Source organism: Saccostrea cucullata, unplaced genomic scaffold (genome assembly GCF_032062105.1).
Source record: "Saccostrea cucullata isolate Sc308-1 unplaced genomic scaffold, CSIRO_AGI_Scuc_v1 ctg14543, whole genome shotgun sequence".
Taxonomy (NCBI): Eukaryota; Metazoa; Mollusca; class Bivalvia; order Ostreida; family Ostreidae; genus Saccostrea; species Saccostrea cuccullata.
Window position 1 is genome coordinate 1 of NW_026934646.1, and position 59822 is coordinate 59822.

Consider the following 59822-nt stretch of genomic DNA (forward strand, 5'->3'; position numbering starts at 1 on the left):
TACTCTGTCGACGAATTTTCCCTAGAAAGAAATTCATGACAAAAATGAAGAAGGAAAATTACTATAAAACTAAATTAGAAGTCATAATTTAAAGTACAAAATCATGTTGTTCAGTTGCTATGGTAACATACCTGAATTTGCCAGGGAAGAAGATCTCATTCCTGGGTCTTTATGTAAAACAATACCGGGTACAGTAAAAATGGAGACAGCTAAAAATAGAAAAGTATAGATTAATACAATAGCGGGTACAGTAAAAATGGAGACAGCTTAAAATAGAAATATAGTCTATAAATAGCTAGGGCTGAAAAAATTCATCGAAATATCGATATTGTTCAATATAATTCTTCAATTCAATATTCAATTCACTACCTCAATTTTCAATTCAATACATATTTTATAATCAGGTTAGATTACCTCTTGAATTGACTGTCTTCGTCCTCATTTTGACACTCAAGAGAAAGAAAATTGAGACAGAGGAAGTTTTAGAGCTGTGAGGCTGTGGTTGTAGAATTGACACAGACAATGTGCTTTTTTAATCGACAGAAGCAAAAAAAGTGTTTTTTTTTTGTATCGCCACCTTTTATGTATCTTTTGGAATCTGAATACATGTTTTCTTTAACTTAATCATCTGTTTCTTTTAAAAAATGTATTGTATTGAAAAAATTGAATTGTGACACAAGTATTGCAATATGTATCGTATCGTGGAGGGGGTGTATCGTTTCAGCCCTATAAATAGCTGTGTGTAACAGTCGTAGTTGGAAATCAATGGATGACTAAAATTTTAAGATGCACTGTTCAAGTGATGTTTTTTTTTTTTTTTTTATAAATAATCTTTGATTTAAAGTTCTTAATAATAAAATAAACCCCTGAAATTTATCCATCATTTATGTTTTTTTTTTCTTGAAAATTGTTATACAAATTAATTTCCTTTTAATGGAAACAAGAGGCCCAAGGGCCTTGAATCGCTCTTCTGATATATTGTACAACCTATCACTTTTATTTGAAGCCTCTAACCCTAAGTATCCTATAAAAGACCCAAGTGGCATCACCTGACAAAGTTTGATGATTCTTAGCCAATTAGAACTACTTTTTGGTCTACATTCTTGGAAATCACAAAATGCATCAAGTGACAAAGTTTGATTATCCTTAGCCAATAAATACCTAAGATACTTAAATATAGCCATAAAATTTGGAAAGTAGGTCATCTTGACCTACATTTAAGTTGATATTTTCAGAGTCCCAAGATGCATCTGCTGACTAAGTTTGATAATTCTAAGCCAATAAATTGAGATTTTCAAAAGTAGGTCACTTTACTCTTTGTTTCTCAGAAATACCCAAGATGCATCACCTGATAAAGTGTGATGATTCTTAACCAATAAGTACCAGAGATATTTAAATATAGCCATAAAATGTCGAAAGAACGTCAACGTGACCTACATTTTGGTTGACATTTTTTAAGAGTCCCAAGATGCATCTGCTGACCAAGTTTGATAATTCTAAGCCAATAAATACCTGAGATATTCAAAAGTAGGTCACCATGACCTACTTTTAGGTACATCGAAAATCCAAGATGCATCAACTGACAAAAGTATGATGATTGTGAAGGCCACTTTAGAGATACAAAAATATAGCCATAAAATGTCAAAAAGTAGGTCAATGTGACCTAATTTTTCGTCGACATTCTCCGAAAACCCAAGATGCACCAACTGACAATGTTTGATGATTCTAAGCCAATAAGTACCGGAGATACTTAAATATAGCCATAAAATGTCGAAAGTAGGTCATCGTGACCTACATTTTTGTTGACATTTTTTAGAGTCCCAAGATGCATCTGCTGACCAAGTTTGATGATTCTAAGCCAATAAATACCTGAGATATTCAAAAGTAGGTCACAATGACCTACTTTTTGGTCGAATTCTCCAAAAACCAAAGATGCATCAACTGACAAAGTATTATGATTCTAAACCAAAAAGTACTAGAGATACTTAAATATACCCATAAAATGTCAAAAGTAGGTCACCATAACCTACTTTTTGTCAAAATTCTGAAAGCCCAAGATGCATCAACTGACAAAGTTTGATGATTCTAAGCCAATAAGTACCGGAGATACATAAATATAGCCATTAAAAACTGTGGGTCAAACAAGATGCATCAACTCACAAAGTTTGATGATTCTAAGCCAATGAATACCTAAGATACTTAAATATAGCCATAAAATGGCACCAGGGTCACCGTATACATTTTAGGTCAACATTTTTCAGAGTCCCAAGATGCATCTGCGACCAAATTTGATGATCATATGAAGGTAATCAAAATATGCCTTTTAAACAATTTGAAAACAAATGCCTGCAAAATTCTAAAAGTAGGTCACAGTGACCTAATTTTTCAAATATGTTTTAAGGTCCCATGATGCAGCAACTTACAAGATTTGATGATTCTAACCCTTTCAGTGCCTGAAATAATGGGATTAAATGTTTTGATAAGGATAAGTCATAAAGTTCAAAAAGTAGGTCAGAGTGACCTACTTTTAAGTTGACGTTGACCCAAGATGCATCAATACTAAGTTTGATGATCATAGGCCAAAATCCAAAATATGCCTTTAAATCAATTTGAAAACAAATGACCGCAAAATTTAAAAAGTAGGTCACCGTGACCTACTTTTGAGTTAACATGATGTGAAGTCCTAAGATGCATCAATTTACAAGATTTGATGATCCTAGTCCTTATAGTAAGCAAAATATGAACATTTTTATTAACTGTAAATTTAGGTCAACTTTAAAGTGACCTTGAGACCACGCCCTTTGCCCCAGGGTCATGCCTTGAACAATTTTTAATCTTCAACATGATCCTTGTATGTAAGTTTGGTGAAAATCTGCCAGGTGGTTCTGGAGAAGAAAATTTTTTAGCAACCAGTTCTTTTTGTTTTGTTTTCCTGATAATCTACCCTTGTTTTAGGGTCCCAACCCTTATTTTAGTACAAATGGTAGCCCTTGGGCAAAGAATACCCTGTGACAAATTTGACACTGATTGGCCAAGGGGATCTTGAGTTATGGCCCATATTCTAAAAAGTTAACGCACACCGCACGACACACACCGCACAAATGGCCATAGCATTAGCTCTCTGAGCCTTTGGCTCAGAAGAGCTAAAAATGTCTCTAAATTCCCAATTAATTCCAAGGGCCCAGGCCCCCTCCCATCATATAGTAGAAAATCCCTGTATTTATCACAAAATGATACAATTTACCTTACAGATTTTTCATGTTCCTATATCATTGTCCTTTGGAAAATAGGGTTTCAATATTACTTCCTCGAATTAACACTCAAAATTGACTGTGAAATACATTTTTTTTTTCAAGGTAATTTTTGTGTTGTTTTAGGAATAAATGCCAAGGATACTTGCAGTCACATTATCACACTATTGTACAAAATACTTTGCTGGAGTTCTGGCCTTTTTTAAACAAAAAGTGTTGATAAGTAGGAGAAAACTTGTCCATTAGTCACAAGCTATTAACAGCCCTTTGGAGGTAATCAAGAAAGAAATCTGACCAATTTTCATGTGAAGGCCACTTTAGTGGTCTACAGGTAACCTTGTAACCAGTTTTAACCAGTCTCTGGACATTTAAGGATAGAGAGATCAGTGACCACAGAGGGAGCTAAAATCAGCAATGTATGGAAAACTACCCTATGACTACTGAAGGATGTGCTTCAATAACAGCTTATGGTGAGGGTTAAATTTTCTTAAATGCACATCAAACTCCAAAAGTCTAAAGTGTTGGTACCCAAAGAAAGATCTTGTTACAATAAATACGCCTGTGAAATATGAAAGCCCTGGTTTGAACTGCTCAAAAGGAATGGCCAAGGTTGAAGTTTTTAAAAATTGGGTCAAACTCTAAACTCAAGGTCAGAAGGTGAAAAAAATTTATACCCTGGCACTGAAAAGTCTTATCACAATGAACACACATGTGAAGTTTGAAAGACCAAGCTCCAACTGTTCAAAAGTTAAAGCCAAGATTAGAGTGGTATTTTTTGTAAAAGTAGGTCAAACTCCAAGGTCAAGATCAAATTTTGTGATACCCAAAGAAAGGTCTTGTCACAAGGAATATACACGTGAAATATGAAAGCCATAACCCCACCCACTCAAAAGTTATTGGCAAGGTTATAGTTTTTGTGCACACAGACAGATAGTCAGATGGACCAACAGGGCAGAAACTAAAAACTTCATTAAAGGGGGAATAAAAAGAGAAAATCTCTACCAAAAATATCCACTAAAATGTTTTAATTATTTTTTTTTTGTATGTGCATGCTTCCAGTCCAATGAAGTTTTCTGCCTGTTAATATCTGTATATTCGAGATTAGTGTACATACTGTCGGGCAGTTGGTGAACACTTGGTCCGAAACTGTTGTCAATGTGTAAATATCTGTATATTAGATATACGTACTGTCGGGCAGTCGGTGAACACTTGGTCCGAAACTGTTGTCAATGTGTAAATATCTGTATATTAGAGATTAGTGTACATACTGTCAGGCAGTCGGTGAACACTTGGTCTGAAACTGTTGTCAATGTGTAAATATCTGTATATTAGATATACGTACTGTCGGGCAGTCGGTGAACACTTGGTCCGAAACTGTTGAAGAAGGCGTGTCTCATTCCTTCAGCAGCAGAGGATCTCTTCTTAGCTTCATACTGAAAAAAAAACCCACCAGGGATACATTGTAAGCTGTAATGGGGATGTACAGAAAAAATACTCTTCTTAGCCTCCTCATTAATGAAAATCAGGAATACATTATCTGTCTTAGAGCTTACGTACAGAAAATAAATCCACCTCTACACAGACAGATTAACATTAAATAGAGAATATCAAACTGATTTTTTTTAAATATCTGCTTTATCCATCCAGTTGAAAATGTGTATATTTGCAACAAATAAAATCAAAATGATAATGTAATATACAGAGAAAGTTTAATATTACAAATTAGTTAAAGAAACTACACCAATCTGTGATTTTAGTATTAACATGAAATTGTAATTGTATTCTTCACAAAAGATACCATTATAAACTTAAAGGTGAGATTTAAGTATCAATGATGTATTTTTTCTGAATAAATTGATATTTGTTTTCAGTTCTTCAATTCAACTACTTATGTAGTCAACAAAAAATAAAGATGCAGTGCATTTTTTGTTTATACACCTATATAAAGCAATTTTTTTTTTCTACAGTTATTTCCCCTTACCAGAAGCAGCTTTGATAGAAGATCTAATCCCTCACTATCTAACCTGTGTAAAAAAGAAAATTAATGTTAATAAGACACATCATCAACAAGAGGCCCATGGGCCACATCGCTCACCTGAGAAGCTTTGACCATTCTGTTCTTTACCAGATTTCCCCCTTGTTATACATAATGCATCCCCACCCTACCCCACTGATCATAATTTAGACATTTTGAAATCTACACTACCCCATGATCCTTCCATGGGCACATATGTTTCAGCTTTTTTGGCCCAGTGGTTCCTGAGAAGATTTTCAAAGATTTTTTTCTATATATTTCTATGTAAAACTTTGATTCCCTATAATGGACCCGCCCTTCCCCCAGGGGTCATGATTCCTACAATTTAGAATTAACACTACCCCAGAATGCTTCCACATAAGTTTCAGCTTTTCTGGCCCAGTGGTTCTTGAGAAGATGATTTTCAAAGATTTTTCCTGTATATTTCTATGTAAAACTTTGATACCCCATTGTGGCCCCGCCCTTCCCCCGGGGGTCATGATTTGAACAATTTAAAATCTACACTATACCAGGATGCTTCCACATAAGTTTCAGCTTTTCTGGCCAAGTGGTTCTTGAGAAGAAGATTTTCAAAGATTTTTCCTGTATATTTCTATATAAACTTTGATTCCCCATTGTGGCCCCGCCCTTCCCCCGGGGATCATTATTTGAACAATTTAGAATCTACATTATACCAGGATGCTTCCACATAAGTTTCAGCTTTTCTGGCCCAGTGGTTCCTGAGAAGAAGATTTTCAAAGATTTTTCCTGTATATTTCTATGTAAAATTTTGATACCCCATTGTGGCCCCGCCCTTCCCCCAGGGGTCATGATTTGAACAATTTAAAATCTACACTACCCCGGGATGCTTCCACCTAAGTTTCAGCTTTACTGGCCCAGTGGTTCTTGAGAAGAAGATTTTTTAATGACCCAACCCTATTTTTGTCTTTTCTTGATTATCTCCCCTTGCGAGGGGATATGTCCCTTCATTTTAACAAATTCCCCTTCATCCAAGAATGCTTTGTACCAAGTTTGGTCAAAATTGGCCCAGTGGTCCTTGAGAAGAAGTCGAAAATGTGAAAAGTTTACAGACGGACAGACAGACGGACAGACAGACGGACGGACGACGGACAAAATGTGATCAGAAAAGCTCACTTGAGCCTTTGGCTCAGGTGAGCTAACAAGAGGCCCAAGGGCCACAGCGCTCACCTGAGCACATCGGGCTTGAATTTACCCCCCCCCCCCCCTCCAGGCGTTCATCATTTGAACAAACTTACACTACCTGAGGAAGATTCCATAAAAATATCACTAATCATAGCTTTGAAGTACTGGAAAAGAAGATCTTAAAAGATTTTCCTATATATCCCTATGTAAAACTTGGGTCGGCCATTTTGGCCCCATCTTGCCCCGGGGGTCATGATTTGAACAAACTTGAATCTACACTACCTGAGGATGATTCCACATGAATTTCATCTTTCCTAGCCCAGTGGTTCTGGAGAAGAAGATTTTTAAAGATTTTTTCCTATATATTCCTATGTAAAACTAGGGTCGGCCCTTTTGGCCCCACCCTTGCCCCGGGGGTCATGATTTGAACAAAGTTGAATCTACACTACCTGAGGATGCTTCCACATGAGATTCATCTTTTCTGGCGCAGTGGTTCTGGAGAAGAAGATTTTTAAAGATTTTTCCTATATATTCCTATGTAAAACTTGGGTCGGCCATTTTGGCCCCACCCTTGCCCCGGGGGTCATGATTTGAACAAACTTGAATCTACACTACCTGAGGATGATTCCACATGAGTTTCATCTTTCCTGGCCCAGTGGTTCTGGAGAAGAAGATGTTTAAAGATTTTTCTTATATATTCCTATGTAAAACTTTGGTCGGCCATTTTGGCCCCATCCTTGCCCCGGGAGTCATGATTTGAACAAACTTGAATCTACACTATCTGAGGATGCTACCACATGAGTTTCACCTTTCCTGGCCCAGTGGTTCTGGAGAAGAAGATTTTTAAAGATTTTTCATACGTAAAACTAGGGTCGGCCATTTTGGCCCCACCCTTGCCCCGGGGGTCATGATTTGAACAAACTTGAATCTACACTACCTGAGGAAGATTCCACATGAGTTTCATCTTTTCTGGCCCAGTGGTTCTGGAGAAGAAGATTTTTAAAGATTTTTCCTATATATTCCTATGTAAAATTTTGGTCGGCCATTTTGGCCCCATCTTGCCCGGGGGGTCATGATTTGAACAAATTTGAATCTACACTACCTGAGGATAATTCCACATGAGTTTCATCTTTCCTGGACCAGTGGTTCTGGGGAAGAAGATTTTTTAAGATTTTTCTTATATATTCCTATGTAAAATTTTGGTCGGCCATTTTGGCCCCACCCTTGCCCCGGGGGTCTTGATTTGAACAAACTTGAATCTACACTACCTGAGGAAGATTCCACATGAGTTTCATCTTTTCTGGCCCAGTGGTTCTGGAGAAGAAGATTTTTAAAGATTTTTCCTTATTATTCCAATGTAAAACTTTGGTCGGCCATTTTGGCCCCATCTTGCCCGGGGGGTCATGATTTGAACAAATTTGAATCTACACTACCTGAGGATAATTCCACATGAGTTTCATCTTTCCTGTCCTGGTGGTTCTTGAGGAGAAGATTTTTAAAGATTTTTCTTTTATATTCCTATGTAAAATTTTGGTCGGCCATTTTGGCCCCACCCTTGCCCCGGGGGTCTTGATTTGAACAAACTTGAATCTACACTACCTGAGGATGATTCCACATGAGTTTCATCTTTCCTGGACCAGAGATTCTGGAGAAGAAGATTTTTAAAGATTTTTCCTATATATTCCAATGTAAAACTTTGGTCGCCCATTTTGGCCCCACCCTTGCCCCGGGGGTCATAATTTGAACAAACTTGAATCTACACTACCTGAGGATGATTCCACATGAGTTTCATCTTTTCTGGCCCAGTGGTTCTGGAGAAGAAGATTTTTAAAGATTTTTCCTATATATTCCTATGTAAAACTTTGGTCGGCCATTTTGGCCCCACCCTTGCCCCGGGGGTCATGATTTGAACAAACTTGAATCTACACTACCTGAAGATGATTCCACATGAGTTTCATCTTTCCTGGACCAGTGGTTCTGGAGAAGAAGATTTTTAAAGATTTTTCCTATATATTCCTACGTAAAACTATGGTCGGCCCTTTTGGCCCCACCCTACCCCGGGGGTCATGATTTGAACAAACTTGAATCTATACTGAGGATGATTCCACATGAGTTTCATCTTTTCTGGCCCAGTGGTTCTGGAGAAGAAGATGTTTAAAGATTTTTCTTATATATTCCTATGTAAAACTTTGGTCGGCCATTTTGGCCCCACCCTTGCCCCGGGGGTCATGATTTGAACAAACTTGAATCTACACTATCTGAGGATGCTTCCACATGAGTTTCACCTTTCCTGGCCCAGTGGTTCTGGAGAAGAAGATTTTTAAAAGATTTTTCATACATAAAACTAGGGTCGGCCATTTTGGCCCCACCCTTGCCCCGGGGGTCATGATTTGAACAAACTTGAATCTACACTACCTGAGGAAGATTCCACATGAGTTTCATCTTTTCTGGCCCAGTGGTTCTGGAGAAGAAGATTTTTAAAGATTTTTCCTATATATTCCTATGTAAAATTTTGGTCGGCCATTTTGGCCCCATCTTGCCGGGGGGGGTCATGATTTGAACAAATTTGAATCTACACTACCTGAGGATAATTCCACATGAGTTTCATCTTTCCTGGACCAGTGGTTCTGGAGAAGAAGATTTTTTAAGATTTTTCTTATATATTCCTATGTAAAATTTTGGTCGGCCATTTTGGCCCCACCCTTGCCCCGGGGGTCTTGATTTGAACAAACTTGAATCTACACTACCTGAGGAAGATTCCACATGAGTTTCATCTTTTCTGGCCCAGTGGTTCTGGAGAAGAAGATTTTTAAAGATTTTTCCTATATATTCCAATGTAAAACTTTGGTCGGCCATTTTGGCCCCATCTTGCCCGGGGGGTCATGATTTGAACAAACTTGAATCTACACTACCTGAGGATGATTCCACATGAGTTTCATCTTTTCTGGCCCAGTGGTTCTGGAGAAGAAGATTTTTAAAGATTTTTCCTATATATTCCTATGTAAAACTAGGGTCGGCCCTTTTGGCCCCACCCTTGCCCCGGGGGTCATGATTTGAACAAACTTGAATCTACACTACCTGAGGATGCTTCCACATGAGATTCATCTTTTCTGGCGCAGTGGTTCTGGAGAAGAAGATTTTTAAAGATTTTTCCTATATATTCCTATGTAAAACTTGGGTCGGCCATTTTGGCCCCACCCTTGCCCCGGGGGTCATGATTTGAACAAACTTGAATCTACACTACCTGAGGATGATTCCACATGAGTTTCATCTTTCCTGGCCCAGTGGTTCTGGAGAAGAAGATGTTTAAAGATTTTTCTTATATATTCCTATGTAAAACTTTGGTCGGCCATTTTGGCCCCACCCTTGCCCCGGGGGTCATGATTTGAACAAACTTGAATCTACACTATCTGAGGATGCTTCCACATGAGTTTCACCTTTCCTGGCCCAGTGGTTCTGGAGAAGAAGATTTTTAAAGATTTTTCATACGTAAAACTAGGGTTGGCCATTTTGGCCCCACCCTTGCCCCGGGGGTCATGATTTGAACAAACTTGAATCTACACTACCTGAGGATGCTTCCACATGAGTTTCATCTTTTCTGGCCCAGTGGTTCTGGAGAAGAAGATTTTTAAAGATTTTTTTATATATTCCTATGTAAAATTTTGGTCGGCCATTTTGGCCCCATCTTGCCCGGGGGGTCATGATTTGAACAAATTTGAATCTACACTACCTGAGGATAATTCCACATGAGTTTCATCTTTCCTGGACCAGTGGTTCTGGAGAAGAAGATTTTTTAAGATTTTTCTTATATATTCCTATGTAAAATTTTGGTCGGCCATTTTGGCCCCACCCTTGCCCCGGGGGTCTTGATTTGAACAAACTTGAATCTACACTACCTGAGGAAGATTCCACATGAGTTTCATCTTTTCTGGCCCAGTGGTTCTGGAGAAGAAGATTTTTAAAGATTTTTCCTATATATTCCAATGTAAAACTTTGGTCCGCCATTTTGGCCCCATCTTGCCCGGGGGGTCATGATTTGAACAAACTTGAATCTACACTACCTGAGGATGATTCCACATGAGTTTCATCTTTTCTGGCCAAGTGGTTCTGGAGAAGAAGATTTTTAAAGATTTTTCCTATATATTCCTATGTAAAATTTTGGTCGGCCATTTTGGCCCCACCCTTGCCCCGGGGGTCTTGATTTGAACAAACTTGAATCTACACTACCTGAGGATGATTCCACATGAGTTTCATCTTTCCTGGACCAGAGATTCTGGAGAAGAAGATTTTTAAAGATTTTTCCTATATTCCAATGTAAAACTTTGGTCGCCCATTTTGGCCCCACCCTTGCCCCGGGGGTCATAATTTGAACAAACTTGAATCTACACTACCTGAGGATGATTCCACATGAGTTTCATCTTTTCTGGCCCAGTGGTTCTGGAGAAGAAGATTTTTAAAGATTTTTCCTATATATTCCTATGTAAAACTTTGGTCGGCCATTTTGGCCCCACCCTTGCCCCGGGGGTCATGATTTGAACAAACTTGAATCTACACTACCTGAAGATGATTCCACATGAGTTTCATCTTTCCTGGACCAGTGGTTCTGGAGAAGAAGATTTTTAAAGATTTTTCCTATATATTCCTACGTAAAACTAGGGTCGGCCCTTTTGGCCCCACCCTTGCCCCGGGGGTCATGATTTGAACAAACTTGAATCTACACTACCTGAGGATGATTCCACATGAGTTTCATCTTTTCTGGCCCAGTGGTTCTGGAGAAGAAGATTTTTAAAGATTTTTCCTATATATTCCTATGTAAAAATTTGGTCGGCCATTTTGGCCACACCCTTGCCCCGGGGGTCATGATTTGAACAAACTTGAATCTACACTACCTGAGGATGCTTCCACATGAGTTTCATCTTTCCTGGCCCAGTGGTTCTGGAGAAGAAGATTTTTAAAGATTTTTCCTATGTAAAACTAGGGTCGGCCATTTTGGCCCCACCCTTGCCCCGGGGGTCATGATTTGAACAAACTTGAATCTACACTACCTGAGGAAGATTCCACATGAGTTTCATCTTTTCTGGCCCAGTGGTTGTTGAGAAGAAGATTTTTAAAGATTTTTCCTATATATTCCAATGTAAAACTTTGGTCGGCCATTTTGGCCCCATCTTGCCCGGGGGGTCATGATTTGAACAAACTTGAATCTACACTACCTGAGGATGATTCCACATGAGTTTCATATTTTCTGGCCCAGTGGTTCTGGAGAAGAAGATTTTTAAAGATTTTTCCTATATATTCCTATGTAAAACTAGGGTCGGCCCTTTTGGCCCCACCCTTGCCCCGGGGGTCATGATTTGATTAAACCTGAATCTACACTACCTGAGGATGCTTCCACATGAGATTCATCTTTTCTGGCGCAGTGGTTCTGGAGAAGAAGATTTTTAAAGATTTTTCCTATATATTCCTATGTAAAACTTTGGTCGGCCATTTTGGCCCCACCCTTGCCCCGGGGGTCATGATTTGAACAAACTTGAATCTACACTACCTGAGGATGATTCCACATGAGTTTCATCTTTCCTGGCCCAGTGGTTCTGGAGAAGAAGATGTTTAAAGATTTTTCTTATATATTCCTATGTAAAACTTTGGTCGGCCATTTTGGCCCCACCCTTGCCCCGGGGGTCATGATTTGAACAAACTTGAATCTACACTATCTGAGGATGCTTCCACATGAGTTTCACCTTTCCTGGCCCAGTGGTTCTGGAGAAGAAGATTTTTAAAGATTTTTCATACGTAAAACTAGGGTCGGCCATTTTGGCCTCACCCTTGCCCCGGGGGTCATGATTTGAACAAACTTGAGTCTACAATACCTGAGGAAGATTCCACATGAGTTTCATCTTTTCTGGCCCAGTGGTTCTGGAGAAGAATATTTTTAAAGATTTTTCCTATATATTCCTGTGTAAAATTTTGGTCGGCCATTTTGGCACCATCTTGCCCGGGGGGTCATGATTTGAACAAATTTGAATCTACACTACCTGAGGATAATTCCACATGAGTTTCATCTTTCCTGGACCAGTGGTTCTGGAGAAGAAGATTTTTTAAGATTTTTCTTATATATTCCTATGTAAAATTTTGGTCGGCCATTTTGGCCCCACCCTTGCCCCGGGGGTCTTGATTTGAACAAACTTGAATCTACACTACCTGAGGAAGATTCCACATGAGTTTCATCTTTTCTGGCCCAGTGGTTCTGGAGAAGAAGATTTTTAAAGATTTTTCCTATATATTCCAATGTAAAACTTTGGTCCGCCATTTTGGCCCCATCTTGCCCGGGGGGTCATGATTTGAACAAATTTGAATCTACACTACCTGAGGATAATTCCACATGAGTTTCATCTTTCCTGTCCTGGTGGTTCTTGAGGAGAAGATTTTTAAAGATTTTTCTTTTATATTCCTATGTAAAATTTTGGTCGGCCATTTTGGCCCCACCCTTGCCCCGGGGGTCTTGATTTGAACAAACTTGAATCTACACTACCTGAGGATGATTCCACATGAGTTTCATCTTTCCTGGACCAGAGATTCTGGAGAAGAAGATTTTTAAAGATTTTTCCTATATATTCCAATGTAAAACTTTGGTCGCCCATTTTGGCCCCACCCTTGCCCCGGGGGTCATAATTTGAACAAACTTGAATCTACACTACCTGAGGATGATTCCACATGAGTTTCATCTTTTCTGGCCCAGTGGTTCTGGAGAAGAAGATTTTTAAAGATTTTTCCTATATATTCCTATGTAAAACTTTGGTCCGCCATTTTGGCCCCACCCTTGCCCCGGGGGTCATGATTTGAACAAACTTGAATCTACACTACCTGAAGATGATTCCACATGAGTTTCATCTTTCCTGGACCAGTGGTTCTGGAGAAGAAGATTTTTATAGATTTTTGCTATATATTCCTACTGTAAAACTAGGGTCGGCCCTTTTGGCCCCACCCTTGCCCCGGGGGTCATGATTTGAACAAACTTGAATCTACACTACCTGAGGATGATTCCACATGAGTTTCATCTTTTCTGGCCCAGTGGTTCTGGAGAAGAAGATTTTTAAAGATTTTTCCTATATATTCCTATGTAAAAATTTGGTCGGCCATTTTGGCCCCACCCTTGCCCGGGGGTCATGATTTGAACAAACTTGAATCTACACTACCTGAGGATGCTTCCACATGAGTTTCATCTTTCCTGGCCCAGTGGTTCTGGAGAAGAAGATTTTTAAAGATTTTTCCTACGTAAAACTAGGGTCGGCCATTTTGGCCCCACCCTTGCCCCGGGGGTCATGATTTTAACAAACTTGAATCTACACTACCTGAGGAAGATTCCACATGAGTTTCATCTTTTCTGGCCCAGTGGTTCTGGAGAAGAAGATTTTTAAAGATTTTTCCTATATATTCCAATGTAAAACTTTGGTCGGCCATTTTAGCCCCATCTTGCCCCGGGGGTCATGATTTTAACAAATTTGAATCTACACTACCTGAGGATAATTCCACATGAGTTTCATCTTTCCTGTCCTGGTGGTTCTTGAAGAGAAGATTTTTAAAGATTTTTCTTATATATTCCTATGTAAAATTTTTGTCGGCAATTTTGGCCCCACCCTTGCCCCGGGGGTCTTGATTTGAACAAACTTGAATCTACACTACCTGAGGATGATTCCACATGAGTTTCATCTTTCCTGGACCAGAGATTCTGGAGAAGAAGATTTTTAAAGATTTTTCCTATATATTCTTATGTAAAACTTTGGTCGGCCATTTTGGCCCCACCCTTGCCCCGGGGATCATGATTTGAACAAATTTGAATCTGCACTACCTGAGGATGATTCCACATGAGTTTCATCATTTCTAGCCCAGTGGTTCTGAAGAAGATTTTTAAAGATTTTTCCTATATATTCTTATGTAAAACTTTGGTCGGCCATTTTGGCCCCACCCTTGCCCCGGGGGTCATGATTTGAACAAACTTGAATCTACACTACCTGAGGATGATTCCACATGAGTTTCATCTTTCCTGGCCCAGTGGTTCTGGAGAAGAAGATTTTTAAAGATTTTTCATACGTAAAACTAGGGTCGGCCATTTTGGCCCCACCCTTGCCCCGGGGGTCATGATTTGAACAAATTTGAATCTACACTACCTGAGGATGATTCCACATGAGTTTCATCTTTCCTGTCCTAGTGGTTCTGGAGATAAAGATTTTTAAAGATTTATCATATAGATTCCTATGTAAAACTAGGGTCAGCAATTTTGGCCCCACCCTTGCCCCGGGGGTCATGATTTGAACAAATTTAAATCTCCTCTACCTGAGGATGATTCCACATGAGTTTCATCTTTCCTGGCCCAGTGGTTTTGGAGAAGAAGATTTTTAAAGATTTTTCCTATATATTCCTATGTAAAACTTCGGCCTGCCATTTTGGCCCCACCCTTGCCCCGGGGGTCATGATTTGAACAAACTTGAATCCACACTACCTGAGGATGATTCCACATGAGTTTCATCTTTCCTGGCCCAGCGGTTCTGGAGAAGAAGATTTTCTAAAAATGCCATTAATTTTTAACAAATTCATGATTATCTCCCCTTGAAAAAGGGCGTGGCCCTTCATTTGAACAAACTTGAATCCCCTTCACCCAAGGATACTTTGTGCTAAGTTTGGTTGAAATTGGCCCAGTGGTTCTTGAGAAGAAGATGAAAATGTGAAAAGTTTACGACGACAACGACGAGAACGACAACGACGACAGACAATGGACAAATTTTGATCAGAAAAGCTCACTTGAGCCTTCGGCTCAGGTGAGCTAAAAAGTCACAATTACAAATGATCTTTAAATAAACTTGAACTTAAATAAATTTAAATTGTCTTAAATTTTGACTTGAGCCATATAAGTCTTGTCTTGTTGCTTTGTCTACACCACCTTACTATACTAGTGATTCTCAGTACCAAGTAATTTATCTGCTTGCCTTAACTTCAAAGTTTCTGGTGACCTTAGCCAACACTGTGGGCCTGAGGTGCAATGTGACTTGACAAAGTCTTCCCAAGATATCATGTGACTTGACAAGTACTTCTTAAGGTACCACATGACTTGACTGGTTCCCTTACCTTCCCGTATGGCTGTACAGGGAGCGCCCTCTTCGTGCTCCAGGCGGATTTCTTTTAGAGCAACCAAATTGTCTGTTAGCCGACTTTTTCCTTTGAACACAGTGGCATAGGTACCCTAAAATGTGGTACAGAGTAGTAATATCTAAATATATGTAAGTCATATGTACTAGTTATTTTATAGAATTTTTAAAGTCCTTCTGTTCTCTTCTTATATATGTATTGAGGAACTGATTCAGAGGATTGGGAGGGGGGGGGGGGGGTAGCTGTTTAGGATATATAGAACCAAACAAGTACAGGATGAAATTGCATCAGTACTTATATATCAGAGGACTCATATTTTGTTGCCTTTTTCAATGTGTTCATATTAAAGTAAAATAGGAAATTTCAATTTCTCACTCTCCTGTATATACATATTAAATTTAATGTGATATAAAACACCAATTGTGATAGTTTTTCATGAGCATGAATCAGTTCAGGTTTTTAAATAACTTAAGATTTTTTTAAGGAGGATAATTTAAAAATAACAAAGTATTTTATGTTACTGGTATACAAACAATTAGTACTAAGAGAGGGACACTTCAAAATCAGCATCAAATACTGAATCAGATCATAATGACTCCATGGTATAGTACAAAGTCTAAATTATTATATGTTAAGTGAAATTTACTATGATAACAGAGTTATCTTCCTTTGTTTACTCACCTCTCCCAGTTTATCTAGCTTGGTATACGATTCTATCTTCCCGAAACCAATTTCAGACTGCAATGAAAAGCCATTGTATAAATCAAATTAAGATAAATAAATGTACACATCTAATCTAATAATCTGTGACATTGATTTTTGTTTTTAGTTGAAGCAGCTTATGAATTTTAAATTATGATTTCTTTTATCAACTGTCATGGAATCAGCATTTTCTTTAATTAAGCATTTATTGACAGTGTTAATTAAGTTAGTGCTTTTTTTTCAATAAGCTTTATTAAACCATGTGAGGCAATGCAGTTCTCATTTAATTATGTTGCACAAATTTTATTTTCAATGCTATTTCTACCATCAAACATGAACCTAGTTTTTCATGATCAGCAGTTACACAATATTTCAAAACATTTACCTGAACAATCCATGATGTCTAAGTCTGTTTAGGAGCCATGTGGCCTCAGGGTGCTTTGGGTAATAGTTTATGATATTAGGGTCCTTATATTTTGGCATACTCTTGAATTCATTGATGATTTGGTTGGCATTGTATGTCCTCTCTCCCGTGTACTCCCCGAATATCCTGGCAGACAGATGGGCCATCCGCTTGGCATAGTTAGACACCTTGCCCTTCATGGCTGCAAATAAGGTTATATGTTCAAAATGAATATCTTTACAAGCTTTTTGAATTTTTTTGAATTAGACAAAAATGTAACTCAATATTCCATCTAAATCTACTGTAACATGAGAAAAAGAAAAATGCAGTGGACCAGACCATGTTTCGAACCTTTAAATCAGGGAAAATAATGAATTGGACAATTCTAACTATGATGGGTAGAAGGGTAGATGCAGTGTTTTCCCTAAGAACCGGCTACCAGCAAAATTGGCTGCTTCAATTGACAAAAATGCCTCTTTGAAATAAGACTTTGTTGTTAGGTCCACAGAGATTTTGTTCATAAACCTTAGCCCCTAGCCTGTTACAACTGATATCTAACCCTGTACTTTGTGAAGGGATGGGATATCAGGGCTGTCATACTTTTGAAATAAATAATCTAACGTTTACCTTAGGAAATTTTGACAATAGATAATCTGTCTTTTAATTGACATGAAAATAAATCATCTAAATCAACACTCTCTCAAAATTAAATGATCATCTCCTAGGAGCTAATGTATGGAAAATGTGGGCAATGTCACCATGTCTCTCAAGCGTAACCTGTGGAATTACCCTCGCCAGAGTTTGCGATAGAACATAGAAACTGACGCTTAACATTCTTTGTGCCGGGGGCCTATTTTGGGCCTATTTTCAAATACTACGTTAAGTGCCAAGGGCCTATTTAGGGCCTATCGTTAAATCAATTGAGAAAGTCATCTTTCTCAATTTCGCGCCATCTTGTCCCAAACAATTATTTTACCATTCTACTACTAAAAAATTATAATTAAGGAAAGGAAAGTTACACGGGTATTTCATTTGTCTTTGTCTTTAATTAGAAAATGTAAACAAATTATATTCTGATTTGAAATTATATGTTTTATCAGCATTAAAGTTTTAATCCTTATCTGAATGATACAAGCAGTCAAGGTTCATTAGAAAAATTATTTATTCTCTATTTATCTTAAAAACAGGAATTATATTTATCATCACTCTTTTGAAAGCAGAAGAACTAGAAATGCCATATCGATATCATATTGTAATTTCTGTAAATATTTTAAAATCTTTAATCGGCATGATATATAAATGATACAGTTGAACATTGGCACATTTAATTGAAGAGCTTTTTAACCGACTATAAAACGTTTTCAAGAGCATAAAAAAGTAACAAAGTGAAAGAATTTATTCAGTCTATATGCATGTCACATAATCAAAAAAAATAATCCACAAGGAGACAAAGGAAATTTACTCATAAACCCTCAATTTTGGGATACTAGTACATGTAATATTTTTAGTACACATCCAAACGTTTGTTTTGTGTTATTTTGAACTACATATAAAAATTTACATTATTACACTGTTCAAAGGCGTCGGAACCGAGGGGGGGGCTTTTTTCCCAGAGATAGACTCAGTATAGGCATTGAACATTGCGGTAAAGGTTAAGCCCCCCCCTCCTTCCACAGACACGTTGCAGAATAGAACCTTTTCACTGCCGTACCCCTCTCCGTCGCGCCCGGGCACGTACCTCTAATATCTTGATTTCCTCGAGATTTCAACGTCAATTAAACAATTAAACCTATATAGTAATATACATGTATTATTTATTTTATTTTCTAACAGCTACATGTATGCAAGTGATTTTAAAAAGGATTAGATATGTCAATTAACAAACGCTTCTTGATTTTTTTTCAGGGCCTTGAAGAGCAAAGAACAAACACTTTTTTAAATTTTATTTTTTTATTTGTTTGGGTTTTTTGTGATATATTTTTTTAAAATCAATATTTTAAAAATATCATTACTATACTATGAGTTTAAATTATCACAGAACCAAATGCCCATGATATAATTAATAAAATCTTTAGAGAAATAATGAAGTAGGTTTTTATACACCTAAACGTCTTTATTTGATTGATTCAAACAATCCACAGACGGCATCCGAATTTCCGATCAAGGGTGAAAAGACGAAGAAAACATACGAAGGAAACTTACGTCTTAGTCGTGTATTTAGGAACACGATTAGAAAATGTGACAGTATTAAAAGATCAACATGTTAACAAATATTAAAAAAAATAATAAGTCTAATGTGATGTAAACGTACGTAAAAGTAGCATGCTCTGTGAAGCACGTTTTATCAAAGAAATATAGCTCTATATTTTTGTTACAAATCACCGGAAAACACCAAATCTTTGTATGTTCATAAGAAAATAGGTAAAGTTTTTATCTGGAGAGTTTTACCGATTTCAAGGAAATAGCGTGCTCATAATAGAACTTGTCCGCGAACTTTCCTAACAACCTTCGTACTTAAGTGGTTGAATAAAAAGGAGTGATCGTATAACGAAGTGGTACTTTTTCGAGTTTAGTTTAACAGTAAATCTTTATTTAGATACCCCCCTCACACACACACCCTCTCACTTCTGGTATGTTCAAGGTTTCTTTTTCGGAAAAGTTAACCAAAAATAAGACCCCATGCACCCCTTACAAACATACGAAACAGAATTTTTGAGATCGGATTATCAGAACAATTTAGGTTTTTTATGTCGCTTCGTGAAAGTTCTTATTACGTTAAATCTATGACGTTACGTTACTGTGACGTCACAAACAGAGTAGGTAAAGGTATAACAACTTTTTTGCCTTCTCCCTTTTTGCAGGAAATGCGATACAATTAAAATTAAATATATTATACAAATGCAGTGTACACTGTTGAACTGTCACGGCACTGAACGTTATTTAAGTTCCAAATCTGTATTCTTTAACAGTCTTGGAACTTTATTACTTCGATTTTGCTTCATTTTAAACACTAATTGCGTCTTTATAAGGCGATTACAACTTTCTCTGGGTCTAATTATACAAGTGCCGAATTGCTAGGCTACCGCTTTTTTTAGAGCGACACTGAGCACTAGCGACAGTTTTCACTGGTACAACGGCAGCGAAAAGGTTAAATAAATTATCTATAAATTATCTATAGATATTCGAATAGTTTTATGACCAAAAATGTGTCTACCTTTTGATAGGCCTAGTAGTTTTCCGACTTTTCTGTCAAATCAATCACATTGTTATTCGCTGCAATGGGAGATCTCAATGTAAAAATGTTTCTTCTGAGCAAATCATTCCAACTCGACCGATAAAACGTTTTAAAAACTATGATGTCGAAAGTTGCTCGTTACGGTTTCGTACTTTACCGTGAAGCTTTTGTTTCCGATGTGATTTTGTTTGAAAACAAAAAAGTGTTTTGCTGCAATTTGGTATTACTTGCGGGACGTACAACTTATTCCAACAATATGGCATAAAAAAAAGATTGTGCAAAATCTTTTGCACACTTCTAGGAATATTTAGGTATATGTCTTTGTTTAGTTTTCCTTTCAGAAAAGTTCAAATGCAGGAGTACAATATGACAAATTCTTTGTTTGTGTGTTCTTATTAATCTTGGACATTTGTCATTTATACCATCGATCAGAATTCTAAATCCGCAAGATTTGTTTTTTAAGCTTGGTATACACAAGTTAATCTATGGTGCCCCATTGCGGCGCGTCGATTTACCCAAGTGGACCCAAATGGAACCAAAATGGAAACAAATGGACTATTAAATATGAATTATCGTATTTAAATACTTACTCAAAATGATGAAAATAAATGAAATTACAGTTACAAATGAATTATTTTAATTTTTAATCTCTAATATTGTATTTTGAAACACTATATACCGGCCAAATTTTTGGAGGGTAAGAGCAGGAGGAGGGGTGGCATGCCCCCCCCCCCCCCACGTTCCTACGGCCAAGGAAACTATGAAATACTTCAGTTTTGTATTCAGTTATGTTCAATAGTACAAAAATACATTGGAAATGATCTTAAAATATTCTCTTTTTGTTTTAATTTCATTATTTTTGTTATATTATAAATAAGTAAAAACTTAATAATTGATAAAATGTATATATTTTATATATATTTTATATTCCATTTGGGCCCATTTGAGTTTCCATTTGGGTCCATTTGGGTAAATTGATGCACACCCCCCCCCCCCAATCGCACCTTGGCACTTTCACCTTTATGACAAAGTTGCAAGAGTTTGAATTTGCACAGGTGAATGAGCAAAAGTAATGAGTTGTGAAGGCAAAGTGCAAAGATTTGAAGGTGACAGTGTGAAAATGAAGGAGTGTAAAAAGTGTCCTTTTATAGTGGTAATCCATATTCTTTGAAGATAATCTACTTTATAGTGATAAATTAGGATCGAGCATCTTCAGATGATGAAAATTGGAGTGTCTAGTGATCATGCAATTACAGTATTTTTTGTTTCATAAATATATACAGGCCCTGTATATGTATAGATTCATTATTTAATAGGTCAATCATTGACTCATTGTACAATCAATTTACCTGATAAACCATTTCTTAGCCTTTCCATCCATTTTTGTCGTCACACTTATCTAGCTCATGCATTATACCAATAACATCTGAGAGAAAAAAAATTACTGGTGCAAAAAAGATAAAGGTAATAGTGCAAAGATGGGAAGGCAGGAGTGCATTAAATTAATGAATTAGGACAAATGGATTGAGTTAGTCCACTAGAATTAACTCATAAAGTTAAATAGTTCCACAAAATTAAAGTGTGCATTAAGGTGAGAGTGCAAAGTGTGGTAGAATGATACTAGTTGTATTGCTCTTTTTCCTTTGCATCATTGCACATTGCCTTGGCACATTCTCACTTTTTCTTTGTCATCTTCGCACTCTTGCATCTATGCAGTAAAGGTGAGAGTGTAAAGTTTTTTAGCTCACCTGGCTCACCTGAGCCAAAGGCTCAAGTGAGCTTTTCTGATCACAATTTGTCCGTTGTCTGTCGTTGTCGTTGTAGTCGTCGTCGTCGTTGTTGTTGTTGTAAACGTTTCACATTTTCATCTTCTTCTCAAGAACCACTGGGCCAATTTCAACCAAACTTGCCATAAAGTATCCTTAGGTGAAGGGGATTCAGGTTTGTTCAAATGAAGGGCCACGCCCTTTTCCAAGGGGAGATAATTATGAATTAGAGAAAAAATTAATGGCATTTTTAAAAAATCTTCTCAAGAACCACTGGGCCAGGAAAGATGAAACTCATGTGGAATCCTCACCAGGTAGTGTAGATTCAAGTTTGTTCAAATCATGACCCCCATGGGTAGGGTGGGGCCAAAATGGCCGATCAAAGTTTTACATAGGAATATAAAGGAATATATAGGAAAAATCTTTAAAAATCTTCTTCTCAAGAACCACTGGGCCAGGAAAGATGAAACTCATGTGGAATCATCACCAGGTAGAGTAGATTCAAGTTTGTTCAAATCATGACCCCCAGTGGTAGGGTGGGGCCAAAATGGCCGATCAAAGTTTTACATAGGAATATATAGGAATATATAGGAAAAATCTTTAAAAATCTTCTTCTCAAGAACCACTTGGCCAGGAAAGATGATACTCATGTGGAATCATCACCAGGTAGTTTTAATTCAAGTTTATTCAAATCATGACCCCCGGGGGTAGGGTGGGGCCAAAATGGCCGATCAAAGTTTTACATAGGAATATATAGGGAAACCTTTTTTTTTAAAATCTTCTTTTCAAGAACTTCAAATCCATGCTTAGTGATATTTATATGGAACCATCCTCAGGTAGTGTAGATTCATGTTTGTTCAAACCATGACCCCCTGGGGGGTTAAAATTCACCCCCCCCCCCCCCCCAACTCAGTAAACTTTCAGTTCGGATCTGATATGTGTTTTTTCCTAGCAAATTGATCAGGTGAGCGATGTGGCCCCTGGGCCTCTTGTTAAGTTTTCAGGTATTGTTGAAAAGAATTTAATATTCATTCAGACTGACCTGAGACACCTCTACATTGCTTAGTGTAATAGATTCCTGGACTGACAAAAAAGAAAATAAGCTAGTGCAAACCTTAAAACAAAAATCTGAATATTGTTTGATAAAATGTAAAGAGTTCAATTGAATTTGATGTTTTTCATAATTAAAACATTTGCTTTAAAACTTGTGCAGTGCTGAGTCTGTTCGCTGTAATGTATGTTGAATATTCAGAACTTTTTTAATAGCCCTAAATAATCATTCTGTTCCTCAAGTCACTTAAAGATAAATATGAGTTGAACCATCGAACTATTATTCTTGACAGTTAATTTATTTTGTCATTTTAGAACCTGATTTGTTCTGCTTTATCATGAGGGCTGTAAGTAAAAAGAATCCTAAAACCAAGTGAAGAATGAATGGGAAGGTGATACCTGGAACTCTGATAGCTGTAGACTTCTGGAAAATAAGGGAATGTCCCAACGCCAGACTGTTCTTCCTGACTCATCTCCATGGAGATCACACCGTGGGACTTTCATCCTCATGGCAACACAAAATATACTGCTCTGAAATCACAGGAAAGTTACTGGAGGAGCGGTACGAGATTGACTCCTCCCAGATCTGTCCGTTGGAGACGGGATGCAGTCACATCATGTACATCGACTCGGATGAAATCGAACAGATGACGGTGACTGTAATAGATGCATGTCATTGTCCCGGCAGTGTCATGTTCCTCTTTGAGGGATATTTCGGTAAAGTTTTATACACGGGATTTTCGTTTTGACTCAAACATGAAAAATGATCCTCTGATGGGAAATTTGTCTGGCACAGATGTTGTGTATCTAGACAATACATATAACTCTCCAAGGTGTGTGTTTCCATCCCGAGAAGAAAGCCAGAAGCTAATTTTGGAAATAATTCATAGCCATGAAGAGTTCAGTGTAAAGATTGGATTGAGAAACTTAGGAAAGGAAAACCTCTTAGTAGCCGTTGCTCAAGATCTTCAGGAGTGGATCAAAGTCAGCCCTGCCTTCTTCCAGGTGGCAGAAATCCTAGATCTTCCAGATGTTTTTATTACAGGAGAAACAGATGCAAGAATTGAAGTTGTTCCCTTTTACTCCATTTCCAACAAAAATATTGAGAGGTGGAACAAAGAACAGCCTACAATAGCTATTTTTCCTACCTCCCTCTACACAGGGTTAGAGATGAGTCCTTTTTGTAACCAGGATAATGTGTTCATTGTTCCCTATTCTGATCACAGTTCATTTGATGAGCTCACCGATTTCGTAAAGCTTGTCAAACCAAGGTGTGTTTATCCAATAGTTAATGATACAACGCGAGGTCCTTTTGGAATAAGTATTTCAGATCGGGCAGATGTTTCGGTTTTCAAGCCTTACCTCAGCAGTCCAAGGAAGAAAAATTTTGAAATTCCTGACAGTGTCAAGAGGTGGATGTTTGGGAATCGAACCCTACCTCCATCCAGACCGCTGAACAAGAAATCGCTTGCCTTAAAAAGGAAGATATCTTTACAGAGCTTAAAGAGAGGAGTCCATTTTGATGATTCTATGGAGGATTTTTCTGAAGAGAAGACAAAGAAAAAGAAAATTCTCAATAACAAAGGAGGTGATGATAAAAAATCTGGACCAGAGGATAAATGTTTGCCTCCAGCATGCAAGCAGAATGTAGGACAAACTGCTGATAAGGAAATTTCAAAGGGAGAAAACTCTGAGAATTCACCGTGTAAAATTATTACAAATCCTGAGAAAAATGTGGTGGAAAAACTTGAAGTTAAGTTCAGCTGGAGAAGTGAAAGTGAAAGAAGGTCTGAAACATCCTCTGAGCATGTTCAAGAATATGAAAGACATGAAGAAGAAAAGGGGGACAAGAAGATAGAAAGGGAAAATTCAACTCAAAGGAAAAAAATATCGGTGAAAAACTTTCTAATGTATGTACTGGACACAGACATACCCGAAATGTCAGGCATGGAAAATAAATCTGAAAATCCCTCAAAAGAAAACAAGAGTACATGCTGTGGTGTGAAAATTTCTAATGGTCAGAGTAAAGAGACAGCAAAGGTTGATGGGAAATTTAATTGTATCCGAGTTGTTCCAATTGTATCTGATCAGGAAAAGACAAAGGTTGAGAAGGCTACTAATTATCTGAGAGTTATTCCTATTACAACTAAAACTACGAAGAACAAGAAACAGGGCAGGATTACTCCACAGGGTTCTAAGAGAGGACCAGTATTTAATGTTAAGCCATTGTGAAGCACCATTTCAATATTATTTATTTGCTTTATTTATTTTTTTTCATCAATGATATTTATACCCCCGCAAACGAAGTTTAGGGGGGTATATTGGAATCACCATGTCCGTCTGTCTGTCTGTAGACAAGATTTTGTCCGGACCGTTTCTCAGAAACTGTTGGATGGATTTGTCTGAAAATTTATACACTTATTATTCACCATATGAAGGTGTGCAACTGGAATTTTCATCATGATTGGATGATTTTTCTGCATTTTACAGGCGTTTTTTCTTTTTTATTTTGTGATTTTGTTTGGCTCATAACTAGAAAACTATTAGACTTACAATCATCAAACTTGGACAATTTATGCATCTTGGGTAGGCGGTGTGTCCCGACCTATTTCAAGGTCACTGTGACCTTTAATTTAAGTGATTTTTTTAAAAAAACTAAGTCTTTAAAATTTCAAATTTCATAATCCTAAAAAATGTAAAAATATAGTTGTATCCTTATTAAAAAATGCTAAATTAAGTAAAAAAATTTATTTTTTATCATATACTTTACAGCAAATTCTGTAACAAATGTTAATGATTTGAGAGGAATTCAGTTTGTCCCATGGGCATAATTATCAAGCACTGGTCAAGGAGAATTTTTGATAGCAGAAATGTGCATGTCAAATTAGAGAGAAATTAATGAGTTCATTGTCGGGAGTTAACTGGCAAGAGCATCATGCAGTATTATCTTAATTCATCTCTTGGGAGTTGGGCAAAAAGAAATGGCCTTATAGTTGCTTGTGTTAATTAAGAGTTCTTGATGGCTGTAGTTCAGATAAAGATCTTTCAATTGGTGTAATGTAATTAAAACAAATTGATGTTTTACTGTATGATGAAAACTGAATTAGTATTGTATAATATACAGTAATTAAAATTTATTATACATGTGTTCATTGAAAAAAATTACATTTCAATTTTTATATCTTTGCAACAAATTGCAGTCATGTCTCACTTAGAATTTTATAGTCTAAAGAATAATTAATTTTTGATTTTTTTTATTAGACTGTAGCATTTCCATTATTTTATAAAATATGCAATAAACAATTTAAAGCTGCAGATGGATATTTGTTAAGCTCTAACACAGCAAGTTTAGAATTATATGATGTATTATTTGTTTTAATTAATCCCTACACTGTAAGTCTTTTAGAGATGTATGTACAATATTTTAAACATGATAAGAAATGGAAATTAGATCATTGAAATCTGTGTCAATCTGTTAATCAAGGTTACTTGATTTTCTTGCAGACTTGCACCCTAACCAATTTATGATTATCGAACAATATTTGATGGGCATATCATGCTGTGGCGGGGCACTTTATTAGACAGTAGTGAACACCTCTTACTAGATCCATAAAATATTTCTGAATTGGCACCTACTCTGAAAAACCCAGCGGGGTTATTTGTCCCTATTGGACAGTTCTAATTTTATCTTGATTTTGAATGTATGTTATTGGCAGCTTACATGAAATAGATCTGTGTCCTGAATAATTAGGGACTTTTATAATATTAATGATTATCACATGAACAATACCTGTAAAATTTTGTGTACATTTTCATAAAAATACAGAAAAATTCTCAAATACTTTATTTTCCAATTTATAATGCTTTTGGCAAAAGGTTTTTAAAAATCAAATTTCAAGGTAAATAAATTATGTGAATCTTCTTCCTGTAATAGTTTGGTCAATTCATTATTTCACTTCAAACAAATTTTTAACAGAAATTGTAAAATAAACTTACCTTTAGAATTTGGACGAATTTACAGAGTTATGCCCCTTTTCAGTAATTTATGATTTCCCCTCATTAAATTTCTCTCAACTATTTACTTCTTTATTTTAAATATATTAAGATTTATTAAAAACCAAATTATTTCTGTTGCAATAGGTTTGAGATTTAACCACATTTTAGCTAGATTGACAGAGCCATAATTCAGAACTGAAAAAACCCACAATACATGTATTATTATCATTTAAAAAAAGCCTAATGGGCCATGACAAATACTGACTTCATACAACATCCTCTTCAAACTCTGCAGATCTTTCATCTTCTAGAGAAAAAGTTGAAAATGTGAAAAGTGTCATTTTCTATGGTGTCATGTTTGTATGTTGTTTATTGTCCCTCTCAAGAATTTTTCACTCATATGGAGAAACAACCACTTTCAGATGGAGAGCTGCAAATTTTGCTCGGCACTCAGGGTCACTGAGCAGTAAGGGATCTTTTTCTGCTCACCATTTACTGCGATACGGAACCTGGGTTTAAATGGTCTCATCTGAAGGACTGGTCTCCACGACGCGTCCCACAGTGGATTTGAACCCTTGACGTAATTAAAGTCCTCACTTTGTGTATAATAGTGTCATGCGAAATGGGATACTTTGTATGGTGTATCGAGATCATAGATTTTTTGTATGGTGTATCGAGAACTTTGGATATTTTTCATTAGGTCATGGGATACATGTATTTTCAAATTGTATGGTGTCATGGGATATTTTGTATGGTGTCATACCGGGGTATATTTTGTATGATGTCATTATTTTGTTGTCCATCGGGGTGTTGTTTCGGGGATAGGTACAGAAGTTTAAAATATATTAACAAATAGCCCTTCATGGAGATGTATACTGTCCCCTGGATAGGGATAATCCAAAAAATCCATTAAAAATTGGTTCCTCACAATCATTGATGATTCAACAATATTTGAGAGAGGAAAAGAGGACTGTTAATGTAATATATGATCCTGGATCATTTGTGGTCAATTTCCAGATAGGTAATTAATTTTGGAGGAGGGTCAATAAAGTATTTTAAACGTAGATGGAAGTAGTCTGCATGTTCATGTTGGGATGAAGTCATCTATTGTAACGTGCAACGCGGCCGAACTTGGTGTTTGGTGATGACTTGTATCACCGAGGCGTTACACTCAGGTTCGTTAACCTGTTAACTCAGATTTTTGTTGACCAAATAAAATATAATCAAATATATACAAATACAATGGGTTTCTTCTTGATTGGACAACCACTAACTGTGGTCGACGGGTGTCTCCCGCAATGAATTTCACTAGTCCTGCCACTCCACTAGTACCGCTGCATCTTGGCACTTCCCCCACCTCTAATTGTGGTATGCCACCTCTCTCTACAACCAAGTGACTGCCTTATTCAGGTCTTACGTACATTGGTGTACTGTGAAACGCTTAGCCGTTTATCCCCTGCATCCGTCTGCCTTATTCAGGTCTTGCGACCGTATGCAAGAGAAGAAACAAACTAATGTTTATCCACTCCATCACCAGAGAGGTCCCCTGAGTTTCTGTAACACAACATGTATTACCTCAGTGCAGCCCCAGTATATAGGCAGTTTCATACTACTTGTATGATCTGAGAATTAATATTTTTTAGTGTTTAAGAATTTATATAAGAACGTAAGTCTCACGTTAAAACGAAACTAAATCACAAAACCATTTCCGTTCCATTACCCTCCCCTCAAGATTATATGCGTCCCGCATATGATTAACTATTTACAATTTTTTTTTACATCTATATACAATTCTTTGCTTTGCCTGACAATTTGTGATGTCTCCATAGGCATCTAGGAATGCATCTTTGCCCTGAGGTTCTCGCACATCACCAGGTGCTGATGCGTAGGCCAAATTGGTTAGTCGTCTAATGACCTGACCTAACTCTGGTATTGACTCAGATGTTCTTTGCCTTCGTTCTTTTAGCTGAACACAATACAGATCTGATTGGTTAGGAGGGGAGAACCTCTCCTCAAGGGATCTGACCAGTGTTTCATAATGCTGACCAGTATCACTTGGTAAGTCACCCAACACTGACTGTGCTTCGCCACGCAGTGATACAGCTAAGTAAAGACCTTTGTTATCTTCTGTCCAGCTGTTTACAACTGCACAAGCCTCAAAATGTGACTTGTAGTCAAGCCAGGAACTGGTTCCGTCATACGTGGCTAGCTTGATTATATGGCCTGTCTTGGGATTGTCGGTCCCTATTGACTGCCTCTGTGGTTTTGGGCTTTTGGCGGGTCAAACAGATGGCCCGTCACAGCGTTGTCAACCATGTGGTGTAAAGCTTGGTTTGCCTTCGTCTGGAAATCTAACTTTAGGCCGTGCGCCGTACTCGTCAAATGACACATCTCCTGACATACCGGCCGGTTGATTGTCAGTTCTGTGTGTTGCATATCCAGACTCTTGGCTTGCCGCATTTGTCTGACCATCATTGCTGGTTGGCGTTTTCATCTTTGCTAAGAGCTTCTCCATTCGCTCTATAGTTTCTGACACTTTCTTAGACGAATCCATGGTCAACAAAATCCAAACGCTTGCTACCAAATAATGTAACGTGCAACGCAGCCGAGCTTGGGTGTTTGGTGATAAGTCTTGTATCACCAGGGCGTTACACTCAGGTTCGTTAACCTGTTAACTCAGATTTTTGTTGAGCAATACGATTATAATCAAATATATACAAATACAATGGGTTTCTTCTTGATTGGACAACCACTAACTGTGGTCGACGGGTGTCTCCCGCAATGAATTTCACTAGTCCTGCCACTCCACTAGTACCGCTGCATCTTGGCACTTCCCCCACCTCTAATTGTGGTATGCCACCTCTCTCTACGACCAAGTGACTGCCTTATTCAGGTCTTACGTACATTGGTGTACTGTGAAACGCTTAGCCGTTTATCCCCTGCATCTGTCTGCCTTATTCAGGTCTTGCGACCGCATGCAAGAGAAGAAACAAAGTAATGTTTATCCACTCCGTCACCAGAGAGGTCCCCTGAGTTTCCGTAACGCAACATGTATTACCTCAGTGCAGCCCCAGTATATAGGCAGTTTCATACTACTTGTATGATCTGAGAATTAATATTTTTTAGTGTTTAAGAATTTATATAAGAACGTAGGTCTAACGTTAAAACGAAACTAAATCACAAAACCATTTCCGTTTCATTATGAATTTCAAAGACATTACTTGACGATAAGCAAGTATACAATATGTTCCAGGAAAAAACAGCAATAATTGTTTTAAAAATCTATTTAATAAAAAATGTGACATTATATCTTTTTTCATGGCGATTTGATGATAAGCAAGTTTACAATATGTTCCTGAATTTTGGGGAGGGTTTCACACAAGAGTGAGTGAACAAACCTTGTATTAGAAAACACAGCATGTCCATGTCATTCCATGTTGATTTGGTCCATACAATCATGTTATCACTTATGATCAACATTATGATTAGCAATTGAGGAATAACAAGTCTCTCTGTGTGTTATACAGTCGAACCTCATTATCTTAAACAAGGTGGGCTGAGAAAAAAAACTTTGAGATATCAGAAAATTTTCCCTAAGGGTCCGGAATACCAGGTATTCTTTGTAAAACTTCTAAGAAGTGCGTTTCCTTAATCTCAGCGAGATGTCGAAGGGACTAAAAATTATGGTCTGGTGACCTTCGATGGGGGGAGGGGAGTACTTTAATACATATGTATGTTTATTTGAAGAGGCTAACACTCCCATCCCCTTAAATTTGTAATAACCATGTACTAGAATATATTCATTCACCTGGAAGGTAATTAATGATTTTTTTTTACAATGGAATGTTGCTAGAACAGCCAATCAGAGAGATTGGACTTATAATATAACAACACAGAATTAAAGCTTATTATAGATTTTTGTAATGTTCAAAGCTAAGAACCGTGAATTTGATGATCATCAGACTTTGAACTGTGTCAACCAAAGGCATTTCGCTTAGTTAAAGGTACTTGGACACAGATTTGAAGTCAATATTTTTTCTATAATATTACGACATATTTTAATAGCATTTCACACAAAAATTAATAAAAAATCTTATTTCATTTAAAAGTTATTAAACTTTAAATTTTTTGGCAGGTTTGATAGACACATCCGTGCATTTTCACAAATTTTAACCTTAAATATTCTTAATCCTCAGGAAAAGTCGCAATCTTGTTGTGTATTAATAAGAAATATTAAAACTTTTATCCAGAAAAATAATTTTATTCAGAGTAGAAATGTTAGAAAGCAAAACTCCTTCACAATAATTGTCATTCGGAACTAAGAGTTGCGTACAGAGTTTAGCAAATCGAGCACACTCGTGTTATGTACACTGCTTTTCTAAACAGGGCACGAGTTCTGTTATTATTAATTGTTTACAATTCACCGGGTGCGTTCAATCGTCACAGTCTTTACTTTCGAACATAGCTACTCTGAATTTTCTGGATTATAGTACTAATATGTTTCATTTATACACAACGAGATTGCCACTTTTCCTGAGGATTAAGAATAGAATTAATTTGTGAAAGAGCAAGGATGTGTCAATGAAACCCACCAAAAAATTTGAAATTTTAATATCTTTTATAAGAAATAAGATTTTTAATTAATTTTTGTGTGAAATGCTATAAAAATAAATAAGTCGTAATATTATAGAGAAAATAATAACTTCAAATCTGTGTCTAAGTACCTTTAAGATTTAAAAAAAAAGGGGGGGGGTGCCAAAAGTTCTTTTAACCCTACAATCGCTGCAAGAGCGATAACTCTAATTTCAGGACGATCAGAAACCCTGAACCGTGGAGAAGACAGATCTTGGGCGGACACCATCGTGGCCATGTAGACGTGATGAAAAAAAGAACTGACGAATGACTTATGTCATTCTACCAATGTGAGACAAGTTTTCTAGTGACTACAACGGTAATTATCTTTAGAAACTCATTAAAGAAGGTATTCTTGCAAATCGCCAAATGTACTTTCGGTTTGAATATTTTCATGATCATTTTTGAACAAGGTCATTTCTAATTTATCCTAAAATTGAATCTCGAATTAGTTAAGTCTGTAAATATGCAATAAAGTTGTTAAAAATAGATTCCAACATTAACAATTTGTTATTCTAAATACCATATTTCATGTATAATTATGTACCTTTATTATCATGATTATACAGTTAGATACAAGGAAGTAATATTCATTAGTATTTATTGACGAGTCCAAATGATTATTATTAATTCATAAAAATGCAGGATTAATTTTAGTAACAATGCTATTCTTTATATTTATAGAACTTCTACAGAAACTATGGATCCCCGCCTCAGTGCCCAGGATGTGATCAGATGTGACCTTTGTGAGACAGCTGTAGTACAGATGTACTGTGATTTCTGTCATGTCAATCTTTGTAAACCTTGTATTGGAGAACATATTGCTGATGATTATAACAAACATCAAATAGTCCCATTCCAACAAAGAAAATCAACCTTGATTTATCCAAAGTGTGCAACACATCCAAGCAAATCATGTGATTTACAATGCAAGGAATGTAACTTTCCTGTTTGCTCCTTCTGCTCTGTTTCAGAACAACATAAAGCGCACAATGTTTTAGTCCTTGCAGAAGTATACGACTCCAAGAAAAAAGATATCGCAAAAGATACAGAGGAATTACGAAACATTATTTCTCCTACATACAAAGAAATCATATACGATCTAGAAACACAGATGACTAATTTGAATGGAGAATATGAGAAACTAACAACAGCCGTGACAGAACATGGAAAACAATGGCACAGAGAAATTGACAATGTCATCAATGCCATGAAGAAAGAAATTGATGATTTTAAAGTAAAACACTTTGGCATTATGAAGAAACATGCAGAAGAAATGAAACAGATAAAGACTCTTATTGAACAAACTCTGCTTAACTTGAAGGAAATAGAAGAATCAAATGAGGTGCCAATGACCACGGGATACAGCTCCAGAAACAAAGAATTCAGCAAACTTCCTCCCAAAGTGAAGGTATCACTGCCCATTTTTAATGCTAAACCAGTAGATAGAGAACAGCTCTACAAGTTGTTTGGATCTCTTGCACCATTATCTACCACAGCAGAAGTAAATGGCTACAAGCTAAAGAAACCAGAAACATTAAACAGAGAGCTGATGCCAGTGATGGAAGAACCAGAACTTATTACTACTATAGATACTGGGTATGAAAAACTTTACAATGTTACCTGTATCAGTGAAGAAGAAATCTGGACAAGTGGAAGAGTCAGTGATATGAAATGCTTTAATATTCAAGGCTCACTTCTCAAAACAATTAGAACAAAATCAGGGGAATTGCCAAATGATATAGCAGTGACCGGTGATGGAGATCTAGTATACTCTGATGGGGTGAAAGGGACTGTTAATAAGGTTACAAATGGAAAGACGAAGAAGATGATCAGACTACAGGACTGGAGACCTGGTGAACTCTGTGTCACCTCCTCTGGGGACCTCCTGGTTACCATGTTTAGTGATGATGAAACACAATCCAAGGTTGTCCATTACTCGGGCTCCAAAGAGAAACAAACAATCCAGTTTGATGAAGAGGGTAAACCTCTGTATTCAGGAAATGACAAAAGTAAGTACATCAGTGAGAACAGAAACCTGGATATCTGTTTGGCTGACTGGGAAGCTGGTGCTGTTGTAGTTGTCAACCAAGCTGGAAAACTCCGATTTAGATACACTGGTCATCTTTCTACTGTAAAGAAGAATCCATTTAAACCCTTAGGCATCACAACAGACAGTCAGAGTCAGATCCTGACAGCAGACAGTAATAACCACTGTATCCACATCCTAGATCAGGACGGACAATTCCTCCGTTATATAGATAACTGTGATCTGAAGGATCCATGGGGTTTATGTGTGAATGAAAATTATTTGTTTGTTGCTGAATGGGGAGGAAAGTTAAAGAAAATTAAATACCTTGAATAGAGATACACTGTATATTATGTATTTGCTTGTGAAAAGGTGATTATAATGGGTCTATTTTTTTTATATAAATTTGAAATATTTCATTTTGTGGGATAACATTTCATTGCAAAGAATTTTTTTCAATTTTTCAGAAGATGAAGTCTGGAAAATGTAGACTGCATAAACATGATAAATATCAAATTATTTTCAGATTTGATGAAAGGATGTTACATTTTTATAATAAGGATACAATATTAGATATACATTGAGATCATGATTTGCTGTTTTTCATTTGAATTGAATAGAATTAATTGTCACTTCTTATTTAAAATAATTTCTTCTTAAGTTTATACATGTAGGTTTAACACATTGTGAATAGATGCTGTATATTATGCTTTAAGTGCGTATGTTTGTACCAACTTTTGTAATATTTAAGACAATTCTGTAAACGTATTACATTTAGTGGTGTATTATATTTAGCGATTTTGGTGGAAAGAAGAGTCCGCTAATTCAAGCACATCGCTTGTGTCTTGTCTATTAACATTTATAGCTACGTGTAGCACATTCAGACAGCATTAAATCAAATCTACGCTAACTTGTTGAAAATTGAATTTCCGCCCAATATCGTAGTTGCCAAATGTAATACAATTACAGTATTATCATAATATATGAAATAAGTTGATTTTATTTTTGCTATAGGTTAAATATCAAGGGTAATGTGGTATTCTATGTAGAAAATTAAGGACTGAAAGTTGAAGTTGGACTCTAACCCTCATCCCCGCATGAAAGATGATTTTCAAGTTTAGACAACTTTCAACGGAATATCAAATCAATTACAAGTAAATGCTATAGGTGCCTAGGAACGGAGTCAACCTCGCTTTATCTACACCTAGTTTTTTTCGAACTGAAAAAAAATTGGCGATAACTACAGGTGATTTAGATTTTAAAACATCCACAATAATACAAATCTGTAAACTGGTTATAAAAATGGACCCTTGGAAAGTTCAGAGATGGTGTTATAGCCATTTTACTCATGTTCAAATTTTAGCGCCATTATGTCAGTGTATTACGTCAAAAGTTTTTGGGTACACATAATTTTCTTGAGTACTGCACGGGCAGTGACATTCGCTGGAAGGTATCATTCTCTGGTCTGTACTTTTGTTCAATGCATCTCTGGAATTGGGGAAAAACTACTTATTCGGTAAGCCAATTATTCAAACACCAGCACACCCATATGTATTTGTATGCATTTCTTGTATTTTATTTATGAATCAGTATTTTTTATACTCTGATAATGGTCTACATAGTCGAGCATATTGGATAATCATTACTTCTTATGTATAGCTACATTTATAGATTTATTGTATTGAACACAATATTTTTAAATTATTTATAAGATTATTTGATAGGTCTGCATATCTGTTGTTTAGGATAGGTGTTAAATGCATTTGGCTTAAACTGTGTATCGCAAGGGCAATAACTCTCATATCCATTTGTAAACACCAATTTTAAAAGTTAGATATTTTTATGCATACTCAGTAATATATGGAACGTTAACTTATAATGTATTATTTTTGGTTATAATCTTTAATATTGATAGCATATATTCTGGAATTTATTACTAGTCTGAATTGTCTTGGCACTGCCAATTTTCTAGTCCGAATTGTCTCTGTTTATTGGTATTGCATTGTGTTACAAGAATTTTTGTTTACAATATTTTATTTTATTTACTTTACAGTAAATCGTATGAGGTATCGTATGTTTACGTATGATGACTTATGATGAATCGTATGATGAATAGTATGATGTCAGTCATGTGATATATATGATGAAACCTATATGAGCGAATGTTCCTATGAATGAAGTTGAATAAAGACAATCGCATTTACAATTTCTCAATCTTTCTCTGGGCATTGAACAGTACAACATTTACGAATAAATATCAACAGCCATGTGTGATTCAGAAGAAAGTGATACAGAAGAGCAGCCAGGACAGAGACACAGAGTGATGACTGAGAAAGGACTTTTTTACCAAGTGCAACAAAAGTTAAAGTTTAGAAGAAGTTGTGACCAGAAACTGTCCAAAGTAAGTGATAACATAGAACTGTTACTGCTAGAAAATCCGAGCAAAGATACAGTTAAAAATGAGTATAAGAAGTGGATGCAGATATACGAGGATTTGATTGTGTCACATAAAGAATATCAAGATTTGATATATTTAACACCAACTGAGAGAATCGAGGATGATAAGAATTTTCAGTCTAGGAATAGAAGATTCACAGCTTTGAAAGATTCTGTTGAGGATTGGATCTTGCGACACACAACACCTGACAATAAATCAGTGCGGTCCAGACCCAGCACAAGTTCTTCTTCAAGTCATCTTTCCATGGAAAAGTTAAAAGAACAACAGCGGAAAGCAGAACTCGTTGCCAGAGCCTCAGCATTACCAAAAAGAAAGGAATTGGAAGAAGCTAAACTTCAACTGAAATTAAAAGAAGAAGAACTTGAAATCAATACAGAGATAGAAATAACGGATGCGAAAACTTAAATTATCGAAGAAATGGAAAGGAGTGTTATGAGGAATTTGGACTTAGAAGAATCTCTTAAAGATCATTCAAGTGACAAGCCTGAAACAAAAGAAACTGCATCATTAAATCCGTGTGCACCTCTATGGGAAGATAGAAGAAAATCTTTACATTCACATGAAACATCTAATATGTGTCAACCACAGAATGCACCTTAATATGTATATGTTCCTCAGTCTACGTTTTTACCTCAGAGTTCACCTTACGTACATGTACCTCAGTATACGCATACGTTTCAAAACACTTCACATGAATCGTTACCAAGAAACGTACCTCATGATACGTACAATGCGTATATTCCTACGCCACCTCAGACGCCAGCTCTTCATGTCAGTGATAACCTTGTGCTGCATATTGTGTCTTCGCAACCATCTTCTTCAGTGCCAATTCAGACATCGACCAATAGTGATCATGGTATCTTGACCGTTGCGCGAGAACTGAACAAGCCAAGGTCGATTATTCAAACCTTTGATGGAAATCCGATGGATTACAAGAGATTCCTGAGACAGTTCAACACAAGAATTTCATCAAATACAGACTCCTTTGAAGAACGGTTGAACTACCTGTTGCAATATACATCAGGGGAAGCACACAAGATTGTCTTAGGATATTCACATATGGATGCAAAACATGGATTCAAAGCAGCGCTAGACGAATTTAAAGACAGATATAGAGATGCTGATATATTAGCTCAATCGTATGTGAAAAAGGCATTAGAGTGGCCAATTATAAAGACTGACGATGCAAAAGCCTTAGACGCTTATGGCATTTTTCTTAAAGAATGTCAGTTTGCAATCGAAAACGTGGAAGCGGCTAGAGTTTTGGAATATTCGGAAAACTTAAAACTGTTAGTGAAAAAGTTACCCCACTACTTACATGAAAAATGGAGAAACGTGGTGTATGATCTTAAAGAAAAGCATGAGATCGTGAAATTTCAACATCTTGTCAATTTTGTTTACAAAGAAGCGAAGAAAGCTACAGATCCTATATATGGAAGAGATATTCTGAGCAACACTAAAACATCAACCAAAGGTTTTCAAGATGGACAGCGTAGTCAACCTGGTAAATCAGTAAAGTTTTCTGGGACACACAAAAACTTTGCGATTGCTATGAATGAATCATCAAAAAATGTTCAGTCAGGCGCATGTGGTGATGTGTATACAACACAGAGACAAAAGACTGGAAGTGTCTTCTCAGATCCTTGTATATTTTGTAACGGAGGTCATTCACTAGATGTGTGTAGGAAATATGTGAATGTATCCTTGAAAGACAGATATTCATTTCTAAAGTCCAAGGGCTTGTGTTTTGCTTGTTTAAGACCTGAACATCTCAAGACTAATTGCAAGCAAAAATTGACTTGTAGTCATTGTCAAAAACTTCATCCTACTATTCTCCATGCAAATCCACAGAAGAAAGATGACAACCGAAAGAATTCAAGTGACGGAGATGGCAGTGAAGCAACAGCTTTGTGGGTGGCTGCTCATAAGGGGGCTGGAGAAACTGTGAAGCAGGCATTACCCATTGTGCCTGTTAGACTAAAGTCCAAGTGCAGTGACAAATATGTGACAACATATGCCTTTCTAGATTCAGGAAGTAACGCTACGTATTGTTTAGAGACTCTTGCGCATTCCTTAAACATTGAAGGAAAGAGAACAAAGTTGAATCTCGTTACCATGGGACAAGAAAAGGTCCAAGACACTTACATCATATCAGATTTGGAAGTGAGTGATATTCACGGAGAAAATACATTTGAACTGCCGCCTGTCTTTACGCAGTCTACATTACCAGTGTCCAGAAAGGACGTGATTTCTCCAGAAGACTTAAAGGAATGGCCACATTTACATGACATTGACTTGAATGTGATTGAGTGTGATGTAGGACTTTTGAATGGTGTCAATGCACCAAAGGCATTAGAACCGTGGGATGTTGTTTCTAGTGCAGAAAATGGTCCCTTTGCAGTGAAAACCTTACTAGGCTGGGTCATCAATGGGCCACTGGAAGTGACTCCAAATGACGACAGTAATTTGTGTGTATCCATCAATCGGGTTGATGCAAGGAGGCTAGAAGAGCAGATTCGTAACCAGTTTAACTATGACTTCAGTGAGAGGACAATTGATGACATACATGAGCCATCCAGAGATGACAGGAAGTTTCTAGATCTTGTATCAAAGTCTATTTGTTTTGAGGACGGACATTATCAAATTGGACTTCCATTTAAGTCTAATGATGTCAGATTACCAAACAACAAGAAGCAAGCTGAACAACGGTTATCGTCTCTTGTAAAACGATTCAATCATGATGAAAATTTTCACAGTGAATATTGCGAGTTTATGAACAAGATTATGAATGAAGGATATGCTGTCAAAGTTCCAACTGAAGAGCAAGTGGATGGCAAGGTTTGGTACTTGCCGCATCATGGAGTGTATCACCCAAAGAAGAAAAAGTTGAGAGTGGTGTTCGATTGTGCGGCTAGATTTCAAGGCACATCATTAAATGATCAACTTTTACCTGGACCAAACTTAACTAGTTCACTCGTAGGTACACTTCTGAGATTCAGACAAGAGGAGATTGCAGTGATGGGAGACATAGACAGTATGTTTTACCAAGTTCAAGTACCAAAACAAGATGCAAGCTTCCTTAGATTTCTGTGGTGGGAAGATGGAGACATGACTAAAAAGATCGTAGAGTATCAGATGGTAGTACACTTGTTTGGCGCATCATCATCGCCTAGTTGTGCTAATTACGCTCTTAGAAAAACTGCTAAAGATTTTGAAGAACTCTTTGAATCTGAGATCATCAACACCGTGTTTAAGAACTTTTATGTTGATGACTGTCTTAAGTCCGTCAAGACTGTTAATTGTGCTATCGACTTACTTAAGGATATACAAAGACTTCTTACTCGGGGAGGATTTCACATTTCAAAGTGGATAAGCAACAACAGAGATGTCATGATGACAATTCCAATCTCAGAGCGAGCAAAAGAAGTCAAGGGGGACAAGGGCCTCGACTTAGACTATGATGCACTACCGATTGAAAGAGCCTTAGGAGTTCAGTGGTGTGTGGAATCAGATGTGTTCCGTTTCAACATAGAAGTTAATAAGAAACCCCTTACACGAAGAGGAATCTTATCCATGATAAGTAGTGTTTTTGATCCTTTGGGATTTCTTGCACCGTTCGTACTGAGAGCAAAGAAAATACTTCAGGAGTTAAGTAGAATTCATCTTGGATGGGATGATACCATACCTGAGAAATTTTCCGACCAATGGAACGGCTGGTTTTGTGACCTACAGAAGTTATCAGAATTCAGGATAGACAGATGTGTTAAACCTGTTGGATTTGGAACAATGTGTTCTGCCCAATTGCACCATTTTTCGGACGCCAGTGAAGTTGGTTATGGGATTGTGTCTTATTTGCGATAGGAAAATGTGAACAACGATGTCCATTGTTCTTTCATAATGGGAAAGTCGCGTGTGGCTCCTTTGAAGCAAACAAGTATCCCAAGACTAGAACTGACAGCAGCAACAGTTGCCGTGCGTACCGATAAAATGCTGAAAGCAGAATTAGACATTCCTATAGATGAAACTGTTTTTTGGACAGACAGTATGGCTGTGTTACGTTACATTAGAAATGAAACATCAAGATTTCACACGTTTGTAGCTAACAGACTTGCTGTTATTCATGAAGGATCAACGCCACAGGAATGGAGATATGTTAATACCAAACTCAATCCAGCAGATTATGCTTCAAGAGGACTTTCAGCAAATGAAATAGTGCAGCAAGGACGCTGGATCCAAGCTCCAGAATTTCTATGGACTTCCGTCGATTGTTGGCCAGAAGCACCTACAGAAATTTTGCGTGAAACACCAGATGATCCGGAAGTGAAAAAAGCATCAGTTAGAGCATTAGTAGCTGAAATACACAAGGCAGAACCAAGTGTTGACCTGATGGGTGTTGAGAAACTTATCAATCATCATTCTTCTTGGTATACGCTAAAGAAAACCGTGGCATGGATTTTGAAGATCCGCAGCAAACTTCTTCATTGTATTCAACGAAATAAACTTATTGACAGCCCATCATCTAATTAAAAGGCAGGATCCCCACCAGATGTCTTAGGATAATAGGATGTTTACATTCAATTGGCATATTGGCTCTCTGAAGTCGTCCTCCTACCGCAAAAGTCCATCTTCATCCAGAACTGGGTCGAGTTTCCGTATATAACTGTTTCTGTTCACATGTGAGTTTCCTTCTGCAAGAGTACTCAGTTCATCACAGAATGTTTCACGTTGTACATAACGCAAAATGGCGATTTCAGCTTTCTGTAAGTCCTGAAGCGAAATGTGTCCTATTAGTCAAATCCAGTCCCACTTTCTCAATCTGATTTTTATGGTTTTTCTCCATCTGATTTTAGTGGTTCTTAAACCCTGCTCACTTCTAAAAGCCTTCATTAGTGATTTTTGTGAAAACAAGACTTACCTGTAAAAATTTTTTTTAGAAAAAAATTAGATTATAATTTACTGGTATAGTACATCATTATTCAAAAAATGGAGAATCATTGTTTTGTCTATCTGACTTTGTTTTTATGAACCCAGGCCTGTAGTTTAGACTAAAATAATTTCAACATGTTCCATGATGTTTCAGAAATATTCCATTTTTTATAACCCGCATAGGCCGCCATAGAATGAAGCGACCTAGTTTCTTACCGAATGTAAACAGCTAAAAATTATAGAAGTTATTTTCTTACGGTATGTCTATAAATTTGAGATAGAGATTCTGCATTTACAATATCAAAGGTAATTTATCATATACTAAAAGCTAAAGTTGTAATAAAAAAAGATAATACAAATGTTGTCGTCTGCACGCCTCTGGAGACCTTAGGCCTAACGTTACGTACATGTAACATGTAATATGCTATGTTTGAGTTTGCGGTGTGACAGTATACTATGTATTTTGAAACCTTTGTATCTATAACACATAAGCATTGCTATTTTCAATCAGTTTGAAAGCATTGTTAACCTACATTTTCGCTTTTCCACTGCGTCAACACACTTCGGCTCTCTTGGCTGGCATGTTTGGGTACCGCTTTCGAGAATGTTCCTGTATGCCTAATTGTGATCTCGACAATTTTTTTAATGTTTTAAAATTTCTGTCGGTTGGCTCTTTTAATGGAGTGCCATTCGGCATTCCTGTCGCTTTGAAACGGGCGATCCCGTCTTCTTGAGTCTTCCCCTCTCGATGTCGATTTCACTTGTCGACTTTCTTAAGCCTATGTCGTAAATATCGTAATTTTCCACACGCGGTGGTTATTTATAGAACATAGAAAGATTTTTTATTTAAAAATAAATATAGTTAAACATATAAATCATAAAAACTTTAAAAACTTCTTTGTAAATTGTTATCAGTTTGAATTTTACGACATGTCTAAGTACGAAGACCCACTTGGGGTAAATTGATCAGAAGAATTCATCCTTAAACCTCATTATCTCGAACAAGGTGGGGCTGAAAAAAAAACCTTTGAGATATCAGAGAGTTCAAGGTATCAAGAGTTAAATACTTTTGACAAGAGGCCCATTGGACAAAACTCTTACCTGAGTAGCTTTGACTATTGTGTTCTTTGCCAGATTTCCCCCTAGCAATACATATTATAATCCAACTGGTCATAATTTGGACAATTTAGAATCTACACTACACCAGGATGCTTCCACATAAGTTTCAGCTTTTATGGCCCAGTGGTCCTTGAGAAGATTTTTTTTTATATAATGACCCCACCCTATTTTTGTCTTTCCTTGATTATCTCCCCTTGTGATGGACTTAGCCCTCCCTTTTAACAATTTAAACCCCCCTTCACCCAATGATGCTTTGAGGTAAGATTGATTTAATTTGGCCCAGTGGTTCTTGAGAAGAAGTCAAAAATGTGAAAAGTTTACAGACGGACGGACAGACAGCTAGACAGACGGACGGACAAAATGTGATAAGAAAATCTCACCCAAGGCTTCGCCTCAGGTGAGCTAAAGAGTGGATGGAATTGCTACATTACTGAATTCCACATATCCATGTCGGTGTCCAAGATACTGAAGATCAACTGCATATATAGACAGTTTTGTGTGGGTATCATTAATCAAAAAACAAATAAATTTTCTCTGAGTCTGAGGCTGAGTAATTTCAATGCATATAGATATCCTAATAAAATATACCGTTTATCCGTTTTTTTCGCGTGTTGGAAATTTTGTGAAAAAGGGTAGATTTGTAGAGTTTTTATTTTGAGTAAGTTATTTTTTACGATTAAGGATTTTTTGTTCAAAATGGTAATGTTTTTATGTCATATTATAGCTGATATAATTTTTGCGTGTTTTAAATTTTGCGAATTAAAAATTGTCGCAAATAATGCGAAAAATAGATCATCGCGAAAAAAACGGATATACGGTATGTTAACTAAATGCTTTTACAAAATTAACCTGAATTCTTTGTTCCAAATTTGGCACTGACATATGGGCTGCAGTTTTACAACGCACTTTGAAAAATTACGCACTTTAAGAAAAAAAATCAAAGTGCGTTAAATTTGGGACCAATTCAACGCACTTTGAAAAAGAAAAATTTGTTTTCAAAGTGCGTTATAATCGACCATATTATATATTCAGGCGCGGATCCAGAATTTTTTTCCAGGGGGGTCCAACCCAGTGTCATGTTGTAAATTTTGAATTTACCGGGTGGCAGTAAATACAAAATTTACAACATGACAACTTGTCCCTATTAAAAAAAAAATCCAACCTCAGAATTTTGTTGACAAGCCAAAAAAAAAAAGACCTAAACTTAACTTGCCCAAACGTGAAAATCCATATCGTGGTGGTGGTGGTGGTGGTGGGGAGGGGGTGACTTTTGACTGCAAATGCTTTATACATATTACTTTTCATACCAACTTAATAAACGTCCGCGTTTTTAAGGGGGACTCCCTTTTCTTGAGTTACCTTTTTCTTGGTTTAGTGTATCAATTTAATATCTCTGCAAATTCTAGATCCCCCTCCCCGCCCCCCTCTAGATCTGCGCATGTATATTAACGCACTTTGAAAAAAGTGTATGATCGATATTCTTGCAAATCTTAGATATGATTAATAATTGAACCTGTTGGATAACTTTTCGGTGAAAAGGTCACTTCAGGATGTGAAAGTGAGCGATTTCTATTTTTCCATACTTTGAAATTTCTTTCTCTCTTAAATGTTTAAAACTGTACTTAAGTTTTTCCAATTTGCATGCATTTTATGTAAACTAAAATTTATCGAAAGTTTTCAGCGTCATAGTAGTTATGCAAATACATATTTTGATGTAGCATAGGCATCAGGTACCTGGAAGGATGCTTAGGCACACGAATGTTTTACAAAGATATTGTTACATAATAAAGACATTGAAAATTGGGGATTACTTTCAGAGGGGGGGGGGTCAATTTGCTATCCATGGCTATGTAAAAAAGAGTTGGGCTGAGAGACGTTCTACTCGTCTTCTCCTTGTTCTCAATAAGGTTAAATCAATTCACGTTAATTAAAAGTTTTCGGAAGATATAATTATTACAAATTAATTCTCTCAATTACTTAAATCGAAGTCTAGAAATTTTGTTTAATACATGTTTATTTTTTTTCAAAACGCGTTAAATTTCCCCATGGTAAATGTTAATGTACACTCTTAACGCACTTGATGGTAATTAATTATTATTATTTATTTATTTTTATTTTTACAATGTAATGAATGTTGCTAGACGAGCCAATCAGAGAGATTAGACCTATACTGCAGTGTAACCACACAGAATTAAAGATTACTAGTATCATAGATTTTTGTTATGGTTAAAGCTAAGGAGCGTGAATTTGATGATCTTCAGACTTTGAACTGTGTCAACAAAAGGCATTTCGCTTAAGGTTAAAAAAGGGGGGTGATAAAAGTTCTTTTAACCTTATAATCGCTGCAAGAGCGATAACTCTAATTTCAGGGCGATCAGGAGACAGGTTTGGGCGGACACCATGAAGACGTGATGAACAAAGAACTGACGAATGACTTCTGTTATTCTACCAATTGCAATGTGAGACAAGTTTTCTAAGTGAGTACAACGGTAATTATATTTAGAATTTCATTAAAGAAATTATTCTTGCAAATGTACTTTCGGTTTGTATATTTTCATGATCATTTTTGAAAAGGTCATTTTCAATTTACCCTAAAATTGAAATTTGAATTAGTTAAGTCTGTAAATATGCAATAAAGTTGTTAAAAATAGATTCCAACATTAACAATTTGTATTCCTAAATACCATATTTCATGTAATTATGTACCTTTATTATACAGTTAGATACAATGATATTCATTAGTATTTATTGACCAGTCCAAATGATTATTATTAATTCATAAAAATGCAGGATTAATTTTAGTAACAATGCTATACTTTATTTATAGAACTTCTACAGAAACTATGGATCCCCACCTCAGTGCCCAGGATGTGATCAGATGTGACATTTGTGAGACAGCTACAGTACAGATGTACTGTGATTTCTGTTACGTCAATCTCTGTAAACCCTGTATTGGAGAACATATTGCTGATGACTATAACAAACATCAAATTGTCCCATTCCAACAAAGAAAATCAACCTTGATTTATCCAAAGTGTGCAACACATCCAACCAAATTATGTGATTTACAATGCAAGGAATGTAACTTTCCTGTTTGCTCCTTATGCTCTGCATCAGAACAGCATAAAGGACACAATTTCTTAGTCCTTGCAGAAATATACGACTCAAAGAAAAATGATATTGCAAAAGATACAGAAGAATTAAAAAACATTATTTATCCTAAATACAAAGAAATCACAAAAGATCTAGAAACACAGATGACTAACTTGCATGGAGAATATGAGAAACTTACAACAGCCGTGACAGAACATGGAAAACAATGGCACAAAGAAATTGACAATGTCATCAATGCTATGAAAAAAGAAATTGATGTTTTAAAGTAAAACACTTTGACATTATGAAGAAACATGCAGAAGAAGTTAAACATATAGAGACTCTTATTGAACAAACTCTTCTCAACCTGAAAGAAATGGAAGAATCAAATGAAGTGTCCATGACCATGGAATACAGCTCCAGAAACAAGGAATTCAGCAAACTTCCTCCAAAAGTATCACTGCCCGTTTTTGATGCTAAACCAGTAGATAGAGAACAGCTCTACAAGTTGTTTGGATCTCTTGCACCATTATCTACCACAGCAGAAGAAAATGGCTACAAACTGAAGAAACCGGAGACATCAACCAGAGAACTGCTAGAAGAACCAGAACTTATCACTACTATAGATACTGGGTATGAAAAACTCCGTAGTGTTGCCTGTCTCAATGAAGAAGAAATCTGGACATGTGGAATGGTCAGTGATATGAAATGCTTTAACATTCAAGGCTCACATATCAAGACAATAACAAAAGAATCAGGGGGAGTTCCAAATGATATAGCAGTGACATGTGATGGAGATCTAGTTTACACTGATGGGAGGAAAGGGACTATTAATAAGGTTACGAATGGAACGACAAGGAAGAAGATCACACTACAGGGTTGGACACCTTCAAAACTCTGTGTCACTTCCTCTGGGGATCTGCTGGTTACCATGTACAGTGAAGATAAAACACAATTCAAGGTTGTACGTTACTCAGGCCCTACAGAGAAACAAACAATTCAGTTTGATGAGGAGGGTAAACCTCTGTATTCAGGAAATAGCAAATTGAAGTACATCAGTGAGAACAGAAACCTGAATATCTGTGTGGCTGACAGTGAAGCTGGTGCTGTTGTAGTTGTTAACCAAGCTGGAAAACACCGATTTAGATACAGTGGTCATCTTTCTTCTAAAAAGAAGAAACCATTTAATCCCTGTGGCATCACAACAGACAGCCAGAGTCAGATCCTGACAGCAGACCCTAATAACCACTGTATCCACATCCTAGACCAGGACGGACAGTTCCTCCGTTATATAGATAACTGTGGTCTGAAGTATCCAATGGGTTTATGTGTGAATAAAAATTATTTGTTTGTTGCTGAATGGGAAGGAAAGGTTAAGAAAATTAAATGCCTTAAATAGAGATACATGTATATGTATACATGTATGCTTGTAAAAAGTTGGTCATTATTGGTCTAATTTTGTAAATAATTTGAAATATATTTAAGTTAAAATGTCATTGTAAAAAAAAAAGGCATATTTTTTCTTTGAGTTGTCAGAAGATGAGATGCATGGGAAGGGACAATGTAGACTTTATAAACATGATCAATATAAACTTGAAGACATTTTCAGAGCAATTTGATTTTTTATGAAAGAATGTTTCATTGTTATAATAAGGATAAAATATTAGATAAACATTGAAATAATTTTTTGATCTGCTCATTTTCATATAAATTTAATGGGATTAATTGCCAATTCTATTATAAAAAAAATCTTACTTAAGTTTAATGTTAAGGCATGGTAAATAGATGGTATATATTAATAATATGCTTTTAATTTGAATGTAATTATAGCAAATTTTGCAATATTTAAGACAATTATTATCATCAAATAAAAAGTATAAAAGAAGTTGATTTTTGTTATAAATCAAATTTTTGGGAGAGTAAAATTCTTTCAGAAGCTAATAATGTAATGTAGGGAATGCGATACCTCACTGGATGTCCAAGCTTAATTAGGAATTGCCCTAAGTTGATTTCTTTCTCTGGCTGCCCCCCCCCCTCTTTTATTTCAAAAACGATGCTACGTCACTGCAATCGGATGTCAGTTTACATAACTATTTTAGTATTTTCAAATATCATCTCTTATAATTGCCAGTGGATACATTTTATGGCCAAGATACAAAATAATTCCCTATGCCAACCTAACGAAATACAAGATTAATAACCAACAAATGCCTTAGGTGCCTATGAATTAAAGGAGTCCAGCTTGCTCTTTGTACACTAAGTCTTTCATAACGAAAAAATAGTAACGATAACGAAAGATGATTTATTATCTAGAAAAAAAAAATCACTGTTATACAAATCTGTGAATTGGATGTAAAACGGTATTAACAAAAAAATCCACTATAATACATAGTGAACTGGATATAAAATGGACTCGTGGAAAGTTCAACGGAGGAATCAGGTGCCCTGGAGGATTAAATATCCAGTACACCGGCCTCACCCATCGTGTGTCTCATGTATTGATCAGGCAGCAGAAATATTCATAGTTGAATTTCTTTAGCATAAAGAGAAAGGCATTAAAATTGGTATGAAATATGTAAAACAAAATACAACCAAGTTATTGGTTATATTATTTTAACAGCAAACTGAAATTGGCTTTAAACAAAATTAATGAAAGCCGTTGTGCTGCTGCTGTTCAGCTGTTGTGGCAGACTCTTTGGTGTTCTTTTATATCAAGTCTTGTAATTACTTTCCAGCTTTATACGAAACCACTCCCACGATAAATTAATTAAAGTCAATGCTTTTTGATATCATTGACAGCTGCTTTCAATAAAAATGTAACTTGTTAATACACTTACCTTGTCATCAGTCATTTGGAAAATTATTTTATTCAAAACATTCTGATTGTACATACAAGTTCTCTGAAGCTGACATCAAAAAGATGCTTGAGTTTCTGATTGACAATATCTATGTGTGTTTTTTTTGGAGAGGAGGTCTTTCGACAATCTATTGGAATCCCCATGGGTACGAATTGCACCCCATTATTAGCTGAACTACTTTTGTTTTCATATGAAGCAGGAATTGTCCAGAATCTTTAATCTCAGGGAGATTTTGTACGGACTAAAAATTTTTGTCTGATATCCCTCGACATCTCAGTCAAGTCTCACACAAACTGATGGCTTCGACTACTAGTGTCAATCAATACTAACTGAAATGAATAAACTGAAGAGTTCCAGCAATGGTCTGCTTCAAATACTTCGTACTATGGCTCATTTTTGTAAGAAATAGTAGTAGTACAAAGTAATTGAAGCAGACTATTGCTGGTACTCTTCAGCATCGGAGGTTTAAAGGAATAGAATACTTCTATGAAAAATCAATAATTTATGTTTTTTTATTTAAACCTTTTAAAGGTAAGAAACGAAAGCTAAATAGTAAATATAGACTTAAAATATGTCTAAAGGAGAAAAAAGTTGAAGCAGACACCTAATTCATTTCAGCCCCGTATTGATTGAAACAATTGGTAAAAGTCGGGCCAAGAAAACCCACATAAGTTTGAGTGATGCTGGACTGAGATGTCAAGGTGCACCAGACAAAATATTTGGTCAATATGACATCTCGTTTAGTTTACAAAATTTTATACACGAAAAGAGGAAAACACTTGTGGCCTTGAACTCAACATTTAGATATAACAACGATGATGTATTGTTAATTAACAATAGTTATATACGAGTGCATATTCTAAATTTTTTCTTTAAACTAAGCAAAAACAAATTAAAGAGAAGGGAGGTCAAGGTCACAGGAGTGCAAGGTGTAAAGTTTATGCGGCAGTTGAATAGCTCTCATTAATACATATCAGCAAATTATGTTTGATTGGCATCAGTCATCTTTTGAAGTCCTTTGATTCAAATTGCACTTGATGATAAGTGAAATACATGTTCTAGATTTTAGTAATCAATGCAGATCCATATAAATAGCGATCTCTGTTGAATTTGACCATATGTTTTCATATAAAATCTTTAATCCATGGTAATAAAATAAGGATGCTTATTTCCATTTGTGACACTACATTTAACAAATCTCTGCATCTGTAATACTGTGACAGTTGAACTGCGTTTTCTTGAATACTATGATATATTTAACTGATTTTAAAAACCCAACAACTATTACCCTCAATATCGCAAATCCCTGGACATCTTTTTGTTTCCCCTCAAACCCACTGAATTTGATATAACAAAGCTTGACTGCATTTAGACAGTGTTGTTATATAGATCGCCCTAAACAAAACAAACACAGATTTCTCTTTAGACTGAGTGATTTTATGCATATAGATATCCTAATAAAATATATGTTAACTAAATGCTTTTACAAAATCAACCTGATTCTTTGTTACAAAAATGGCACTGACAAATGAATGCACATGTATAGGCACCAGAGAAAAAAATGTACACATGAAATGATGATGTGAGTATGCATCAACTGATGATGTCATTTCTTTTATAACAAAAATTCATGACAGGCGAATCAGTCCATATTGTACAAAATCAACACATAAGTATAACTGATATTGATGTGCAAATACATTGTGCTTCTTATAAAAGTCTTCCTTTTGACTGCAAGAAAAAATATGCCATGAGACATGTTACAAGAATATGGACACCCTTGTGCAAGAAAATTATTCTTAAATCCTAGTATAGTCATAAATTTTGACTATTTATACTAATAAATAAATATTGCTTTTGAAACTCATTTTTATTTTATTACTGTACAATGCCAAAATATAATCAGGAATCAAGGGAATAGGATATTGGGCAACATCTAGGCACAGCCTAATTTAGCTCTCTCCTAAGTCAGGTTACAATCAGTATACATTTTCCTAACTCATATTTCAAATTTTTTAGTTGCATTTATAAATGAACACTTTTTCCCTTACCCTGAATTTTATCAACAAACACAAGAGATTCCTCAAAAGATTTTTTTCTTGTATCAAACACCATCATATTAATTTTTTTGATTATATTTTTATAGATTTTTATATTTTATTTAATTTTTCTCATAAGTTTCATACAATATCATGATTAATCATATTATCAGAATGGAACTAGCATTCTATTAAATTTAACTTTCAGACCTGACTTTTCTTACAGTTTGTTAGCAGATTGTTAGCAAATAACACATCATCAGATACATGTATATCAACCTTCAAGCACACTGACATGGTCCTGTTTATAGGAACCAAATCACAATCAAAGATATGTACCATAAAAAATCATTATTCACACAATACCGTCAACAGTCAACTTCAAAAATAAGTCTACTGTAACAAAAATCTGAATATAAATATTAAAATTCCTCAAAGAGACATCATGCACAGAAATAAAATAAAAAATAAAAAATCCTGTTGTTACTCTCTTTCTTACAGTATAGAGCACTATATAGAGGTATAAACAAACATTTTTTTTCTTTTTACGAGAGACATTGTAATAAGGGGTAATATCAGAATTATTCTGCATGGAGTATTCAGTGAATTAACATAATTTAAGAGTAGCCTTAAGAACATTCACTTGGTCTGACAGCAATACAAATCCTGATTTCAGAATTCCACTGACGTTGATACACAGAATGAGGTATGGTCCATTTTCAGATGATGAAAAATAAAATGAAAAACCTGCTTCTTTAGACATACTTTATACATAGGTCACAAAACTGTGAAGCATTGTATGAGTGAATCGTCCATAAAAATCTAAATCTACGAGATGTGAGACCTCTATTCAGGAATCAGACTACTATTCCTGTTGCTAAGTAATATCCATGATATGCTGTGCTGAATTCTAGATCTTGATTCCATATTCACTTTAAAAAAAAAGCCAAACTGATTGAATAAAAGTTGACCAATCAAATCTCTCCTTACTCAGTGCCATTCATCCTACAGTATAGGTGTTTCTGGGTAAATATGTCATCAAATGACCACAGGGTTATTGGTTACTATGGTGATCTTTATCACACTGACAAGGTCACAACAATAAACAGCTAAGTATTTTATCACAAGGTGATCACATGACTGTCTCCATGACGACACCGCTGCTACTGTCTGGTTTTTCACTAATTCTGTCCAGCTTAAAACAACATACTCTGGCGACGAATTTTCCCTAGAAAAAAAAGACAAAACTGATGAAGGAAAATGTCTTAACAGATTTATGAGTCATAATCTAAGGTTAAAAAAATTACAAAATCATGTTGATCAGACACCATGATAACATACCTGAATTTGCCAGGGAAGAAAATCTCATTCCTGGGTCTTTATGTAAAACAATACCGGGTACAGTAAAAATGGAGACAGCTAAAAATAGAAATATTTATTCTATGAATAGCTTTGTTTAACAGTCATAGTTAACAGTCACACCGTGGGACTTTCATCCTCATGGCAACACAAAATATACTGCTCGGAAATCACAGGGAAGTTCCTGGAGGAGCGGTACGAGATCGACTCCTCCCAGATCTGTCCGTTAGAGACGAGATGCAGTCACATCATGTACGTCGACTCAGATCAAATTGAGCAGATGACGGTGACTGTGATAGATGCACACCACTGTCCTGGCAGTGTCATGTTACTCTTTGAGGAATATTTCGGTAAAGTTTTAAAAATACACAGGGGATTTTCGTTTTGACTCAAACATGAAAAATGATCCACTGATGGAAAACTTGTCTGGTACAGATGTTGTGTATCTAGATAATACTTATATCTCCCCAAGATGTATGTTTCCATCTAGAGAAGAAAGCCAGAAGCTAATTTTAGGAATTATTCATAGCCATGAAGAATTCAGTGTAAAGATTGGACTGAGAAACTTAGGAAAGGAAGACCTTTTAGTAGCCATTGCTCAGGATCTTCAGGAGTGGATCAAAGTCAGTCCTGCCTTCTTTCAGGTTCCAGAAATCCTAGATCTTCCAGATGTTTTTATTACAGGAGAAACAGATGCAAGAATTGAAGTTGTTCCCTTTTACTCCATTTCCAACAAAAATATTGAGAGGTGGAACAAAGAACAGCCTGCAATAGCTATTCTTCCTACCTCCCTCTATACAGGGTTAGAGATGAATCCTTTCTGTAACCAGGATAATGTGTTCATTGTGCCATATTCTGATCACTGCTCATTTGATGAGCTCACTGACTTCATAAAGCTCGTCAAACCAAGGTCTGTTTATCCAATTGTAAATGACATGAATCGGGGTTCTTTTGGAATTAGTATTTCAGATCGGGCAGATGTTTTGGTTTTCAAGCCGTACCTCAGCAGTCCAAGGAAGAAAAATTTTGAAATTCCTGACAGTGTCAAGAGGTGGATGTTTGGGAATCGAACCCTACCTCCCTCCAGACTGCTAAACAAGAAACTGCTTGCCTTAAGAAGGAAGAGATCTCTACAGAGCATAAAGAGAGAAGTCCATTTCGATGATTCAATGGAGTATTTTTCTGAAGAGAAGACAAAGAAGAAGAAAATTCTCAACAACAAAGGAGGTGATGATAAAAAATCTGGACAAGAGGATAAATGTGTGCCTACAGGATGTGGGACAAACTTCTGATAAGGAAAATTCAAATGGAGAAAACTCTAAGAATTCACCTTGAAAAGATATTACAAATCCTAAGAAAAATAAGGTGGAAAAACTTAAAGTTAAGTTCAGCTGGAGAAGTGAAAGTGAAAAAAGGTCTGAAATATCCTCTGAGCATGTACAAGAATATGAAAGACATGAAGCATCTTCCAATATGGAGTGTGTAAGAGAACATGAAGAAAAAGGGGACAAGGAGATAGAAAGGGAAAATTCACCACAAAGGAAAAAAACATTTGTTAAAAAACTTTTTAATGTATGTACTGGACACAGACATACCCGATATGTCAGGCATGGAAAATAAGTCTGAAAATACCTCAAAAGAAGACAGGAGTGCATGCAGTAGTGTTCAAAATTCTTATGAACAGAGTAAAGAGACAGCAAAGGTCAATGGGAAATTTAATCCTATCCGGGTTATTCCGATTGTGTCGAACCCTGAAAAGACAAAGGTTGAGAAGGCTACTAATTATCTGAGAGTCATTCCCATTACTAAAACTACACAAAACAAGAAACAGAGTAGTGTTACTCCACAGGGTTCTAAGAGAGGACCAGTATTTAATGTTTAACCATTGTGAAGCACCATTTCAATTCAAAAAGTGCTTTGAATGCTGAATTACCAATATTTCTATTGGGTGATTTTAATTTTGATATGTTAGCTGATGGCAACAATGCATTTAAAAACATGTTGCAAAATTTTTCATTATCAAATGTTCGCAACTAGGTTAAGGGCTACCCAAAGGTAGAACAGTGTATGCAGAGCCTCGGGAATTCGATTTTGACGTCACGGTGAAATTGTACAAATGAATCTCGGCGAATAAATAATAATTTTCTTTTTCATATACCCTTACATACTTTGATTTCTCATGATTATTGTAAATATTAATCAATATGTAACTTATATTGTCAGTATAACACTTATCGAATGTAAAATCAAAGCCAACTTGATCTCGCTGTACTAACATATATGACGTCATAGGCTAGTTTGACACGCAGTTTCTCTGTACTCGAGACGCAGATAAAGCTAATAGTGGAACTGAAAATATGAAATTTAAATCTATGTAAGCGTGTTCTGATTACAATTGATTCATACTTTTCAATGCATTAATCAATATTTCACAGTCTTATTTAATTGATAACTATTAGGTCTTTTATAAAGCCGCAGTCATGCACTTTTATATAGAAACGTACTACAATCACATGTACAACCCCTCCAAAATCTCAAAAGTTCAACGATATCCGCTAAATTATAAATTATAATATTTTATACACATGTAGATACTGTCCCTACTATTTTGAAAAGTGCTGGGAACAAGTTGTGCGCTGTTGATTTTTTCCGTAGTTGTACATTTCTTCAATGCGTATAGTGTAAATACACATACTTTATCAAAAGTCGGCTAAATTTTATTTAATTCCCGGGCAGTGAGGAGTTGCTCCCAGCACTTTTCGGGTTAAGAAATTTGTCTTAAATAAAACACAATCAATTTCATAGTGAAAAATTATCTGTATATCGTTGAACTTTTACGATCTTTGTATCCGTACATATTTTTTCTAATTTTAAACATGTCACGTGACAAACAGCTGATGTACATGAAGTCGCGTATGCCGAACTCGGTTGAGACCCCATACATGCATATGCATTAGTATAGTTCCCATTAAATTAAAACTAATGCTAATAAAAAAAATATTAACATTATATTGATTTTTTCGGAATATTTTAAGGCTTATTTTCTATGGGCGGCCTTAACTTAGCTGCGTTGTTACAAAACCAACAAATTTTTCAACATCAAAAGGTACATGTATTGATCTTATTATTACCAATGCTGTTGAAAAAATAGAAACTGTAAATATCTTAACGCCTTTTTGTAGCACTCATAGTCCAGTTGGTGTTGATCTACATTTTAAAACATTCAAGCAACACTCATATAAAAGATACACAAGAAATTATACAAAAGCTAACTACTCACAACTATGCACAGATTTGTCAAATGATGATTGGGATAGAGAGGTATTTAATACACACAATATCAATGACATATATGATAACTTTATGAATATATATAACCATTATGTTGACAAAAATATACCTAAAAAAGTAGTGACCATTAGACCATCAGATAAACCATTTATGACAAGTGCTATTAGATGTAAGATGCGACAAAGAAATAGAGTACATTATAAAGCAAAAGCAAATAATAATGAATATCAATGGAGTAGATACCGTCATTTAAGGAATGAAGTAATAAGTATGGTACGTAAATCAAAACAAGTCTATAAAGAAAAAATTACCTCACAAATATTAGATAGATCAATACCACCTGGCAAATGGTGGCGAATTGTAAAGTCTATTACTAAATTTTCTAAAAAAACAGATTAAACCCCCACCAATAAAATCCAATGGTTGAATTTATATACACCCAGTTGAAAAAGCTAATATAATTATTAAACACTTTGCAGAAATATCTCATATTGATGTCAGCACAGAATCCCAGTTACCCCCTCAAGGGCCAGGTCCACCATATTCAATAAACACAATTCATATTACACCCCAAGAAGTGGAGGATCAATTACATAATATCAACCCATCTAAACCTCCAGGACCAGATGATATTTCTCCTCAAATACTGAAAAATATAATTCCGTCTATCACTGCACCCCTAGCAAAATTGTTTAATGCATCATTAACCAGCAAACAGCTTCCCCATATATGGAAACTATCAAATATTACACCAGTTTATAAAAATAAAGGTAGTCCCGAAGAACCAGGAAACTACAGACCTATTGCTTTAACTAGTATTCTCTGTAAGATTATGGAAAAAATTATTTTCAAACATCTCCACAACTATATGATGGATCATAATCTTTTATCTAAGAATCAGTCTGGATTCCAACCTGGGGACTCCACTGTAAATCAGCTTCTAGAAATATACAATACTATTATAAGCAATTTAGACCAAGGCAAAGATGTAAGATTTGTTTTCTGTGATATATCAAAAGCATTTGATAAGGTCTGGCATAAGGGGTTATTATTTAAGCTTAAGCAGAATGGTGTTGTCGGAAATATATTGGATTGGATTGAAAACTATCTTACTGATCGTGAACAAAAAGTTTTATTAGAAGGGTACTCCTCAGTTAGAGAAAGTATAAATGCAGGCGTCCCACGAGGTTCGGTATTAGGACCATTCCTCTTTTTGATATATATTAATGACATAACTGAAAATTTAGAAAATCAAATTAGGTTATTTGCAGATGATACTTCTTTGTTTGTAATTGTAGACTCTGATACACAAGCCCCTGCTGTCTCTTTGATAAATGACTTGGAAAAAATTAAACAGTGGTCCAGACAATGGATGGTAGACTTTAACCCCAGCAAAACTGTAAATGTTAATTTTACCCGATCAAATAAAGCTCATCCACAAATCTCATTTGGTTATGTAAATAGTTACATAGAACAACAGCAAAGTCACTGCCACCTTGGACTTATACTACAATCCAATGGTGGTTGGTCAGAACATATATCCAAAATATATCATAAAGCATGTCAACGTTTAAATGTTCTTCGCACCCTTAAATACAAATTAAACAGAGATTCTCTCATTAGTATTTATATTGCTTTTATAAGGCCTATTTTAGAATATGGAAATGTAGTACGGGATAATTGCACACAGGAACAGAGTAATCTATTAGAGAGTATGCAAATAGAGGCTGGGCGTATCATTACTGGGTTAAGACGCAATTCTTCAAAACAAAAATTGTATAATGAATTAGGATGGCAAACACTTAGTGAAAGAAGAACTAAACATAAGCTTACACTTATGTACAAAATACTTAATGATTATACACCTGAATATTTGCAAGAAATGGTCAATCAATGCCTACCTGTTTCACATAATTACGCGTTACGCAATAATTCGTATCACTTACCAATCACTAGAACAGTTGCATACTAAAATAGTTTTTTACCATCTACAATTAAATTATGGAATGATTTGCCAGATAGCTTAAAATCTGTAACAACTGTAGCAAAGTTTAAACAGTGTATGCAAAATAAAAATCCACAAAATCCAAATTATACAATTATGGACAAAGAAAATTAAATATACTCCACTGTCAGTTGAGAAACTTCTCTAGTAATCTTAATGCAGACTTGTTTAATCATAATTTAGTTGATTCACCTAAATGCTTAAAATGTGGATATTGTTTTGAAGACTCTGTTCATTTTTCTTTCAATGCCCATGTTATGATTTTGCCAGGAACATTTTAATTACATACATGAGTGACCATGACATACCAAGAGATGTCAATATTGTATTATCAGGTTATGATTGTCTATCTCTTAGAGAAAATATGTTATTCTTTGTCCAAGTTCATAATTTTATAAAAAACTCTAAAAGATTTTAGTCTGAGCCTTCCTTTCCATATTCTTTATTACTTAATTTTTTGTTTGTTTGTTTTTTCCATCATTTTTTTTCTTCTTTTTCACTTTTCTCTTAAGTTTATGTTATTGTTTTCTTAATGCATTTTTTCTCCTCAATTTTTCTTCAACTATGTATTCTTTATAATTATCTTAATATTAATTTATAATACATGTTTTTTTGAACTTAAAATATGTACACTGAACCAAACTTCTAAGTGTTCACCTAACATTTTTGAAGTTTTAAAGTACAAATGCAAGCAATAAATAATTTCTTTGATTTCTGATTAATGATGCATATTTAAGTTTGATGTTGCGAAAATTTCATGTAACTATCTCGACAGAATTTTAAGCAAAGAGTCAAAGAAATGATGAAATGATGTACCCTCAAAATGAAAATTCAAGGAGTAAGACCGAAACTCGGTCTAATTACTACAAGACTGTAATTACAGTTGAATACCATGTACCCCTGAATAGGAGATTGACCCATCTGCTGCCATGCCTACTGCATAGATCTTTCTAAACCGTTGAAATTGTGTGAAAAGGGGGGGGGGTTGACATTTCCTATAAAATTGCACATGTGTCTAATGGCATTCATATCCGGAAATTTGACAGTGTATAATCACACAGATTCCTTTTAATCAATATTCTAGGGTGTTTAGCACGTAAATGCACCGCTTTAAGGATAGTTCAGACTGTTTCAGCTGATATTATACTGTCACGAGCATCGATTTTTTTTTATCATTTTCGTACGATTGAAATTGCTTGTTTTCATGTTTCTAAGATTGCTTCAGGACAATTTAACTCTTTTTTAACCTGGTGTGACGCGAAAATTTGGCCTCAGACGAAGAACAAGGTCACTTCCGGTTTGGTTAAATTTTGTCAAAAACTTTCAAATTGTGATAAATTGATGATGAAAAATGACGCGCAACCTATATAAAAATGTATTTAAATGGGTTTCGATACTGGTTGTTAATTCTAAAAAGTAATAACAACTACAGTTAAGCACTCAAAATAAAATTGAGTAAAACGTGGTGCAAAAATTGTCAAAATATCAACATTCCAACGGCTCTCCCTTCTATCTCAATGATCATTTTGCAAAGTTTTTGTGTTTTTTAGTGAAACCAGTTTTTAAAATTTGATAATAATCACAAAAAGATGCTAATTACACAAAACACGTGCCGCAAAGTACAGATTTATTGTTTTTAAGCTTCGTCACGGAACATTGGTTTTCATCGGTGATAATTGATTTTCTTTCAACAATTGTTGAGAAGACTCATTTGTTGTAATACTTTGAAAATATCATACCATTCTATAAAGTAGTTTTTGAATAAATACATTTATTAAAGTGAACACTTAGAAGTTTTGTTAAGTGTACAGTAATTTAATTGTACCGTGTGTACCTTGATCTCAAATGGAGAGAACTAATATAGGCCCTTGGCCTGCTGTTCAATCCATATTCATATTGTACTTTTTGTATATTATGAATAAAATACTTCTTAAACTAAACTATTTCAATACATGTATTATTTAATTGATTTATTTATTTTTCATTTTATGATTAATGATGCCTATCTTGTTTTGGACTGTATGTTATTGGCAGCTTACATGAAATAGATCTGTGTCCTGAATAATTAGGGACTTTTATAATGATTATAACATTAAACAATACCTGTAAAATTTTGTGTACATTTTTGTAAAAATACAGAAAAATTCTTAAAAACTTTATTTTCCAATTTATAATGCTTTTGTCAAAAGATTTTTAATAAACAAATTTCAAGGAAAATAAAAGTGAATTATCTTCCTGTAATACCGATAGTTTGATCAATTCATTATTTAACTTCAAACAAATTTGCAACAAAAATTGTAAAATAAACTTACCTTTAGAATTTGGATGAAATTACAGAGTTATGCACCTTTTAAATAGTTATTCATACTTTCCTCTCGTTATATTTCTCTCCACTACTTACTTCTTTATCATGTTTATAGTTACTATTTACTTCTTTATTTTAAATATATTAAAATTTGTTAACCACCAAATAATTTCTGTTGCAATAGGTTTGAGATTGAGCCACGTTTTAGCTAGATTGACAGGACCATAATTCAGAACTGAGAATAAAAAAGACAATAATTTATTAATATCATTTAAAAAGAGCCTAGAATGGTCCATGTCAAACACTAACTTCATACAACATCCTCTACAAACTCTGCAGATCTCTCGTCCTCTAGTGAAAAAGTGGAAAATGGGAAAGGTGTCATGTTAGTTTGTTATTTATTGTCTTTCTTGAGAATTTTTTACTCATAGAAAGCTACAAATTTTGCTCAGCACTCATGGCCATTGAGCAGCAAGGGATCTTTTTCTGCCAAGCATTTCCTGCGACACGGGACCTTGGTTTAAATGGTATCATCCGAAGGACTGGTCTCCACATCCCACAGTGGGATTTGAACCCTTGATGTATGAATCAAGTCCTCATGTTGTCTATGATGTCATGAGAAATGGGACATTTTGTATGGTGGATCAACATCATGGATATTTTCCATGGTGTCTTGAGATCTTGGGAATATTTGTCCTTAGGTCATGGGATATTTTCATATTGTATGGTGTCATACCGGGGTATATCTTGTATGGTGTCATTATTTTGTATGGTGTCATTAGAAGCTCCTTAAAAATTATCATGTAAAATCATTACGAGGAAAATTCTTTGCTATACACTAAACTCTCCAAAAGTACTTTGAAATCCTTTAATTTGACATGGGGATCAATGTTTGTCAGGGTAAGCAACATTTTGTTGTCCATGGCCATGGGGGTGTTATTTCAGGGATATTTACAGAAGTTTAATGAAAAAACATATTAACAAATAGT

At 35.7% G+C, this 59822-nt stretch overlaps 2 protein-coding genes, 2 long non-coding RNA genes and 1 pseudogene across 5 annotated transcripts; 3 read left to right on the forward strand and 2 right to left on the reverse strand.

Moving 5' to 3' along the window:
* Window positions 1-2: 2 nt before the first annotated feature.
* LOC134241124 (uncharacterized) lies at window positions 3-5292 on the reverse strand. Of its 2 annotated transcripts, XR_009986597.1 has the most exons (4): window positions 5233-5292; window positions 4594-4684; window positions 132-209; window positions 3-21 (listed from the first exon to the last, which is right to left on the reverse strand). It is a non-coding gene; the product is annotated as an uncharacterized LOC134241124 (long non-coding RNA). The 2 variants fall into 2 exon arrangements; XR_009986598.1 differs by lacking the exon at window positions 3-21 and having other exon boundaries at window positions 131-209.
* Window positions 5293-20044: 14752 nt separating this feature from the next.
* LOC134241122 (5' exonuclease Apollo-like) lies at window positions 20045-24955 on the forward strand (annotated as a pseudogene).
* A 6624-nt stretch (window positions 24956-31579) lies between these two features.
* Window positions 31580-46691, forward strand: LOC134241120 (uncharacterized). Its single transcript, XM_062723207.1, is given in 4 exon segments — window positions 31580-31670; window positions 32036-33676; window positions 44720-45252; window positions 45255-46691. Coding segments are annotated over 3 exon segments (3279 nt in total). The 5' UTR covers window positions 31580-31670; window positions 32036-32051; the 3' UTR covers window positions 46376-46691.
* A 2584-nt stretch (window positions 46692-49275) lies between these two features.
* Window positions 49276-51308, reverse strand: LOC134241121 (uncharacterized). Its single transcript, XR_009986596.1, has 3 exons — window positions 51215-51308; window positions 49664-51101; window positions 49276-49632 (listed from the first exon to the last, which is right to left on the reverse strand). It is a non-coding gene; the product is annotated as an uncharacterized LOC134241121 (long non-coding RNA).
* Window positions 51309-51329: 21 nt separating this feature from the next.
* Window positions 51330-52524, forward strand: LOC134241125 (5' exonuclease Apollo-like; the record flags this gene model as incomplete). The annotated part of the gene is given in 2 exon segments (XM_062723209.1): window positions 51330-51593; window positions 51595-52524. Coding segments are annotated over 2 exon segments (1194 nt in total), but the record flags the coding sequence as incomplete, so codon positions are not given.
* Between the last annotated feature and the right edge of the window lie 7298 nt (window positions 52525-59822).